This window comes from Xenopus tropicalis, chromosome 1 (assembly GCF_000004195.4).
Source record: "Xenopus tropicalis strain Nigerian chromosome 1, UCB_Xtro_10.0, whole genome shotgun sequence".
In the NCBI taxonomy this organism is placed as follows: Eukaryota; Metazoa; Chordata; class Amphibia; order Anura; family Pipidae; genus Xenopus; species Xenopus tropicalis.
Window position 1 is genome coordinate 71679275 of NC_030677.2, and position 72089 is coordinate 71751363.

Here is a 72089-nt window from a genome sequence, read left to right on the forward strand (position 1 = left end):
AAAAATCAATATCACTATACAGATAGCAGATGTTAGTTAATAAGCATGTAGTCACTAACTGCTGAATGAACTTAATAGGAAAGCAGCTTGAAGCCAGTCAGGCTCACTGTAATAACACATGCATAAATCAGTTTGTTACACTGACTATGATATTGTGTAAATACAGAAATATTTAAGCTGTAAATATTTAAAGTTTAAAAAATATCCACTTTTTTTTAGCAAGTTTCAAATTGTGTTTGCAAAAAGATCACTTAAAAAATTAGGAAAAAGAGATAGATAGATAGATAGACAGACAGACAGACAGACAGACAGACAGACAGATAGATAGATAGACAGACAGACAGACAGACAGACAGACAGATAGATAGATAAATGATAGATAGATAGACAGACAGATAGATAGATAGATATATGGTCTTGGTAATTCTCCCACTACTAAACTGTACATCAAGGCCATAATTTCTCATTTACATTTGAAATGACTGCGTGACTGAAAAAGTCAGTACCCATCAAAACCTAGACAAAAAACCTATGTCATGAAAAATCCAAAAACCTCTTAAGTTTTAAAGAGGGAAGAGAAGGGACATCTGCCATTGACTACTAAATGATCTCGGCAAGCTTTAGCTGGCGAATTGTTGGATTTGGATTTTTAACCATTTTGTCATATAGTAAATCTGGAAATATGTGCTACTTTTGGGGGAAAAAAATAGAGTGCTAGTAAATGGTCCTATAATTTACAAATGAGCACTTTGATTTCAGTCAAAGAATTCTTTGATTTTTTCTAGAGTCGCCTTTTGGGGGAAAAATATCTCTCAGTCCATTCAGGTTTGGGATCTATTATCTCTAATGCTGGTGACCTGGGGATTTCCAAATAAGCTTTTTTTCCTACAATTAGGACAACCATGCCATCACCAAACCTTAAGGCTACTAAAAATAAAAACATTTAATAAACCCCATAGGATTGTTTTACCAACAATATGGATTCATGCAGCTTAGTTACCATCAAGTACAAGGTACTGCTTTATTATTACAGAGAAAAAGGAATAATTTTTAAAATTTAGTTATTTGCTTATAATGTTCTCTATGGCAGATAGCCTTTCCATAATTCAGAGATTTCTGTATATTGGTTTTCTGGATTAAAGATCACATACCTTTAGCAACTTTACACACTGTTCAGGAGTATTTTGGCCCAATTTCCAAGGCTGATTTTCTCCAGGTTGTTCAGATTCTCAGTTTGACTTTCAGGGATGTGATGAAGCTTTTACATTTTATAGCATTGGACTGTGACATGTTTTTTAATGTTTAATGTAGCATACTTAAAGGTCAGGGTTAAATATAATGTTAGATTGATCTCTGTTAGATTTATCTGCTGTATTTCAAGGAATTACACATGTTTTAATGCTATTTCACAATGAGAGGCTGCCACGTTAAAAAAATATTACTATATTTTTAACTACAGGCAATTTTCAACTTGACAGCCTTAATAATAATGGTCATTTGTTAGCTGGAATATCTAAAGGAATGCCATGTACAGATTAATGTAAAATGATTTGCAAATGAACTGTGTTACTCTTAGGGGCACATTTACTAATCCACGAATCCGAATCACGAATGGGAAAAAATCGTATTGGAAACGAAAATTTCGGAAGATCGCAAATATCACGAAAATGCTTACAAAAAATTGTATTAGTCACGATAATATCGTATTGGCGATCCGAAAATCACGAAATTTTCGTACCGAACATATGTAAACAGCGGTAAAACCTTTCCGATTTTTTCGTACAAACGTCCGAAAAAGTCGTCCGCCGTACGAAAAAGTAGTGCGCCGTACGAAAAAGTCGTGCGGACGCCCGAAAAAAAACGGGAAAAATACGCTCGGAGCGTTCGTGCTTTTGTAAATGTGCCCCTTAATATGAGTGACAGCATTATGGTCAATGACTTTCTCTTATAAAGAAGTCAAATTGATAAGAAGTGTTGGACTGGCCTGCTGGGGTACTGGGAGTTTTCCCATTGGGCCCTGGCCTGAGTGGGCACTTTGTCCCTTCTGTCGCACAAGGCATTAACTATTTTCTACCTTTTCCTGGCTCTGCTTCTGTCTGAGTGTAAATGGGAGTGCAAGATAGAGAGATACAGGCTGTGCTATTCCCTGTGGCACCAGTTGCACCAAAGGCTGCTGCCCAGGGCCAGATTTGAAGTTAGGGCCCCCCGAGGCCGCCCCCGTTTCGGCGCCCGACCACCTCCACCCCCCTCCCGCACGAGTGCACCATAATTCACATATGGAGGAGTGGGGGTGGAGGACACGCTAAAGTTTCTTCGCGTCCGAAACGCACAAGAGAGTGAGGAGCAGGGATTGGGTGGTACAACTGGGGAAGGCCACCCAGCTATTCTCCAAAACCCTGAACTAGGATAGGCAGATAGAAGAGGTACATGCCCAGCACCCCCCTCTGTTGTGCCCTATGCTTGCACTAGCTATAATGCAACATGCAGAGCACAATGTAACAAACATAAAACACAGGAGATCACAGCTGCCAACACAAAATATGTATTTATGAATGTATTTATTTGGAAGCTGCCACATTTGTTGCTGTTATATTTGTGTGTATAAATTTCAATGAACTGGAACTAAGCAAGGAAATTGTTTGGAAAAACAGTGTTACATTAAAGGGGAACTGTCACCCTGTGAAACAATTCCAATTCTTTTCTATAGAGTCAGTCAAGCAAAATAAAAATGACTTACGCTATATGAACCTTGTTTCCTTTAGTCTTAGTAGGAAACACCTACTGCAGGGATCACTATGTTTAAAAATCATATTTGCAAATGGTGATGCACAATTACATTTTATTTCACCAACTTTAAAACACAGCCTTTCATTTGTCCAGTGATAAACACTGTATTTGTAAGGCCCCTGACCCTAGCTACCTCATTAGGCCTTTAGGAGTTGTCTCCTGTTGAGAATGGCAGAGTTTCATAAAATCTGTGACCCCCAAAAGTTTGGGCTGTTATTGAACAATCATGATCTCCTGGCCAGAACGGCAAAGGGAAACCTCTAATGTTACTGCAAAGCACCAGCAGGAAGGTTCGGCTGACACAGGAATGATTCACATAGTTAAATAGTGGTCAACCCCTCCAAGTGAACCCAACACACACAAACCTATACTGACCTATCTATACACTCGCATACATAAACCATATATATCAACATCAATACTAACTGTAGATATTAGTATCGCAATAGCCTTGGATACTATGCTTATTCAAGAACTCATCCAGGCCCCTCTTAAAGGCATTAACAGAGTCTGCCATTACCACATCTCTAGGAAGGGCATTCCCCAACCTCACTGCCCTCAGCGTGAAAAACCACCTACGCTGCTTCAAATGGAAGCTCCGTTCCTCTAATCTAAAGGGGTGGTATCTGATGTGCTGGGAAAAAAGAATCCCCCCATCTGCCTATAATCCCCTCTAATGTACTTGTACAAAGTAATCATGTCCCCTCGCAAGCGCCTCTTTTCCAGAGAAAACAACCCCAACCCTGGCAGTCTAAGCTCATAGTTTAAATACATGTTTAAGGGCTGTGACATGCAGGGAGATTAGTCGCCCCGCGACAAGGGAGATTTGTCGGTGGGCGACTAAGCTCCCCGCCTGTCACAAATCCCATCCCACCGGCTAGAATGTAAATCGCCGGTGGGATGGCATACGCGGCGATTGACAGGAAACTTCGCCAATTTCAGCACCGTGTATTCTATCCCACAGGCGATTTACATTCTAGCCAGTGGGATGGCATTTCGGGGAGATTAGTGCCCACAACAGGGAAGATTTGTTGCGCGGTCTCCCCGTCTGTCACAGCCCTAAAAATATGTTATAATTTTGCTTAAAAGTATTAGCCCGGTGTTTTTCTTTCTCTTTCTCTTTTTGATCCCCATGTTCCTCTATGAGGGGGCTGCCATATTTGTGCAGCAGTAGGCCGTTAGCATTAGAAGCTATAACTGACAGGCTGAGAAGGGACAGTCAGGTTGGCAAAACCTTTAAGTAACAATAACTTACAAAAGCAGCCCTATCAGAGAAAAATGATCAATATGACCTATAGGTAACACTTACATGTACATTCATATTTTGAAGTGTAGTTTTTTAGTGTCAGTATTTAAGGAGCAAGCTGAGCCAATTCTTAACTACTCTAACCTAAAGGCTAAAAACTTGCAGACTTGTTTAAATTCAAATTCAGTCCATTGATTCATAAAGGCATGTGCCAATGATTACAGCAATAACAAGATACAATAGACACCAAAGGGAAAATGTGAAAGATTCCTTGTTCCATTTTCGATTACTTTTCTTTGACAGGATATTTGGAAAAATTAATGGCATTGCACATAAGGAACGTTAGAAGATGTTGTCCAAATTGAGCTATTTCTTTATAAAGCTGCACCTTATTCTTTATAATTTTAGGAATATTTTTGCTTTTTGAAGTGGGGGGGGGGGTACACACATGACCTGCACAAGCCAAATGGGGGTTTTACACTGCTAAGATCAGTAATGTGTTACAGGAGCGCTCTCTTCTGTTCTATCAGGGAAGGGCTTGACAGAATGGGAAAACGTTTAGTTTACTGGTGCAAGAATATTTCTCCTTATGCAGCCTTGCTTAGTGTAATTGTTCAGTATAACAAGACAGAAAGAACTGAGCAAAGAAGCATCAGGGGATTCTTCCTACATCAGTCATCAGTAAATGAAACATCTGCAGTTCTTGCCAGTTCCTGTATAACTGGATTGGGTTACTAGAACTAGGCAAACTGGCCAAACCTTTCAAAAATTCCATAGGTTTATTGTACAGCATGTGATCTCAGTGTTGTTTACAATGTCATCTTGGTGCCAGATCATTAGCAATTTGTAAGGAAACAAATAGTACAGTATCATTGTTACTGAAACTGAAGATGTATCACGCAAATCAGCCAGCAGGTGTCAGCACATGTACATGTACATTGCAATACACTAGGGCTGATTCACTAAAGGTTGATAAGTGTTATCTGCCTTTTTTTGAGTTAAAATTGACGTGAAAAAAACGTGTGATTCGCTAAAGTATTATCGTGTGCGTTAAGTCGCATATTGCATGCGTTAAATTTCACACTACCACATGCGGTAATTTTAACGCATTGCGTTAATTTGTGCGCTGAAATAATACTAATGCATGATTCACAAACACTTAGATGCGCTAAATATCGCATTTGTCTGTGCAAAAAATAACACCTGTTGGGACAGGCGGTAATTATAGAAAAGTACAGTTAATGAGCTTTTGGCAATAAAATATGGACTCTGCAGTGTGATTTATTCAAGTATGTGTTGGCCCTAGAGTGATGCAGCCGCCAGTTTGCAGGGAAATGGTCATTTTCTTAAAAGTAGTTTTACGAAAGTAACTCTGTGTATGGCTAATATGGCGTGCGTTTTTTCGCACACGGTGACTATTTGTGTGCGATGCGTTCATTAGCGTGCGTTCCATCAAATACCGTATGAAAATAGTCTTCGCGACTTAAATAACGCAAGCAGCATCACGTCTTAATTAACGCAAGTATCCTTTTAGTGAATCATGCGTTAAGACGTGAAAAATTAGACGTGATAAAATTTTTAACGCGCACTATAAATAGCTCTTGAAATATCGACCTTTAGTGAATCAACCCTACTGTTTCTAAAACTGTATTGGGCATGTATGTTTATATATGTTATTGTTTTTATTATTATTATATGAGTGGGTCAGAGCAGTGAACAAAATATCATCAAAATACATCTTGATGTCGCAAGGACTCATACATTGGGGGTTATCTATAAAGACTTGGCAAATTTGCACATGAACAGTAACCCACAGCAATCAGGTATCTGCTTTCATTGCTCAGCCTACAGCTGGATGAAAAAGGCTAATCACTGTTTGGTTGCTATAGGTTTCTGCCCAGGTACACATTTGACCAGTCTTTATAAATGACCCCACTATGTGTATAATTCAGGAATTGTCACTTTCACTTTTTTGTAGGTGGATGAGCAAGTTCAGTTCCAAGGAACACTTGTACAAGCAATAACTTGGGTACCAGAATTTGTGGGTATTATTTATGTGTATTTACTTTCCATAGCAGATAATAACCTTTTGGCTTCTGCTGGGCTTCTTGAGGCTAAGCACATTGTAATGAGATTCAGTCAACTACTTGCCATTGCCAGGGCTTACCCAATATTTCTTTTGCACATTTTGATGGCTGAGAGCACATATACAGCATATTTTTATGTTACTTCAGTCCAATACTCCCAGTCTCCTACTTGGCTATATGGAATTCTGTAAATACAAAGGGTCAGCTGAAAATAAGCTAAGGAGAAAATAGAACTAGCCAGTATATAAACATAAAAACAAAAATTGGTTCCTAAAAAAAATATATATATACAGTATATATATATATTAATTTATACCTAAGTTAGAATCAAGTACAAGGTACTGTTTTATTATTACAGAGAAAAATTACAATTATTGATAATTAAAAAAATGATGATTATTGATTAAAATTAAGTCCATAGGAGATGGTGGATAACGTATCCCATACCTGTGGGGAAGGATCTGTTATATACATATTTAAGTAAAGCTGACATGTATTTTAAGTGTGTTTGTGCCCACCCCCAGAGCCCAACACCTAATGCCTTTGCTTCTATTGCCCCAAAAGTACAACTTTTCCTTACTAAAGGTGGCCATGCATAGGCCAATAAAGCTGCAGATTTGGTTCTTCCAAATTATTCGGCAGCTTATTGGGCAGTGTATTGGACCTTTCGACTGGCCTGCCCAACCTATGCCGTCATCAGTGTTTCAGATTTTTTCATACAGATTACAGGTATGAGAGCTGTTATCTGGGAACCCTTTATCTGGAAAGTTACAAATTACAGTAAGGCCATCTCCAATGGTCTTCATGTTAAACAAATCACATTTTTAAACATTTCCTTTTTCACGGTAATACTAAAACAGTACCCTGAACTTGATCCCAACTTAGATTTATCCTTACCGGAGGCAAAACAATCCTATAGGGTTTATTTCATGTTAAAATAATTTTTAGCAGACTTATGGTATAGTGATACAAATTACAGAACCCAGGTCCAGAGCATTCTGAATAACAGGTCCCATAACTGTATAATATACCAGAAATCTTTATGGGTCAATATTTAATTTTGGGGAAATATTTCTTCCAAGAAAGTGTGAACTAGACAAGAATGAAGCTCGAGTTAAATTCAGCAGCAGATTTTAATTGTAGTAAATGTATATTGGCAGCCCGGACACAGATTATACATACCTTTAGATCCAGCTCCTACATGTATTTTACTCCGTGTGTATCTTTTTATTTCCTTCTTAGCCTCTGTAACAAATGCTTTAATTAGGCTTTATGCAACAATGGATTGGCACTTCATTCACAAACCTGAACCTCAAGAAATGTTAAAGTAATAGAATCTAACGCTCGACTGCAAACCTTTCTTCTACTGAAGCTGCTAATAGACACCATTATTTTAAAATGCAACCGTGGCTATTTACTATCTTCGCTGAGGTAATGAAGTTTTGCTTTTGTTAACATCTGCAAATTACCAAACCCTGCAAAACTATTCTATTGTAAGGGCCTAATGAATCATAAAAAACAGCAGTCATTGCAGCTTGAATGTAATATTCACAACCAGCTTTGGAAGATTTGGATATTTGGCAAAGATTGTGTTTGTTATTAATTGCATGTAACCATATCTAAAATCCAGTTCAAGTATGGAATCCATTATATGGAAACCTGTTATCCAGAAAGCTCTGAATTATGGGAAGACCATATCCCATAGACTCCATATTTATAAAATAATTCTATTTTTTAAAATGATTTTCCTTTTTCTCTGTAATAATAAAGCAGTACCTTGTACTTGATCCCAGCTAAGATATAATTAACCCTTGCCTATTGGGTTTATTTAATGCTTAAGCTATTTTTTAGCACATTTAAAGTATGGGGATCTAAAATACAGTAAGACCCTTTATCCAAAAAAAATCCCTGGTCCGAGCAGTCTGGATAACAGGTCCATTACCTGTATCACCTTTCTTGTAAAACAACATTTCCTTCCGTTTTCTCTTTCTCGGGTATGTTTAGTACTATGTTTAGTTAGGTTTTTCCAGCTTAAACAATTTTTATAAATGATGTTGAATATAATGGAAACCCTAAGAATAAGTTTTCCATGTCTATTCATTTTTTTCTAGTTTTCCAAGATAAGTTTTTACTTTTAAAACCAAAAGCGCCACCTGCTGTTCATTTCAGCTGACACATTACACATGTACATAGTAAAGGGATCTGTTTAACAGATGATCGCTGCATAACATTACATGCTTTATAAATATTTCATTTATTGTATATCACTTTTATTGATGGAAGACATTTACTAAAAATTGATATCTGTGGTTGTGTTTGATTGTAGTATCCTTTAATGGTTTATGGTTCTATTTGTGTGCATTGGTTATTTTAGATAATAAATCTAATCTGTGGAATTAGATATGCTATTCTGAGACATTTTGCAATTAGGGCTCTGGCACACGGGGAGATTAGTCGCCTGCGGCAAAACTCCCTGTTTGCGGGCGACTAATCTCCCCGAGTTGCCTACCCCTGCCATCCCACCGGCGAACATGTAAGTACATGTTCGCCGGTGGGATGGCAGGGGTAGGCAACTCGGGGAGATTAGTTGCCCGCGAACAGGGAGTTTTGCCGCGGGCGACTAATCTCCCCGTGTGCCGGAGCCCTTAGTCTTTACTTTTTATTTGCTTTTTTTAAATTATTTATCTTTTTGTTCAGCAGTTCTCCAGTTTGGAATTTCAGCAGCTATCTGGTTGCTGGGGTCAAGGGGCTAGTGCTAGGGACTACTAGGAACTGCTTGGGAAGAAGCCACTGTTGGTGACTGTGTGAGCAGAGAGGCGCAACGTAAAGGACTCCACAACCTGGATCCCTGGAGGATTTTGTGATCAGACGTGGTGATGAATGTCAGGATGGAAACAAACCTTTACTGGTGGCTGGACTATTTGTGGGTAGAGATGAGCGAATCTGTCCCATTTCGTTTTGCCGAAAAATTTGCGAATCTTTTAAAGGCAAAAATGTCGCACGGCAAAACAATTGTCACCCGCGACTATTCCTTTGATGCCCGCGACTATTCTTGCGACAATTTTTGGATGCGCGACTGTTCTTTTGACGTCCACGACTATTCTTGCGACAATTTTTGGACGCGCGCTGAATTTTTTCATCCGTTTCGCGAAACAATCCGCCAATGGCGAAATGCAGAAATTCGCCGTGAATCCATGCTAAAACATTTCCCCCATCACTATTTGTAATAGTAATATATTTTTTAGCATAACTGAACCTACGTTTGTGAGTATAATAAGTAATGTGTACCGAAAAAATAGCTTGTCTGATTTACGCATGGCAGCTATTTAATAAGTCCACATTGAAGTGGTGAAGTAACGCTTGAGAATTTTATGGAATCGATACAGTTAAAGTTCACCAAGACCTTGCTAACTGCCGATGAAATTGATACCTCTTGAAAGCACAAATTTATGTGTATATAGACAGATATATTGGTATATAGTTTAGAAGCAGGAGGGGTAAACAGCAACAGACTCCCCTGAATTGCACTGTGCTTTGCCATGCCCATAATTACCCATATATGCCAGTAAAATCACTGCAGAAATGGATAATAAAGACATTTATAGGGGGCCCAAGATTAAAGGGGACCTGTCACCCTAAGAAATAATTACAAATTGTTTACTATTGTGTTTGTGTATGGGGGGACCTGATACCCATATCCATGCACTGGTTACATAATTAGATGGTAAGGAGGGAGGGGGAATGTGAGGAGTGCAGTGACATCTAAGAAGTTCTGAATTGAAAGTGAAAGTAACTGTCTGCCCCACCCCTATGCCTAAGTCATAAAGGCGGGTCAGGCATTATATGATTGACAGCTGGGACTTTGAAATGCTTATATAATGGGTATAGATGTGGTAACAAAAAAATGACTTTGAGTTACATGTTTAATTTGAAAAGGGCTTTTATTATACAGCTTTTTATGTCTGGGTGACAGGTCCACTTTAAGTTATTATAGGCATTTTTTTTCTATATTTTATATGATGCACTGGTCCAACCATAAGTAGCACAAAAGAAGGCTGCTTAGTTACATATGGTTTCGTACTCAGTTAGGCTGAATTAACATGTAAGTCATTCCAGGGAAACCTTACAATACATGGTACAAATGGTTCCAGGCCAGCTGCCAGATTGGCCTCACATTGGGAAAAATCCTTTCTGAGACCCAGACTGGCAATCTGTGGGTTCTGGCACATGCTAGAGGGGCTGCTGTAAGACACCATAGACCAGCTGTTGGGAACCTTTTTGGCTGAGAAAACCATAAACACCACATATTTTGAAATGTAATTCCGTGAGAGCCATACAATATGTTTGGCCGTGGATGCTGCGGTGCAAGGTAGGGTGGGTCCCAAGGATGCCGGATGTGATGCAGAGGAGGGCATGGCCTGCGCTCGGCGGATAGAAGACGTGTTCTAAGGCTTAGAACAAGTTTTCTATCCGCCGAGCGCAGCGGCAAGGTAGGGTGGGTCCCAAGGATGCCGGATGCGATGCGGAGGAGGGCGTGGCCTGCACTCGGCGGATAGAAGTCGTGTTCTAAGTCTTCTATCCGCTGAGGGCAGGCCACGCCCCCCATTATTTTTTTTATTAAAGATTTGGCAGCGAGCCAGATGCAGCCATCAAAAGAGCCACATCTGGCTCGCGAGCCATTGGTTCCCTACCCCTGCCATAGACAGTCACTATTTAGTAGTCTGGTGGGGGGCTGCTTGGGCATTTGTGTCCTAGAAATGCTACGGCCTATTCTGGTCGTAAGACCCCCTAACTGTACTAACACTTTTGTTGCACTGTAGCACTTTAATATACATTGGTTCATACATTACTATACTATAATTTTTTTCTCTATAATTTTTCTGTCTTCCATTCTTTTCCCCTGCCTCTTTTCTTCCTTATCTCTCAAATTTTTCTTAAAACATGCACCTGGTCTGAAGGTCTGAAGGTTTGGAAGGGGGCATTCCAATTAGTAAGTATGTATTATTTATGCATTGTTATGAGTGGGTACTCATTGTATATCACAAATTGTTTTTAATAAGTGAAGGGTCCAATTTAGCCTAGCAGCCAGGCAGTGGTTTGAAAGAGAGACAGGAATAAGAATAGAGGAGGGGCTAAATAGAAAGATAAGTAATAAGAAGTAACAATGACAATTTAACTGTAGCGTCATAGAGCAACAGTATTAGCTGCTGGGTTGAGCGACACCTACTTGAAAGCTGACCAGCTTTAAAAGAGTGAAGCAAATAATTCAATTTATTTTTTATTGTTATAAAAAATAACGAAGATCAATTGAATATTTGCTAAGAATAGGACATTATACAGTATATTGTATATATTAAAAACAATTTCATCTATACATATGTCTCATATATAAGGTAAAATATGATGATTTACTATATCTCTAGAACCTCTTTGAAGCTGCAGATCCAGGGGCAGTTTTGAAAGTGATTAGAATTAGATGTACAAAATTCTTAGAAACAGTATCAAGCTTGAGTTTTTTAAAACATGCACAAGATGGCAGTATAGATCAATACAGCTAAGCCAGATGACCATTAAAGCAAAGAACTTCAGCACAGCTCACGCCATTCAGTCACTAAAGGGAGGGGGCATTTGACACAGGCCATACAAGCAATAAGACAAGCAGTAAATAGATTTAATAAGCTTGAATAACATTGCTAACGTCACTATGACTATGACTGTTTTGCCTCCAATAAGGATTAATTATATCTTAGTTGGGATCAAGTACAGGTACTGTTTTATTATTACAGAGAAAAAGGGAAATTATTTTTAAAAATGTGAATTATGTGATTAAAATGAAGTCTATGGGAGATATCCAGAAAGTTCCAAATAACAGGAAATCTTATGGCTTTCCGGATACCTACAGGGTTCCATATTATAAATATGTAGGCTGTACGTCTTTTTTTCCCATTACAGGTTTAGATTTACCTGATAATTCTATCATTGGACAGGGGTGTCAGGTGTTTCTAGTCTTTAAAAAGGGACCATGAACTCTGTCTCTTTGGACTTTAGGAAAGAGTGGATACTGACGAGGAGCCTGGAGCATAAGGCCCTAGAAGTAAGATCTGTGCCCCAAAGGAAGGAGGACCTTTAGAGAAGTTGGTCAATGGGACTCCGTGAACAAGGTTAGAATGTACATAGCAGACACTGTAATAGAACACTCCAGGAGTGTTAGATAAACAGGGTAGCTACACCAAAGAGATCAATTGTTAAGTAGTTCCTCAGGTGGTACTCACCAAGTGAAGGGACTCAATTAGTAGGGACATGCTGCTACTGGTTTAAAAAAATGGTCATCTGGTTCAAGAGCCCAGCCAAGGCCATACACACACTGAAATATATTGGTGTGCGTATGGTGGGAGAAGTAAAAGTCAGTAAAAGTCTTGGATATCGTTCACTTCGTCAATTTGGCAGGACTGAAAACTTTGATTGGACACCTTTAAAGGTAATGCTGAATTGTCACAAAAAATTTGGGAAGAGCTGACCGATCTGCAAGCTTATTGTAGAAAAATATGGGCTTAAATTGTATATATGGCATGAAGCATGCTTTTGAACAGGTCTCCAATACATTTTATATCTATGCCAAACCTGCAGTACGTTATAACACACTCTTGTTTGTATTTCAGTATGTGTGTGTATTTGTTGTATCATTGCTTCCTAACAACAGCACAATGCACCACATACAGTGGCTTGCAAAAGTGTTTGGCCCCCTTGAACTTTTCCACATTTTGTCACATTACAGCCACAAACATGAATCAATTTTATTGGAATTCCACGTGAAAGACCAATACAAAGTGGTGTACACGTGAGAAGTGGAACGAAAATCATACATGATTCCAAACATTCCAAAACATATGTTTTGTTTTAAACCATTCCATTGTTGCCCTGGCTTTATGTTAAAGGGTCGTTGTCCTGCTGGAAGGTGAGCCCCAGTCTCAAGTCTTTTGCAGACTCCAAGAGGTTTTCTTCCAAGATTGCCCTGTATTTGGCTCCATCCATCTTCCCATCAACTCTGACCAGCTTCCCTGTCCCTGCTGAAGAGAAGCACCCCCAGAGCATGATGCTGCCACCACCATATTTGACAGTGGGGATGGTGTGTTCAGAGTGATGTGCAGTGTTAGTTTTCCACCACACATAGCGTTTTGCATTTTGGCCAAAAAGTTCCATTTTGGTCTCATCTGACCAGAGCACCTTCTTCCGCATGTTTGCTGTGTCCCCCACATGGCTTGTGGCAAACTGCAAACGGGACTTCTTATGGTTTTCTGTTAACAATGGCTTTCTTCTTGCCACTCTTCTATAAAGGCCAACTTTGTGCAGTGCACGACTAATAGTTGACCTATGGACAGATTCCCCCACCTGAGCTGTAGATCTCTGCAGCTCATCCAGAGTCACCATGGGCCTCTTGGCTGCATTTCTGATCAGCGCTCTCCTTGTTCGGCCTGTGAGTTTAGGTGGACGGCCTTGTCTTGGTAGGTTTACAGTTGTGCCATACTCCTTCCATTTCTGAATGATCGCTTGAACAGTGCTCCGTGGGATGTTCAAGGCTTTGGAAATCTTTTTGTAGCCTAAGCCTGCTTTAAATTTCTCAATAACTTTATCCCTGACCTGTCTGGTGTGTTCTTTGGACTTCATGGTGTTGTTGCTCCCAATATTCTCTTAGACAACCTCTGAGGCCGTCACAGAGCAGCTGTATTTGTACTGACATTAGATTACACAGAGGTGCACTCTATTTAGTCATTAGCACTCATCAGGCAATGTCTATGGGCAACTGACTGCACTCAGACCAAAGGGGGCTGAATAATTACGCACACCCCACAGTTATTTATTTGTAAAAAATGTTTGGAATCATGTATGATTTGCGTTCCACTTCTCACGTGTACACCACTTTGTATTGGTCTTTCACGTGGAATTCCAATAAAATGATTCATGTTTGTGGCTGTAATGTGACAAAATGTGGAAAAGTTCAAGGGGGCCTAATACTTTTGCAAGCCACTGTATAAAGTGATGAATACATGCTCTGAATAGTAATCAGTGATCTGTCATAACACAAACAGAATTGTTTATTTTTTTTTCCCCACCCAAAAAAAAAAACAGTCACCACTCAAAAATACAGTTCCAGGCGCACAGGAGCACCCTTTGCAATTTATTTGCTTTGGATATATAAAAAGAAACAGGTATCCAGATCTGTACAGTTACCAAAATACAAGTCTTAAGATCAGGTACAAAAATAAGGTATTTCATACACTTTTAGCCCTTAGAGTTACAGACTTAGTTTTATTGCATTAAATAAAACACAAGCCATGGAGAGAAGGAAATCCAGACGTCAGTTTATTGTTCCAATGTCTGCTTGGGGTCCCAAAAAATGTATATTTATATCCGAAAAGTTCTATTCTGGAGATCTTTCTTATGCAAAGCACTTGCTCCAATTACAGTACAAACTTGCCAATAAAGTGCCCTATATTTGTATAATAAGAAATGTTATACATTTTTCTCTATGCTAACATTTTGCAAGGATAAATACATTATTTCCACCTTATTTCTCTGCAAGTAACAATGACACAAGAATGTCCGAGAGACTGTATCCAAACTGTGAATGGTAACACTCATTTAAACATAAACCATGGAACTCAAGGCACTATGCTGCAAGGTGGCTGCCATGTAGCGGTACTTTTATGTATACTGGAAGTCACTACTTTCATTCACACAGAGACATTTTATTTGTACAAGATATGTATCTATGTACTTTATTTTTTAAAAAAAACCCTGTCAGTAGAGTAATGTTTTATAGACAGTAACTTGCTATTGTCTGATGAATGGCTTTTTTAATGGCGATTAATTGCCATGGCAAAGGTTTCTCTACAATAAGGCCAAGCAAACAAACCAGTTCTAAATGAAACACTTGATAGGGGATTTAGCTGTTTACAAAATGCCAATCACCATATAGGCTATAAACCTAATGAGGAGATTATCAGGGATTTTCCAGCTAATATCAACAACACAAGGGGCATGGGACTAATAGTGTGAGTTAAAAACATACCCCCCAAAAGTAAAACAAGAGGTTCTAAATGGTACCCCTTGACTGCACCAGACAAAGCTCCAGTTAAATCCCCTCCTTGGTCTGCACTATATCAGTCCTGTGGGAATGAGCTGCACTAAGGCTAATAGGTACATCCATAACTCTATACTTTCTACTAGTGCAGGAAGTAGCTCCTGGTAAAAGCCATAGATAGTAATGCAATATCTATATATATATATTAAAAACCTAACTTTTTAATATTGCAGTGTTTGCAAAGTGTAACATACACTGGCTGTAATAGAACTGATGCTGGAGTTATATGCATGGAAAAAGGGCTCAGCACAATAGTCCTAGAGTATTTAACCAGGGGGAGATTTATGATTAAAGATTATATCTTCTGATCCAACACATTTTGGAGAATGACTGAGAGGCCTGAACAGCCAATAGAAGGTTGAATCATAATGCTAGAAGCACTCCAATTTTAACTACAGTAACACCAAAAAATAAGTGTTAAAGTCATTAAAATATAATGTACTGTTGCACTGACTACTAGTTTATATAAATAAGCTGCTCTGTAGCCATAGGGGCAGCCATTTAGGCTGGAAAAAGGAGAAAAAACACAAGTTTCATAACAGATAAGTTCTGTAGTGGTGTTTTACAGAGCTTATCAGTTATCTACCCTCCCATATAGATTGTAAACTCTACGGGGCAGGGACCTCCATCCTCTTGTCTCTTTGACTCTTATTGCAACTGTACCTTGAATTTATTTGTATTTATTGTTATACTTTGTATTTATCTATTTTTTTAAAAGCCCCTTTGGATTAATCTATTCTACTGTACAGCGATGCGTACATAAGTAGCGCTTTATGAATAAAGATATACAAAGATATATACATCTACTATGTAACCGGGGCGAGTAAGCCCAGTTTGAATTGATACCCCCATGGCTACTCTGCAGTTTATTTATATAAACTATTGACACACCAGTTTTACCAGTGCAAGGCAATAATACATTTCACTTTGTTACACTCATTTTCTGGTGTTGCTGTTCCTTTAAAACAGATAATAAAGTAAGCCAGATATTTAATCCTTAGGGTCATGAGATGCAGGCAATACTCAACCTGTTTATCCCTTTTGCAAACAAATTTAAAGAGCAGATCATTTATAAACAAACAGTAAGACAGATTTAATATATTAATTAGTTTCCCTTAAAAATGTAGCAATGGTACATTGTACATATATACATAAATACTGTTACGGTAATGTGCAGAATTATCTTTTAATTAAGCATAGCAGCCTTGACTGAACTGTTACAACACTGACTGCTAGGGTAGTACTAGCAGTCGGTGCTCAGGCCATTCTCTTGCCTTTATATATGGAAGAAACAGACGAAGCAGGACATTTATTGTAAAGCACAAGACATACAAGGCTGAAATTTACCATAATGCTGTATTTGGTAAATGCATAGAAATTCCCATTTATGAAACTTAATCCATTATGAATTGGTCAAGTGCAGGATTTTATACCAACTGAAGGAAACATCTAACGACCACTGGTTTTATCCTGTCAACCTAATGTTATTGATAAGGACCAGTAACATATAATACAATGTTCACTAAAAAGATGATTTATCAAAAACCTGTCTTGCAGAAGATGGAGCATGCGGTGGAGCATTTCTCAAGTGCCTTTAATTTTTAGTTTTTGTTAGTCAATGTCAATTTTCACAAGCTTGAAAGCATCCAAGAAAATGCATTCTAGCATTAAGGTTACATTGAATGTTAAAGCAATCTTGACCACTCTGATGTTATCAAAAGATTTGCATACCTAACAAAACATGATATACCCCTTGGTTTGAAAGGATCCCAGCAGATTTGTGCTCTTGAACTTTTTAGTAGACCCTTGGTCTGCATGTTCAGAAACTCTAAATTATTTCCACAAAGCATGGTAGCTATTGAAAACTGCCTTGAATTTAATTTTAAAGTCCTGATTATAAATTATCTGGAACTAAACTGAAATAGGCCTGACATGACTGGAGGCATGTAGTCCCTCGTGTAGATCAGCACCAGATACCAGGAGAGGCAAGCAAAGCAAACACTACAGCAAAAACCATATATATAGTAAAGAGAATACTGAAAATAGTAGTTAGCGTGCCAGCACAAGTGAATATATTGGTATTCTGTGTGTTACTAGTACCGTATATACTCGAGTATAAGCCGATCCGAATATAAGCCGAGGTACCTAATTTTACCTAAGAAAACTGGAAAAATGTGTTGACTCGAGTATAAGCCCCTCAATGGTACAGCATGAAAAGCATCCATATACCGGTATACAAAATCTTTAATCCCATAACTAAATATGGCATTTCTGTATTCTTTAAATACAGTAAATTGCTGTTCTGGATGTCACTTCAATGAATACAAAATTATTCTATATAAATTTGATAAAACAACTACTGTGCCACTAGCCATAAAGCTTAGCAAGTTATGTAAACCTCTCATGATATAGAGACCAGTACATTTCTCTCTCTTTTTTATTTTTTCATTAGTGACTGTACATAAGCCTGAGAAGAGCTGCATGTGCATAAAGAGCTTCAAAGAGGGGCCACTTGTGTCAAAGACATCAATTTCATTTGCAGGGCCACTTTGTACTTTTTTTTACATTCATACATACAGCAGGTACACTTCTTTTCCCCAGTTGGGTTGCTTGGTGTTACTTTTTATAGTAATGCAAACAATAGAAAACATCACAAAAGCCAAAGAATACTGTCTGAATTACCTTATTTGACACTGCCCATAAATATATTGCGCCACTCACTGTGTCCCATAATGTCCACATGCTGCTTAATCCTGTCATTCAGGGAGGGGGGGCTCCGGGGTGCTCCTCATGGCCGCGCTGCTCCCTATGTGCAGCGGCGCGATGCGTGGTGCCACGGTCATCCAGGGAGGGGGGGGGCTCCTGGGTGCTACTCATGGCCGCGCCGGTCCCTATGGGCAGCGGCGCGATGCGCATATTGTTGCGCGTGTACTTGCTGCTTACGGCCGGCCGTATTGCCTGTAGTTTGCGCGCAAGTACCGTATATACCCGAGTATCAGCCGATGCTTACTTTTTAAGCCCATTTTTAGGGCTGAAAAACTCGGCTTATACTCGAGTATATACGGTACTTGAAAACTTGAACACAAATGTCTGTGAAGATAGTTATATTATAGGGAGCGACTACTGAAATGCAGAACATTCTGTGTGAAGTTTAATCACAGCGATATCCACTACACAATGGCAAAATTAATCTGAAATCCTATGACATCGGCACCTCAGCAGATTCTTACTGTGAAGCGAAGTTATTGCTTACTGGCTCAAAGATGTGAATGTGACATTTGGAAAGAAACGGAAATTGCAATTTACATGTGAATATATAATTGTACTCAGGAATATAAACTATATAGAACATATAAAGATGCTATATATATATATATGCAAAAAAAATGCACATTTATTTCACAAGGGTACCATTAGTATGACTGGGAACATCTACAACTGTGTTTTATATGACACTTCCCATCACTTTCAGATTAATGGGAACTCTACCCAAATATCCTTTGGCATAACTAAAGAAAATGTTCTAACAATTAAGATATATAGGAAAGTTGCTTGTTCTGCTTTAAATAAAGATGCTACAGTAGCATCTGCACCATCTAAAAATACAGTATATTTGTTAGCATAACAAGGTATACATGTAACATAAACGTGTAGGTGAGGTAGCACATCACAAGACAGATACCACAACAGCATCAACCTCTTATTTTCAGTTCTGAATGTTTATTCCGGTCATAAGATATTCCCCTTAGAAAGTATTGTCCAAGTGAGAGATATACCATATTTTGCTATGTGGATCAGAACAGCATTTTAATGAATGATTGACAGTATTTATAGTTTAAAGAATGATTATGTTCACCATAACAGAAACCCAACTTCAAACCTACTGAATTTTACAGGAGCAGATTTATCAAAGTGTGAAATTAGAGCTCACTACAGAAAACTTACCGACTTTCTATTAATTCCTGTGGGATTTTAAAAAGTGGTGAACTCTAACTTTTACCCATTGATATGTACACTTCTAAAAATCCCATAGGAATGAATAGAAAATGAGTTTTTCTGTGGTGAAAACTAATCTCACACTTCTGCCCCTAAGTGTTAGCACAGCTGCATTTATGGTATGCCCACTACTATATACTGCCCAACATTTCCAAGCTCTGGGTTTAATCATCTGATAACGCGTATATGTGGTGGGCAGTCGTGTTTAAAACTAGACTGGTATAGTTTTCTGTTTGCTTAAAATGACCAAGGGGCAACAATACTGTATGTAATTAAAATGATTAAGTCCTAACCCTTGAGAATTAGTTCTCTCTCATCTGAAAGTTGTTCTACTTCACAGCATCAATATTATCATAGCAATGTATTTTTCCCACTGAGCTTTTATGGAGAATACCCTTCTTCTTTTGGCCATACTTTATTATTTCTATTTCTCAAAATCTGATCAGAAACCCAAGATGGCATAGATAAATAACAAGCCTGCTTTAACATACTACAGCAATAACCAGAGTAAAACCAATATCACAGTTGGAATGTGTCATAATTGCAACTATAGGCCCTAAAAAGAGACCACAGCATTCTGGGAAAACAGTCTTCTGTACAATGGGGTTTTAAATCTAAGACATTGACATTTGGAGGAGCAAACAGTTACTTTTTTACTGTTACTTACATTTCCACAGAAGGTCAACTACTTTTCCAGCAGTAGCAAAATTTCTATTTTTTACCATATGCAAAAACACATCTTTTCTCATAAATTGTAAGAGCTTTAAATATATATAACTGCATTTGTTATTTCTGAAGATAAAGCAACATTTGTAAGAAAACTAATCTCTATTGTACTTTACAACCTGTCTTCCAGAACATGAAGAACCCCATGGACCCTTAAGGCAATAGTAAAACAGGACAATACTCTGAGAGATCAGAGAGTAACCAGTGCAATAAACCGGATAAAACAGTTCATCGATTACTTCAGGTTCTACAAAGACATGGAAACTTCTGCATAAAATTTGTATGACTACTATAAAATAATGATTCAGATAGGAACAATTTGTGCTTAATCTATCTCTATCTAATCTCTTGTGTTAATGAATATGTCTCAGGAGTTATTAAAACTGCTACTAATATTAAAAAGAGCTCTTCAATGTGCATTTCTAAATGTCTAGGGTGGCATTGGGATGTTAATTAGCGACTTCATATTTAAAGAAAGACTTTTTTACCATCCTGAGCAAAAGTATGATCACAAGAGGCCACAGACACCTAGCTCCAACATCCCAAATGCTTTTTTTCAAAATTATGGATTATGGATACATTTTCAATGCAGAAATGTTAGGAGGGAAGCTACCCTGAGGTTCACTGTACCCTGTGACTTTGTGCATTACAAACGAATTCATTAACAATAAACAATATACGCATCCACAAGCACAGCATTAAGAATACTACTACCTTCCAAACAAGCTGTACTTACTATTCCGTTAAAATTCATTCATTGGTATGCAATCTGGTTGTGAACTGTTAGTGTTTGTTTTAAGCTAGTTGGGATAAAAGTTGTATCCCATTTTGAACTACCTTTGCAATCAAAGAAATAAAATTATTGGTCCACTTCATTTAGTCAGATTCTCAACAAGAAAATATTTCTTTGGTTAAAGCTTTGAAAAAGTCTTCCATTCACTGTGTGTTTGTTTTATGCAGAGTCTAATGACTGAGTTCATGTGGCCTTTTCAACATCCTCTCCTGTCTTCTGTACTCGTGAATAGGTTTTGCATGATGCTTTGAAGCAGCTGGGAGGCCAAGAGATGGGCCAAGAGTAACTGCATGGAATACAGGCCTGAACATTCTTCTCAAAGAATAAAAACACTGGAAACCACCAGGTTCTGGTAAGTAAATTTGTTGGAGAAGAGGTCTTCAAACACTGAAAAAGAGAACATAACGTAACATTGATTTTTATTTTCATATAATTGATTCCCGGGTGAGGGATGAAGGGGGAATTGAGGGAGAAGATAATTTACTTCACTGCTGGAAAAGTTATTGGCACTCTTTATGCTTGTGATGAGAAATTATTTTTCTGACAGTCAAGTGAGTTTTTTATTTTCCCTGTCTTGCTGTATAACAGAGATTCTAGATACATACCCCAGATCATAGCCACTGTCCCACAGGACAATAGAGGATCAAATGACTCTCAAAGGCTCATTAATATTTGCTGCACTGCTGTTTTGGATGTTGCTGGCTGATTTAGCAACAACAGTGAAAAAGATAAGGAGGCTCTGATGAGACAAACTAAATGGATGCACTTAAAAGCATCACTATGTGAAATCTGAACCTTACATGACACGAAATAACAGAACAATATTAAAATATTGTGATTCTATTGTAGGGAGCAGCTTTATAGCCTTCTCCTTCTGCCAAGGCACTGCAGCAGTGATGTAATGGCACGAGATGTGCACATGAATCTGCCATTCTGTAATAATAGTTTGTGCTGTGAGATGTGCCTCTAAATGTCATTTCTCCAAGATGGCTGTAGGATGATCACACAAAAATATAAAAGAATGTTGTGTGCAACATTTACAGCTCAACATAAAAAGGGATAGATAGATAGATAGATAGATAGATAGACACACACTACTCTTTGTGAACTAGGATAACTTTTTAAATGTAATACTTAAGCATGTGCTGCTCTCTGCAATGTAAAAATATATGCAATAAAAGGAGGCACAACAAAGTTGAGAATGCTTAACAAATGGGGAATTAACTGGGGCACTGGGATTGTAAGACGGATTTTATTTTTTATAGGGCTGATGCACCTCAAGTAACAAAACAGGAAGGCTCAACCTGGTGTCAAAGTATACCCTATTCTTCCGGATTGGGTTGTACTACCTCAAGGCACAATGCATTCTGCTTGTGTTCTTTGCTTGAGTGAGTACAACCTGATTTGGAAGAATGGGCTGCATTTTGTCCTTTGGTGGAACACACAAGAGATCCACTGGGGGACGCAGGGCGAGATGCTTGTGTGTTGCTTGCAACAGGTGAAACAATGAAATGGAATAACAGCTGCTCAGCCACTTTTAGCAACCTGCCTAATTTCAAGCAAGAATAATTATTTCAATGTTGTATTACTGTTTATATACAATTTTTGGACTTGTCAAGTGCTAACATAGTGTATTACAATGTGTTTTTCAGGTATATATGAAACAAAATATGTTTAAAACTGACATAAATTAAAGGGGGCAGTATACATCAGTGTTAAATATGAATCAAATTGGGCTTGCATTGAATATATGTTCTGCCTATTCAAAAAAGTTTCATTTTAATTTGATTATTATAAAAGTGAGGTTATTTTTGAGCTAGGGTAAGGAGAGATGGTAAATAATGGTGGAGTTCAGAATGATGTATATGAATCTATTTGGGGAAAAAGTAGTTCCTTCTATTCAGGTAACTTACTATACACTGAGAGGGAGATTTATCAACATTCAAGTTTGTTTGTTTTTTTTATGCTAAAAAAAATGGAGTTCTAATTATGTTTCAAAAACTCAAATGTCTGGTATTTATTAAGTGCAAAAAACCTGAAAACTCAAATGTAAAAATTTGCCATCAAAAAGCTTTCAAATTTCTATACAAGTCAATGGGTGTTGTCCTAGGCATAGTAAAGCCATATTTGCAAACTCAAATCTTTCGAGTTTTTCGAATTTGTAAACTCAAAAAATTCGAGGTATTCACGTTTTATATTTGAACGAGTTTTCCTTATTTATTCGATTTAGAAAAACAAACTCAAAGACTGATAAATAAGCCAATTAGGCTAATGTCCCACAGAGAGATTAGTCACATGTGATACATCTCTGCTATCGCGGGTAACTAATCTCTCCGAAATACCTTTCCACCGGCAACAAAGGGAATTGCAGATGAAAAGGTTTCAGTTTTCCCAAGTTGTGCAAAGTTCCTACTGCAGGCAACTTTGTGTGACTTTGGAAAACCGAAGTGAAGCATAAGCCTTTCCACCGGTGGTTCCCTTTGTTGCCAGTGGCAGAGATTTATCGCAGGTGATTACTCTCTCTATGGGACATTACCCTAACTCTGATAGTTGAAAATGGGTAAAAAGGACCCGTGACCTACCTTTTCATTAGCCATGGTATGATACCACCAGAAGAGTCTGGTAGTTACATAGTAGGCAACAATCACATCCACTGTATAGTGTTCATGTGCCACTAGTATGCAGATGACACCTGCAGCACTTAGCAGCCAGCAGATTAAATGATACCACCAAAAGTGTCGAGGAGAATCTACAAAAAAAAAAAGGGGGAATATGTTTAATTTTTTTTAATTTAATCAACATAATATATTAGGTAAAATTCAAAAGTCACCAAAATCTACACAGATACTTTGGTGTAAATATAAAGGGGTTATGAAACATAAGGTGTAATGTTTCCTACAGTTTTTATCACCTATAGCAGCCAAACAGCAGGCACTGGTGACCTGTTTAAAAGCATATATTATATTGGTTTCTATGGGCAAATATACCTGGGCAGACTTTATGCTTAAATATAGGGGAAAGCTTGCATAGCTTTAAATAACAGAGCCCACAGAACATCCCTTCTCTGTATATCTATATTAAGACACTAAAGCACTTGACTGATGCACTGGACTGTGTCCAAGCCTACAGGGCTGAGCAATAATTACATGGAATTAAAGCAGGCTGTTCCAATCTATTTCCACTAGAAAAAGCAGGTGGATAAATTGAGGGGTGCAGTTTCAGAGACTGGGTGTTTCTGCTTCACCCAACTAATGGAAAGTACACTGCGGCTGTATGTGCAGAGAAATCTCTATTCAGAAGATTTCTGTGCCTATTTACAGCATAGTATACAGTAAATCTGTAAGTAAGCATCACTACACTATACCCAGAGACTAGGGTGTCAGAGCACAGAAAGGGTACACAATAACACTGTACATTTTCTACAAAGGTTATAATAAAAACACATGTAGAGGGGAATACACTATATAAACTAAGGTTGCTAATGCTTATCCAGGCATTGTTACATATGGGGCACAGTGCCCCCTACCCTCTCCAACCGTGCTAAACTCAACTGTTCCCCTGTATCAGCTCCCCAAGGGCAAACCTATGTAATGGATTGGGCAACTGCCAACAACAGGAGAATACGAGCGCTGCCTTCCAGTGCACATGCTGCTGGCTGCCATGGAACCTGTGACCGGAAGTAATGGTCTGTGCTTGGGCTTTCAAATGTTAAAGTTTGGATGGGGGGTTTAGCTCTCCAAAAAATGCATAATTAATATGAGAACATACAAAATAAATGTACAGGGTGGGCCATTTATATGGATACACCTTAACATAATGGGAATCCATTCCCATTATGTTAAGGTGTATCAATATAAATGGCCCAACCTGTAGATACCCTCATATTTAGGTAAATACCTTTCTCAATCAAAGACATATTAAAGATCTGTTACTGATACTGCCATTCATTACAAAAAGGGCCATACCAATATTAAAGTCCAATTTCTAACCAAAATGTATTATCCCCTGTGTGTATGGGTGTGGGGGCCTCAGACAAAAGAAATACAGTACCGTATAAGGCCACTGGCCAACCAAGAACTACATGGGCCTTTAAACCCACTTAGTAAGTCATGTTATTAGCCTGAAGGCAGATCACTTAGACCAGTCAAAACTGTCAATTTACTTGTGTGGCCAAACTGCACTAACATGGAACTGATTGACCCGTGCTTCAGTCAGATGTTTTGTTAGTTAGCCAACATGTGGCCAGGAAAGTCTTTTGAAAGAAATCACAAGCACAAGAAAAACAGCCTATAGCCAATTAAAATACAACATTTTTACAAGGGGGTGCAAGGACGATGGTGGCTGAGAATGGGTGAGGAGTGTTTTTTATATTACAGAAATAAATAATTTTTAAGACTAAGGGACAGATTACTAAAACTCATTTACACAAATGTCTGGCATTCACTAAAAAATCTGAAATGAAAAACTGTATGAAAACTGTGACTTTTTGGAATTGTTGCACAAAAATCCAAAACCTCTAAATTTTCTAAGCAAAAAAAGGATCCTTCAGGGAAGGGAAGTGACGGGACATCTGCCATTGACTTCTACATGATATCTGCAAGTTCTAGCTGGCAAATTGTCCGATTCAGATTTTTAGCCATTTGGTTGCATAGTAAATATCAGAAAAGACACAGCCTTTCTTGTTTGCAACTTTTAGAGCTAAAAATCTGAACTGGACAAAAAACTCTGATGGTTAGTAAATGGCCCCTTTATAGTATGGCATTTAATACTAATAGGATGAATAGGGCTGAGGCATTTTACAGCGTTAACATTTATACATAATACAATAGTAGCAGATGAGTAGTCAAATTTGTATGAGGCGCAACTCCAAAAGGCAGCTACATTAATGCAGAGTTGTTGATTTTGCTACCCCCTATTCCCAAACCTAATTACAGTCTGTTTATAAGCCACCCCCCCCAAACCATCATCTATTTCAGGTACATAATGGCATAATGCGTGACAATGTTTAGGACAACAGAATATCTCTCGGAGAGGAAAGCAGCTATAAAAAGAAACCATTACTGTCTTCTGCATCCTGAGCTTGCAGCAACAATAAGTGTCTTGGCTTACAGAGCTGTATAACCCTAATGATACAGGATGCTCACAATAAATGGAATTCTGGTTTTCAGAAAGAGCTTGTGATAATTTGGAGGAAATCAAGCACAGCTCTGCTGAGATAAATTCATAAAATTATCATTAGCAGATGATGAAAGGATTTAAATTTCCTGCATAACCCACGTTCTCAAAAACACTGGACATTATGAACTGCAATAAATCTGATACTGTAAGTCATTCCGAACCCTGATTATAAACACAGGCAAGAAGACAGCTGCTAAAGATAAATCTCTAATTCCTATATTTATTTTAATAAGGAACAGATTATTTGTTGTAGCCCATAAACTGTGTCACAACTGTAACATAAAACAGAAGATCATGCATCCTTTGATGAAATTTATAAGTGTATGAAGATGGTGTTAGGGTGCTGATATGGACATAGTGTCAGTGCTAGGAAAGGACTGTCAAACATGTGGGTACTTGACTACACCAACAGGTGGAATTATTGCACTGTAATGTGCACCAGGCACAGAACCATTTTATCAAGCATTCTTAGGGCTCTGGCACACGGGGAGATTAGTCGCCCGCGAACAGGGAGTATTGTCGCGGGCGACTAATCTCCCCGTGTGCCAGAGGCCTTATGGGCACTCGCCGTTGTTGTACATTTTGTCGGAGGCAACAAAACTGACAGCAGAACTGACATTCCATTTCTAGATAAGAACAGTGCCTGTCAGTGTTGCAGCATTACTTTCCTACTGTGTCAAATGTAAAAAGACTCGGAGAGCAACACAAGCATCGTAAAAGTTCATGGAGGTGCCAAATAAGGGCTAAGATTGGCTATTAGGCAGCCTCTATGCACACTATCAGCTTACAGGGAGCTTTATTTGGTAGGAAATCTTTTATTCAACCAAAACTTGCCACCAAGTCAGGAAATCAAAACTAACTACCTGGTTTGGGGGCACTGAGAGCAACATCCAAGGGGTTGGTGAGCAACATGTTGCTCGCGAGCCACTGGTTGGGGGGTCACTGCTTTAAGTTATAAAAAGCATAAAATTCTCACAATATTCACAACTTCCGGAAAGGGCGAGAAGGGCATAGTTGCTGCCAAGTTAAGTGGAAGCCAGGACAAAAGGTACTTGCCTTGGGTGCAAGTAACTCTTTGCCCAGAATTGGTTTCCATGATGCCTTCAAATATCTTGACATTTTGTCAGCCAACAGTAACTAGAATATAATATATTTTATACCAAATTCTGGGTTTCAAGGCTGAATGCTAAAGTTAACCTGGGTCGCATTCAAAAACAGTTAAGAAGCCCAAACTAGTGAAGTAACTAACTCCATGTATGTGATAATCAGCTACAGTATGGGGACTTTATGACAAAAAGGTTACAAGCACATACAGTAGAAAAGTGATTTGTTGCTAAACAAAGAACACAATTAGAAATGGTTACAAGCAGACCATTTCATTTCTGTGATACAATATTACATTCACTGTTGTGGTTATAAAGTATTATTATTTGATTATGGGTTTGTCTGTGTGGCCAAAGTAAACATTTACAGAAGTAATATGAGCACCTATAACTAAAAGTGTATTTTCACAAGTGAGCTATCAGATGGTGTACATGATACCCTAAAATAAGCATGTGGCCTGACATACATCTTTTCTTCATTGGCTTAAATACAGTGGCAGAGAAAACATATTTTGTCCCCCTCAGCTTTGTATCTGGCAGTGCTCCCACGGAGCAGATTTGAACCAGAAACACTCACATGTGATTCAGTTGAGAAGCACTGGTTTAAGGATTTCTCCAATTCCAGTGTTGCCAACCTTCTTCCTGTAACCAAATTGCAAATCACAAACTTAACACTGGAAACAAATAGAATACGGTTCTTTTGAGCTTACATTCTTTGATAAACAGGTAAGTCAGGGTGAGAATGACAGTATGGCCACTGTACAGAAAATCTCCACACAATATGTGAGATCCTGTAATTGATAAACCACCGCCAGATATTAGTCGGAGGATCCTCTGTAGTTGTGCGTAAGAATCTCCATGCAGCTGGAAAAAAAAACAAACAGGGCTGAAAAACCTGAAAAAAATACATCTACAGTATGCCAAGGAATTTCAGCTCCAGGCCAGTCATACGCAACTGTGTCACTTGGATCATTTCCACAGCTCCTTTTTCACCTTGTTCCATGCTTAAAGGGGCAGTTCACCTTTAAGTTAACTTATAGTATGTTATAGAATGGCCAGTTCTGAGAAGCCTTTCAAATGGGCTTCATTATTTATTTTTTATAGGTTTTGAATTATTTGGCTTCTTCTTACTCTTTTAAGCTTGCAAATGGGGGTTACTGACTCTGCAGCTTATAAAATATTGCACTGTGAGGCTACAATTTTATTGTTATTTTCATTATTACATATCATTCTATTCAGGAGGTCCCAGATCCAGTGGAAAAGAAGGATAAACTTTGCTGGTGTTAATTAACGCACCAGAGCTGGAGATATTGCAGAGAATAACGACAATGCAAAACTGTTTACCTTTGGGGCACATTGAAAATGAACTCCAGGTACTGGCAGTGTTGTAACATACATTGTAATACAACGGTACAAGTATAATGTTCCAACGATAAAGAAAAATCGCCGCCCCACAATTGATCTGCAAAAATGTAAAGAAAATTAGTTACTTTGGTCCCAGTCAAATGTCAGCAACAACAACACCAAAAATAATACTATTAAAAGGGGTGCTCTCTATATAAAGACTTCTAAATATATATATAGCTTTGAAACAGAATATTCCTCATTAAGAAAACCATCCTATTACTGAAAAGCCAGTTTGAAATTTATAGATGGCCAACTTCCACATATGTAAGGGAAGGTATCAGTTGCTATTGTGTATTGCAGTCACAGTAAAAATACCCCCACATGAAGGCCACCAAATGAGCAAATCTTTCCCCTGATATGCCTACCTTGGGAAAGATCCAATGCAGTCCCCAATCCAATGAAAAATCAAGCCTATCCAATCGACATCTGGACAATTTTGGCCAGATATCCGTAGGGACCTGTATCAGCAGCTGAAATCTGCCTGAGTATTGCCACATTTAAGGTGGTCATAGAGAGCAAGCGGACCTCCATTCGCCTGAAGAGGTCGCCCAGCGAGTGGACCTACAGGTGGGCGATATCGGGGGAATTTAGGCTAATTCGGCCCAGGGCCAAACGATCGATTTATAACGACTGGAATAGGCGCAGTCAGTTCGGGGACCGCACTGACCGATGCGATCCCCGATCCAACTGAATATTTTAACCTGCCCGATCGATATCTGCCCGATTTCAGGCCAGATATCGGTTGGGCAGGTCAGTCGTTGTTTCCCCTACACGGGCCGATAAGCTGCCAAGGGACCAACATCAGCAGCTACAATCAGCCTGTGTATGCCCACCTTTAGTCCCCTCTCCTTAATCAAAGAGAAGTTTAGGTTATGGTACTGTAGGGAGCGTAGGTTAAACACTCCACCTTCTTCCACTTTATGCAGGAATTTCTGCATCTCTTAAGCGTTTCAGATCTAACTCAGCCGCTGTTCTGGGGAAATTCAGGCAGTGTTAGACCCGAAACACAAGCCTAACAGACAGAATAGTAACGACTGCTATTTTTATAGAAACAGGTCCCATACTAGATATACTACTATTAAAACAGGGTACACTATTCATTTAAAGTCTCACCATAAATGTAGCCCATCTGACAGAATGCATAAAAGACATACTGAAATCCATTACCCAGCATCTATATTCTGCACAATATCCACTAAAGATCTCAAAAGAACTGGACACTTAACAGTATAGAAGGATGTCACATACAGTGAGTCGTGTGATCAGGACTAAGACCAAGAATGTGGTTCATGTGCAGAACATCCAGGAATACACTGCAACCAACAAGATCTGCAGTTTCACCACTAGGTGGCGCATGCGTACAAGGAACTTAAGGTCTAGAGCAGTGCTGCCCAACTGGCGGCCCATGGGCCGCATGCGGCCCTCGACCCCCCTCTGTGTGGCCCCCCACCTGTCTGGCTGCTTTGATGGCTTAATTTTGTGTTAGCTTTAAATGATATCAGTACTGGGATTAACTGCCCCCCCTGCATGGTTATCACCTTAGATTCAGGATGTAATCCCACTGTATTGTTTAAAAATGTAATCCCCTGTGTTGTTCACACCTTTTAATCTCTGCATTGTTCACCCCCTGCAGTGTTCACACCTCAGGCTCAGGCTGTAATCACCCACATTGTTCCCTCTTCACACCTCAGACATTGTATGTACTGCCTGGCCTTTGTATAGGCAGCATAGGGTAGGCAGAGTATGGCACATGGGCAGCATAGGGCAGGGAGGATATGGCACCCACAGGCAGCATCGGACAGGCAGAAAATGAGACACACAGGCAGCATAGGGTAGGCAGAGTATGGCACATGGGCAGCATAGGGCAGGGAGGGTATGGCACCCACAGGCAGCACCGGACAGGCAGACTATGGCACACACAGGCAGCATAGGACAGGCAGAGTGCTGCCTGTGTATGCCATACTCTGCCTAACCTATGCTGCCTGTGGGAGGTGAACCTGGCAGGGGTTTGTTCTGGGAGTTTGTTAGCAGTTGGAAATAGCCATTAAATGGTCCCTAAGGTGTGTAATTATATGCTGGGGGTTGCTGTGCTATCCACAGGGGAGGAGGAGGCATATGGATTTAAGGGTGTGTCTTAATATGACATAATATAATTCTTTAATATATGAATGATGGTTGATATCCCTGCAGCGACCATTGTGATAAAATGGGTGTAGTTTGAAGTGGGTGTGGTTTAAAATGAGGGAGTGGCCAAAACTGGCTTCCATTAGCGGCCCTCCACCATGTATGCAAGAGAAATTCCGGCCCTCGGCACCGAAGAAGTTGGACAGCACTGGTCTAGAGAATAACGTGAATAAATTCAAGATGGTGTCTGCAATCTGAGAGCAAGGAGGATTTTCTTAGGCTCTTACATTAAAAAAGTAAGGAGATTTCAGGGGAAATAAGGGAGTGTTTAGCAAGAGGCAGGGATGGACTACTATTAGACAAAGTGCAGGTTTGGGGGCTTTCCTTGTTCTTTAAGCATTGTAACATAGCATGGGGATAACAAAGCTCTTATGCATATGGTTCCAATGGTCCCAATATACAGATTTATGTTAAGTTAGTTGATTTTTTATCTTTATTTGTTTGAAATGACTCTCTCCTATATGCATATTTCGCACGTTATACAACCACTTACCTTTATGAATATTGACAATTTAAAAGATGCAACAATTTTATTATTAAGATACGTTGAAAGAATACAATCTGAATCTGAATGAATACATAAATGTTTGTTAAACGGCTTACCATACTTATAAAACATTGTATCTACCATGCTGCCAAACTTATTTGATCATCTTGTGTATTATTGCATTGTATAAAATTGTGAATACCTCTTAAATCCTCCATCTCCTAAATTAATTAGTGTCATAATAGTGACATAGCTGTTGTGTTCTATTAATTTATACTTACTTGTATCGCAAGAAGACCCACTGGACTGTCCAAAGAGCAACTAAAATCATTCCAGTTATCTCTGAAACAGAAAAGGCCCACGACACACGACTGACATAGTCAAAAAACTTGTCTGGAAGCGGAGGGCTGACTTCCTTTGGAGGCACTCTCTCATGTACCACTGTGATCATAACAGTGGTGAGAACCATGTTAAAGAAAGCATAAATAAAGGCAACACCAGTTTTCCACCACTCCAATGGAAATTTGTTCCTAGAGTCCACTGGCATAGTAATTTGAATATAGTCTGGATAATGTTTCAAGCCTTTTCGCAAGCCATTAGGCATGCTTTTAGGTTTGCTCTTAGCATTTTTCTCATCGTCACTGTTTGTTGAAATGGATCTTGGAAAACCATTTAGTGCTTTGTTATGAAGATTTAAGGAATGTTCATCTGTTTTTGTGGTCTCAATGCTATCCATTTGTGCAACAAAATGTATAAAAATAAGAATTCCTCTTGAAGAACTATGGATGGAAATTCTGCAGCATTAGTTTCTTCTACAAAATATATCTGAAGGAATCCAAATCTTGAAAATATATAACCACCCTTGTGCTTTAGGCCCCGAGGTAAGCCATGAAATATCCTTGTCTTTATCTTATTAAGCGGTCATCTGTAAAACAAAATAATAGTTATATTATTAGATTACAATCCATGTTTGTAAATGTAAGGATGTATCTAGGTACATGTAACTATTCTGTCTGTGCTCCTGGGCTGCAAACATTCCAAGCACCAATGGGCAAAAAACTATTACATAAGAGCACGGACTAATATAAGAATGATTTCCTTATAAACATTGCTTAGTGATATCACCTGTTATAATTGCTGCTTAGTTATGTAATTTGAGTGACATGGCCTAAAACTTCTGTATTGTAAAATATGGCATATTACAAGTCACCTAAAAGATTCACAGTCTGTTTAATAATTTAAAAATCGCTCAGTTTATGGCCTCATGCCTTTCTATGGTCACAGAACCCCTTGGTAGCTTCTAATATGCTTATATTTTACAATAAAACACTATAGCTTATGTATATATTAATTAATAAAGTTTACTTTCATACAGGTACAGAACCCCTTATCTGGAAACCCATTATACAGAAATCTCTAAAGTAAAAGAAGTCCGTCTTCAATAGAGTCCATTTTAAGCAAATCATTCTAATTTTTAAAAATGATTTCCTTTTTCTCTGTAAAAATAAAACAGTACATGTACTTGATCCCAACTAAGGTATAATTAAAACAATCCTATTGAGTTATTTAATGATTTCTAGCTTACGTAAGGTAAGGTGAACCAAAATACAGAAACTTCCCTTATCTGAAAAACCCCAGGTCCCTAGCATTCCAGATAACAGATCCTATAACTGTATTTTCCGTTTTTATTTGGAGCCCTATTTCGAAAAAGCACATAAGCACAGTAGAAATTCATTTCTACCAAATGTTCTCTATTTCCTGCATGAAGGGTGTTGTTATTATTATTGGAAAGAGGGCCAGATATGATTCAGATCGGGTGAGGCTAGACATGCCCACGGCAATCAGGGATACAGAATAATATATTCAGATTTGAAAACTAGGAATTTCGGAAGGTATGCAAGTGTCAGCATTCAGAATATATGACTGTAGATGAGGAATAAGTGAACAAACACAGATTAAGACTCTGTAAATTAAAGGGGTTGTTCACCTTAAAATTAACTTTTAGTATATTCTGAGCCAATTTGCAACTGGTCTTCACTTTTTATTTTCTGTGGTTTCTGAATTATTTAGCTTTTGTACAGTAGCTCTCTAGTTTGGAATTTCAGCAGGAATCTGGTTGCTAGGGTTTAAATTACCTTAGCAACCAGGCAGTGGTTTAAATAAGAATCTGGAATATGAAAAGGAGGGGGGCTGAACTAAAAAATAGAATTATATTTATATAGGAAATAATTCTAAAATATAAGAAATAAAAAATGAAGACCAATTGCAAAGTTGCTAAGAATCAACCATTCTATAACATACTGAACAAAACTAGAAGAGTTGTTTCTTTTTATGTCTACGTAGTGGAAGCCAGGTGCTCATGTGACTATTTCTATTTTCTTTATGGCAGAAGCCCTATCTTGTTTTATTGCAGGGATTCTAGTGATAAATTCAGAATCAAAGCTACTGTCCCACAAGACTAGGCAGGATTGATTACCCATTATCAGAATGGGTCATTAATATGTATCACACTGCTGCTTGGAATGCCTTTGGCTGATTTAACAGTGAAAGTGAAAAAGATAAGGAGGCTTAGCTGAGGCAAAGTAAATGGATGCATTAAACTATATTAATATATTTTCTGATTTGAAAAAACACTATGGAAGTGTGTATATAATATTAAGGGGCAGATTTATCAGAATGTGCATTAAGAGCTTGCCACTGAAAAATTCACCCACTTTCTATTCATTCCTATGGGATTTTTAGAAGTGTATTTATCAAATGGTGAACTCTAATTTTCACCCGTTGATAAATATGCTTCTAAAAATCCCATAGGTTTGAACAGAAAGTGGGTACATTTTTATGTTGTGAGCACTAATCTAACATTTTGTTAAATCTGGCCCAATGTGGTTTTATAATTAAAGGAGGAAATTAGATTATGGCTCTATTCCTTTCATCTTGAAACTAGGGCTCCTTTCATTGTATATATGGGCTATGTCATATAAAGGCACATTTATATAGTACCCCTTGATTGGACATCTTTGGACATATTATACATTGAATTTTTTTTTAAGTTTTTAAATGGCGAGGCAGTAAATTCTTGTCAGTTTTGTGTTGCTGTGGTTTCATGCCTCAATAAGGATAAAGTTCTCTGACATTTTTCTCCTTTACTACAAAACCATTATGAAAACAGAATGCAGCTACAAACTAGAAAGTATTAAAGGTTATAGTATCAACTTAAGTGAAGTTTCAATAAGGCAATCTACACATTCTTCTTCAAGATTATTTAACCAGACTAAAGGTGGCCATACACTTTAAGATCCGCTCGCTTGGCGAGGTCGCCAAGCGAGCAGATCTTCTCCCGATATCCCCATGTACGGGTGGGCGATATCGGGCGAATGTAGGCAAATGTTGGCCCTGGGGCCAAACGATCTAATTATAGCTGCGCTAATGGGCACAGTCGGTTCGGGGAACGCATCAACGAGCCGATGTGGTCCCCGATCCGACTAAATTTTTTAACCTGCCCGATCGATATCTGCCCAATTTGAGGCCAGATATCGGTCGGGCATGCCCCTCGTTGCTGCCCCTACATAGGCCGATAAGATGCTGAATCGGTCTAAGGGACCGATATTAGCAGCTACAATCGGCCCGTGTATGGCCACCTTAACTATTCATACAGCTCAGATGTTATAAATCATTCACAAATCCGCCTGAGGTGTGACCACAAGGTCTAAAGGTGTCGCTACTGACAATTCAGAGAGGGTCATTCCAGCTGGATACTTCAGACTTAAAAGTTGTCACATTACAAAATGCAGCTGGTACTTCTCAACCAGAAGTCAATCATTATATTCCCAGAAAAACAGGTATTTCATATAACCTGCAAGTAACTGTGAAGTCATGTAAAGCATTATTGATAAATTGCTCATTCAAAATACTATATGGTATGTGGTTCCCGATCCGACTACATTTTTTAACCTGCCCGATCGATATCTGCCCGATTTGAGGCCAGATATCGGTCGGGCATGCCCCTCTCGTTGCTGCCAGTACACAGGCCGATAAGATGCTGAATCGGTATTTCACATAACCTGCAAGTAACTGTGTAGTCATGTAATGCATTGTTGATAAATTGCTCATTCAAAATACTATATGGTGGTCAAGTTCTGTATCAAATTATTCATACTTTGTGGATGGGGTCTTCATAATTATCCTAAATGATCTAAATAATCTCAAAGACATATATAGGACAAACAATCCAATACCTACTGTTAGGGTTGCCACCGGTTTTTACCCAGACAGCCTGGTTTCCTGTAGGGAAAACCGGGCAGGATTCTCAAAGATTGATGCTGCGATTGCATCTCCTGCCCCGTGACGATGATGGCCCACCCCTGTGATGTCACTGCCCTGCCCCGTGATGTCATGCCCCGCCTCGAGTTCCCAGGCAGGAGAGGTGCCAACCCTACCTGCTGTACACTTTTTGCACATGGTGGGGTAGGGGCATGTGCAGATATCAGCTGGCCTGATATCTCTAGTGATCAATTTTTTTTTGGGGGGGGGGGGTGATTATAGCCTTTCTGGAAAGCTCAGTCCTACAGTGTTCCACTAAAATGGAATCATGCAATTTGCAGTTGCATCCAAATTCAGTGAAATATAATTGTCAAGGGGCTGATACTTTTAGCCAGATCCCTGTCTGTATTTTGAATGAGGCATGAAGTACGTGGGTGTTAGCGGTAACATACAGTACAGAATCCTCCCTCTGTCCCGGATACTGATCAGTATTACTAAGATTTGTCAGGAATTGAATAGCAGAACAGCAGGATCACAATAACTTCCTCTTTGGAATCAAAATGTGTACGCTGCTTGCTGTGCATGCCAGCTCTGGCCTATTGTTTAATGAACAACGCCTGAGATCACAGTTCATAATAATAAACAGAATAACAGCCTCAACTGTTACCATGTCTGCAGTTCAATCATATATAAATACTTTAATGCTACACCTGCATAAAAGGTTTTTTAAAATGCCTTTAATGTACCATGGCCATAGTCATCATGGTAATTAAAATGTCATTTACAGTCAAGTGTTATAACATGTAAAGCTTGCATGGTAATTACGAATGGACTTTGTCTTATTGAAGAGAATTGTGATGTTCCAGCAAAACAGTTTCAGACTGGATTAAGCTCTACATAATAAGCCTCACAAAATAGAGATTGTGCCCAAAGCTCTGGTACACATGAATTCTTGGTGAAAATGGCATATTTTAATTTTTCATGAAATAACCTTAAAACCAGAACTGATCCACTGAACTATATAAACACAGGGAAGGATCCCAAATATAGTGTGTGTAGGGGGGTTATCTTTAACATTGCATTGTGGTTAGGAGGCAAAGTCTATTCCTTAGACTTCTGATTTTGACTTATGAATAGCTAATCATGCTTACATTCATTTCCACAAATGTATGACAAAGTATGTGCAGGAAAAAGTTGCAGTAAAGTCTCAAAACTGTGACTTTTTCGAATTGTCGCACAAAAAAAAAAAAAAAAACACCTGTAAGTTTTGTTCCTCCCGAGAAGGGCACTGACTTCTACATGACCTTGTCAAGTTTTAGCTGCCAAATTATCGGATTCAGATTTTTAGGCATTTTTGCTAAAAAAAAATCGTAATTGTGAAAAAGAATAACAATAGCTCTGAACTCCCTGGTCTTCTGGTGTTCAGTAGCCTTGACAAGTAACTGCTACTAAGTAGCTCCGTGTGTCTTCACCCTAATGCTGATTCACGGAACATGCTCTGTGCTGCCGTCAGTTACAGAGCTTAGGGGCCTATGCACAATATACTGTAGCATATAAATGTCATTATATAAGGCAGATTAGTAAATAATACAGATTATTAGTGCAGGACAGCTCTGAAACCAGTGCAATTAGCATCAGAAATGAATTATCTGCCCTGCAGCATCACCCTCTATAACAGACAAACCTAATTTTCTGCTTGAAAATTTGCGAAAACCCCTAAGCTTGGCTACTCAACAGCTGCCAGAGAACACTGAGCATGCAAGTGTCGTAGACACTTCTAACAGATTCCAGTATGGTGATCTCCTGTGACAACTTTAAAGTACTGTATTATTTCTACTATAGAGATGCTAAACCTTTAGGTGGTTCAGTATAGAAAATATGGCATTTTTAGCCATATCCAGTTTTAGGGTTTAGTTCTCCTTTAAAGGGGAAATGTTTTCATTTAAAATAACCATGGCGTAGAGTTCTTTTAGTTAACCAGAACAAATATTTCCAGATGTTATTGCAGTCATGGGCAGATCTACGCTTAAGATTTTGTTCGATGTACAGGTATGGGACGTGTTATCCAGAATGCTCTGTGCCTGGGGTTTTCCAGTTAAGGGGTCTTTCTGTAATTTGGATCCCCACCTTAAGTCAATTAAAATCATTATTTACACATTAAATAAACCCAGTAGGATTGCATTGCCTCAAATAAGGATTCATTCTATTTTAGGTGGGATCAAGTACAAGGTAAACTACCAGAAAGAACTGCCATCTGACAGGGCACACTGCGTGCGGAATCTTCATTTAACAAGATAAACTCAGATGAAGTTTGAAAGACTTTGTTTCTTATTAAAAATATATGTTTCTTTGCTTTTTTCATTCTCTCATATAGAATCCGCTGTGACAGAGATTTTCCTGCAAATTGATAGTACAGTGATATAAAAAATATACCTTGCTAGTTTTGCTGCCTTTTAGCTCTTATCTGGCTACAACAATTAACAACATTATATAGCTAGCCATATTGAACAACAGCACTTCTCTGTCACAAACTCATGTAATAAATCCTTTCTACATAGCCATCTGAGAATAAGGCACAGTGGATTTTGGACCCACTGTAAATTGCAGCTTTAAAAAAAAAAAATTCTACCAGCAGTACTGAGCATTAAACGGCACGTTACTGGCAGTAAACATCACCAGGATAAAGTAAATAAGAACAAGAGCAGTCATTTAAAACAAAAACTATTTAGTGAATTTAAATGGTTATACACTTTTTAGGAGGGACAGAGAGATTAAAAAGGGTGGAGGGGTTTGTCTTTACGTAAAGTCAGACTTAAAGCCATGTAATAAAGACATTACCAATGAAAACGTCGAATCTCTTTGGGTAGAAATTTCAGTAGGGCTGAAGGTCACAAAGAAAATGATCATTGGTGTATGTTATAAACCACCCCGTATAGATGAGGGGGATGAGGCCCAGCTATTGTTGCAAATGGAGGAGGCTTCAAAACTGGGTCAAGTTGTTGTTATGGGGGACTTTAATTATCCGGACATTGACTGGAGTAATGGGGTGGCTAAGTCAGAAAAAGCTAGTAGGTTTGTAAATATGCTAAATGACAACTTTTTATTTCAGGCAGTTCAAGAACCCACTAGGAATGACGCTATTTTGGACCTGGTGATTTCTAATAATAATGAACTTATCTCTAACATTTGTGTGGGTGAGCATTTGGGGAACAGTGATCACAACATGGTCTCCTTTGAGATAATGCTGCAGAGACAGCGCTATAAGGGAGTAACTAAAACACTCAATTTTAGATGTGCAGACTTTGCCAGTATAAGGGCATCTCTGCAATGTGTCAACTGGGAAAGGCTTTTCATGGGGTTAGACACAGAAGGAAAATGGAACATCTTTAAAACATTGCTTTGTAGGTATACACAACAGTATATCCCCCTAGTAAGCAAGGAGAGGCATCGCAAAGCAAAACCTTTATGGCTGAATAAAAGTGTTATTGTCGAGGTTGGTAAGAAAAAACGTGCTTTTAGGGCATTCAAGTTAGCTGGGACAGCGGAAACTTTCATCAGGTACAAGGAAGCAAATAAAGCATGCAAAAAAGCTATCAGGCAAGCTAAAATAGAGATGGAAAGGGATATTGCAGCTAGGAGTAAAAAGAATCCAAAATTATTTTTTAATTATGTGAATAGTAAAAAAATGAAGCAAGAAGGGGTGGGAACTTTATTATCACGGGGGGGTACGTTGGTTGATGAAAACGGGGAAAAAGCTGAAATTTTGAACTCTTATTTTTCATCTGTCTATACATCTGAGGAGCCAGATAATGAAGGCTTCCCTTGTAATATGCCCAGTTCTAGTAATTTAGCTACTGACGCATGGGTCACTCGGGAGGAAATTCAAAAGAGACTTGAACATGTAAAGGTAAACAAAGGTCCAGGGCCGGATGGGATTCATCCCAGGGTATTAAATGAGCTGAGCGCTGTGATTGCCAAACCTCTTCACTTAATTTTTCAGGATTCATTGAGGTCTGGCATGGTGCCAAGAGACTGGCGGATTGCTAATGTGGTGCCGTTATTTAAAAAAGGATCCCGTTCTCAGCCTGAAAACTATAGGCCTGTTAGTCTGACATCAGTAGTAGGAAAACTTTTGGAAGGGGTAATAAGGGATAGGGTACTTGAATACATTGCAGTTCACAATACTATTAGTTTGTGCCAGCATGGTTTTATGCGTAACAGATCTTGCCAGACTAATTTAGTTGCCTTTTATGAGGAGGTGAGTAGGAACCTTGATGCTGGAATGGCAGTTGATGTCATCTACTTGGACTTTGCTAAAGCGTTTGATACAGTACCTCACAGAAGGTTAATGATCAAATTAAGGAATATTGGCCTAGAACATAATATTTGTAATTGGATAGAGAACTGGCTGAAGGATAGAGTACAAAGAGTGGTTGTAAATGGAACATTTTCTAATTGGACCAGTGTGGTTAGTGGAGTACCGCAGGGGTCAGTCCTTGGGCCTTTGCTGTTTAACTTGTTTATTAATGACCTGGAGGTGGGCATAGACAGTATTGTTTCTATTTTTGCTGATGACACTAAATTGTGCAAAACTATAAGTTCCATGCAGGATGCTGCCGCTTTGCAGAGCGATTTGACAAAATTAGATAACTGGGCAGCAAACTGGAAAATGAGGTTCAATGTTGATAAGTGCAAAGTTATGCACTTTGGTAGAAATAATATAAACGCAAACTATCTACTGAATGGTAGTGTGTTGGGGGTATCCTTAATGGAGAAGGATCTAGGGGTTTTTGTTGATAACAAGTTGTCTAATTCCAGGCAGTGTCATTCTGTGGCTACTACAGCAAATAAAGTGCTGTCTTGTATAAAAAAGGGCATTGACTCAAGGGATGAGAACATAATTTTGCCCTTTTTATAGGTCCCTGGTAAGGCCTCACCTTGAGTATGCAGTGCAGTTTTGGGCTCCAGTCCTTAAGAAGGATATTAATGAGCTGGAGAGAGTGCAGAGACGTGCAACTAAACTGGTTAAGGGGATGGAAGATTTAAACTATGAGGTTAGACTGTCGAGGTTGGGGTTGTTTTCTCTGGAAAAGAGGCGCTTGCGAGGGGACATGATTACTCTGTACAAGTACATTAGAGGGGATTATAGGCAGTTGGGGGGTGTTCTTTTTTCCCATAAAAACAATCAACGCACCAGAGGTCACCCCTTTAGATTAGAGGAAAGGAGTTTCCATTTGAAGCAGCGTAGGTGGTTTTTCACGGTGAGGGCAGTGAGGTTATGGAATGCCCTTCCTAGTGATGTGGTAATGGCAGATTCTGTTAATGCCTTTAAGAGGGGCCTGGATGAGTTCTTGATCAATCAGAATATCCAAGGCTATTGTGATACTAATATCTACAGTTAGTACTAGTGGTTGTATTTATAGTTTATGTATGTGAGTGTATAGATTGGCAGGTGTGGGTTAGGTGTGCTGGGTTTACTTGGATGGGTTGAACTTGATGGACACAGGTCTTTTTTCAACCCTATGTAACTATGTAACTATGTAACTATACAAGCCGGGTCTCCAGGATTCTTATCCTGCTCTATTCTCTGGCTTCAGTTTCAATGCCAAATAACTGATTACAGCTGGCTTGTACTTGAAAGAAGCTCTTTTTCCAAGTTTAGTAATGATGCTACAGAAATCCATACTCAGAAAGAGTGTACCTTGTTGCGAGATCGTTTTTAACAACACAGAATGTTAGTTAATGCTGTTACCCAGAGCCCGTAAAGGCTAAAAGACCATTAACACCAAGAAAACATCTCAGAAACATTTCTCCAGATTAAATATAATTATTATGCTGCTGTGTAGCCATAAGGGCAAAAAAAGCTGAACAGAGCAAAAAGTCATAATTTACACACACATATACCGCATATAATAGATGCAATTAGAAGAAAACAATAGTTTTAGTTCTTACACAGCAAGATATACAGAAACCGGTCAACATGTCATTCATGTCTCTCTGTAGAACTAGAGAATGATAGAATAGTTATTTGTAGGTGCTGGATTATCAAGTGCTAAATTTAAATGCTAAAAAAATCACCTCATAGTGTTACAGGTTATTTTAAACATGTGTATGTTGGTATAACTTTTTTTATCCCATGATTTGGCACCAGCAGACTACACATTAGTTTGTGTAGAATAACATTTAATGATTTTATTGGGTTAGCATTCCTAGACACCACTGTGAGGTCTTATTACAGGGACAGCATACATTTTCAAAGTGCCGTTATAAGAAAAGAGTTGAGAACCAATACCAACATTGACATATTACATACATGTTAAAAAAGCATTGACCTGCTACTGCACATGTAGATCAGTGAATCAGCAATTAATTAATACTGATTTTAAAAATGATTACACTGCAGGTGTCACCGGCAGTTTTTGAGAAGCATTCTGGTTAACAAGTTTCCAGATAACAGATCTCATACCTGTACATGATTTCAGCCTCTAGGACCAGAACTACAATGCAATAAAAGCAAATTGCTTGCTATTCAGAGTTACTTTTGCACCTAACAACAAAAATGTACACAAAGTATCACATTACAATAGAATGGTGCATGTCAAACAGCACTAAGGTGATGTATGTACTAGAAAAGCAAACGTGAAGTTTATTAAAGTTAGGTTAAAGAATAACTTGCTTTATCTTCCATATATGTAGATATGTAGTTTTTCAGGCAACCCTATTTCTCGATTATATTTTACCATGCCTAAGAACACTGCTCCCTTTTCACCATGGCATTGCATACATTACTTTATTGACAATTTATAATTGCCATTCTAACGATCATTTACAGAGTCATGATTTAATGTAGACCAGACGCCAATTCAGCTGATGCCTCAGAGAATCTACGGGCTATTCCTCCTTTGTAGCTGACGTGTTCATAAGGAAAAAAGGAAGATGTGTTTTAAGGCATTGAACTTCGATAGCATCAGGGTGTGCCAACACTATACTACTCCAAGGCTTTTAATATCCCAGAGGCTTGACTTGCAAAGAAAAATGATGACTGCAAAATGATAAAGTAACTAAAAGCCCAGGTATGGGGAATGAGCCAGCGACCAGCTCTGCTTTAGTAATACTACCAGATATTCTCTACAGGATTAAACTACCCTTTGGCATCCCCTGGACTGTTTTCATAAAAAAATTAATAAGCATCATCTCTCATATATACATTAGGATTATGGGCAAGCCTTGAGTAAAAATGATTACATATTCCATAACTGCCAGACAAAAGAACAACTCATATATTCTGCAACTCTCAATAACCAAATATTTCCAAAGAAAGTATGCAACAAGTGAAAACACCTACAGCTTAGAGGTTGCCCTTTAGATTTTTTTTTATTTATTAGCCTCTCTGTTCTGTGGGGCTTACTGAACCTAGTGATTGGAAAAAAAACAGACTGACAAGCAAGGCTTTCATTGTATTGCTTTCATTGCTCATTTTTCAGATGATTTACTATTCATCTCCAGTTTTCAATTCAAAATTGTTTGTTGGTTGCTATGGTAACAAAACCCTACAATTTATATTTCTAGGCAGAGAGCAGCAGAAAATATGAATAATTTAAATGAAGACCAAATGCAGTTTGTCTCAGAGTACAGCTTTCCACATAATAAAAGTGCATTTTAAGGTAAAAAAGAGAAGGAAAGGTAAAAACTAAGTAAGCTAATCAGAAAAGTCTATGTAAATACAGCCATAAGCACTCACAGAAAAGCTGCACTGAGTCATATATCTAAAAAAACAGGATTTCTTGTCTCCTTTATTGTAAACATGTTTTTCAGGTATCTGACTTTCTCTCTCAGAAAAACTCTTAATTCCTGGTGCCAGAGTCTGCACAGTTCTTTTCTCTCGCCCGGCTCTTGCTCCCCCCTCCCATAAGAATTCATAAAACTTACTCCCCCCTCCCTTAAGATTGTGTGATGAGCTACAACAGCTAGAGCTGCAGCAGAAAGCTACTTAAAATGGCAGCTGCTGTCTTAAAAAACAGAGAAAGCTTCTAGGGCTCTTTGGTATGGTAGTGCTTTCTGCAGAATAAATATAGAATTCTAGGTGGCACTAATGTAGCGAATATATTGGCAGTAAAATGCCAAAATGACTTTCCTTCTCCTTTAAGAACCCCTTTAACGGTACATACACAGCCTGGTCCAAAATCGAGGACAACTGGACCCTAACTTAGGTGGCCATAGATTTCAGCTGTCGATTCTGCAGTTTATCTGCCCGTGTATGGGCACCCCCAACGGGCCTACCCGACTGAGATCTTGCCTAAGTTGGCCAGATCTTGTTCAGCAGGTTTTATTTTCCATCTGATCGGGGACCACATTGCCTCAATCCAACAGAGAAGATCTGCCCGTTTGCCCATGTGCAGCCACCTTTACACTAGACAGTTTCAGTCTTCCATTGCAGAATTATCAGTAAATATTGATATCAACAGATCAGCCATACAGGTACATTTACACCTTTCCTTAGAACTGAAAAGCAGAATTTTGCACATTTAGGGGGAAACACACATGCACATATTGGTGCAAAATTGTCTGTCTGCCAGTGTGAACATTGCAAGGAAGATACCACAATTATGCCAAACACAAAATGTCCGCTAGCCATTTTCCCATAAGCACAATGCTTGGGACCTTGATTTTCCAGATAAGGGATCTTTTTGGAATTTCGATATTTGTACCTTAAATCTGATACAAATCATTTAAACATGAAATCAAGCCAGTAGGATTATTTTGCCACCAGAAAAGGCAATACAAACACAACTCTTAAACATCCATCGTCTCTAATGAACCATGTATGCTTTGAAAATATCTTATCTAATTTTGCTCTTCAGCATTTGAGAGAACTGGACAGCAAAATGGAAAATGAGGTTCAAAGTAATGCACTTACTTCATATTCATATCATAATCATATTACTTATAAATCATATAAATGCAAGTTATACACTAAGGGGCAGATTTACTAATCCACGAATCCGAATCCCGAAAGGGAAAAAATCTGTTGGAAACTAAAATTTTGCGACTTTTTCGTATTTGTCGCGATTTTTTGCGCGACTGTTTCGTTGCCATCGCGATTTTTTCGTATTGAGCAATAGTAAACGGCAGAAAAACAATCCGTTTTTTTCGCGATGGCGACGAAAACGTTGCGGAAAATATACGAAAAAGTCTCAAAAATACAGATCATTACGAAAAAACGCATTCGGACGCTTTCGGTCAGTTCGTGGATTAGTAAATCTCCCCCTTAATGGTAGTGTGTTGGGGGGATCCTTAATTGAGAAGGATCTGGGGATTTTTGGAGATAACAAGTTGTCTAATTCCAGGCAGTGTCATTCTGTGGCTACTAAAGCAAATAAAGTGCTGTCTTACATAAAAAGGGCATTGACTCAAGGGATGAAAACATCATTTTGCTTCTTTATAGGTCTCTGGTAAGGCCTCACCTTGAGCTTTAGTCCTTAAGAAGGATATTAATGAGCTGGAGAGAGTGCAGAGACGTGCAACTAAACTGGTAATGGGGATGAAAGATTTAAACTATGAGGTGGGGGTTGTTTTCTCTGGAAAATAAAGGCGCTTGCAAGGGGACATGATCACTCTGTACAAGTACATTAGAGGGGATTATAGGCAGACAGGGGATGTTCTTTTTTCCCATAAAAATGACTAGCAAACCAGAGCCCCCCCCCCTTCCTTTAGATTAGAGGAACTGAACTTTCATTTGAAATGGCAGATTCTGTTAATGCTTTTAAGAGGGGCCTGGATGAGTTCTTCAACAAGAATAGCATCCAAGGCTATTGTGATACTAATATCTACAGTTATTGATGTTGGTATATATGGTTTATGTATGTGAGTGTATAGATAGGTCAGTATAGGTTTGTGTGTGCTGGGTTTACTTGGAATGGTTGAACTTGGACTCTCTTAAGGTCTTTTTTCAACCCAATGTAATTATGAGAAATCAAAAACTAAAAAAGGTCAGATTCCATTAAAAGAAAGCAAAGTTGTGTTCTAGTTGTGTCTGGCATGAGCTTAGTGAGTACAGAGTGATTGGGAAGAATGGCCTGCATTTCTTCCTGTATGAAGCTCTATTGCAGGGGAATGTGGCATGAAACACCGATGTGTAAACCTGCTAAAATATGTCATCAAAATCCCCAAAATCGGCTTTTAGCTGCAGCAGTATGACGTTCATGTGAAAAAACGGCATTGCAGGTGAAAACTAGGTGTCAGTCACTGTAACTGTTATTTTATGTCAGAGCAAAACCTTTAGATTGCCCAGTGTGTCATAGCCTTAACAACAACAACAAAAAAATACTGTATACAAACTTTATACAGTTAAAGTTAAAGTATACTGCCAATTTATCTTCACATTATTTTTGAAAACTGAAGATGGCCTTCTTTGCAGGTCCACGTGTACAAAACAAAATCCTCATATGAAAACTACAAAGATAAACCGTGACTTCAGACTTGCCCACCAAAAGAGACAATTATGTGTGCCCTGGGTACAAATTACAAGGAACCTGCTGGTATTTTTGTTCTGACTGGGGGTGAGCAAGTGTATCATTTGTAATGATTAAAGCATACAGTGACCCACTGCTCAAAACATATTTAAAGCAGAAGATGAATTTAACCACATCAGGGTATTTCAAAACCACAAGAGAAATGCAAGAGAATGCACAACATACCACTGGAAGCATATTAAAGTTCTTTCTTTCAAGAGTCACAAAGGCCAGTTATATTATTTACAGCAGTGCTGTCCAACTTGTTACATGTACGATTATTTCTCATGTAGCATGTTAGAGGGCCAGATTAAATAAAAATGTTGGTGTGATACAGTGAAGTCTATGGAGATTTTAAGCATACCAAAGGCAAATACAATCCTTTAGAAGACCTCATTATTATTATTATTATTATTTTTAACGCTTATTTATAAAGCGCCAACATATTCCACAGCGCTGACCTTAGCAGACCCGTGGGCCTCCAGTTGGACGGCCCAGATTTACAGGGTAAAGACAAAACTTCACGTGTGATCAAAACTTACAGGCCACAAAAAATAAAAAGTATTTGCATATCATTTCCACATCCGATATCTGCAGGAAATTATACTTAGTCACATAATGTCTTACAGCAACAAACTCAATTTTCATGACCAATCAAATGTCACAATTGCACTTTGTATTTTGTGGGATATGTAGATTGCTAATATCTATTAAACAATTTTTATTTCATTTTAAGTAATGCTGTATTTCTGGTCTTTGTCAAGATGCTATTGCCATTCTCAGATCCACAAAAAAGTAAACAATGTGCTTTTATGTGCCTGTAACATTCTTGGCCAGCACAGAAAAAAAATGATTTCCTAGCTGCTGATAAACAGCATGTCTGTTGTGGCTAATGTTAACTTCTTTCCATCTACAGTACAGAACAGTACAGCATAGTATTAGCAATTGGTCTTCTATTTTCATATTTTCTTTTATTGAAATTATTAGACATTCATTTCACTATTCATTTCACTATTGTACTCATCATTTAAAGGGTTAACCTTCCCTTTAAAGGACAAGGAAAGGCTAAGTCACTTGGGGGTGCCAAAATGTTAGGGTACCTTGTACCCCGGGCTGGTGCCCCTTTTAGGAGAAAACTGCACCAGCCTGGGGTAGCTATAGCAAGCGTTTCCTCCTTCCTGCTTCATTCTGCCGGGAAAGTCCCAGGACTGGCGCATGCGCAGTAGAGTGAAAAGCTGACTTTATAGTTTAAGTTCGGCTTTTTCACTCTACTGCGCATCAGCTCGCCACATCATGAAATTTTATAATGAGACATACAATGTGCAATTGATATTTACTTTTTGTGGCTAATGGTTCATTTGTGCTTGAACCCTCCAGGTTGGCATTTAAATGGCAATGTGGTTAAAAGGGCTACTGAGTCTTGCAACATGACAGTGGTTTGGGTGAGTAATACACTAGACGATGAATACAAGCCCCAGAAAAGAAATGAAGATAAAAGGAAAACCTGAATTAAAATCACCCTTCTTTCCATTTGCTAGAGTTATTAATTCTGGAATCCAGGTGAAGTTTTAGATTATACCGTATTTTTCGGACCATAAGACGCACCGGACCATAAGACGCACCAATTTTTTGGGAAGGGAAATGAAGAAAAAAAGATTCTGAAACAAAGTGTCCTAAAATATTTTATGTGCATTAAAACTCAACCTGTACCAGCAGCACCCAACATATTGCCCCCCACCTGTACCAGCAGCACCCAACATATTTCACCCACCTGTACCAGCAGCACCCAACATATTTCACCCAACATATTGCCCCCATCTGTACCAGCATATAGCCTACCGATATACTTTAAAAAAATGTTTTTACTTGCCCGTGTGGTCTCCGCAGGGCCCTCCTCTATTTACCGGCGCTTAGCTCTGGCGCATGCACAATGACGCGCATGCGTATGGGCATGCGCGTCATTGTGCATGCGCACAGCGCCATAGCTAAGCGCCGGCAAATAGAGGAGGGCCCTGCGGAGACCACACGGGCAAGTAAAAACATTTTTTTAAAGTATATCGGTAGGCTATATTCGGACCATAAGACGCAGGGACTTTTTCCCCCCACTTCTGGGGGAAAAAAAGTGCGTCTTATGGTCCAAAAAATACGGTAGGTTGGAGACAGCATAAAAAATAGGTGTCAGCAGAGAAAAAGTGTTTCACTCTCTGCCTGCTTTAAAGGAAAAGGAAAGGCTAAGTTACTTGGGGGTGCCAAAATGCTAGGCATCCCCAAGTGACTTTAATCGCTTACCTTACCCCGTACCCCGGCTGGTGCCCCTGTTAGGAGAAAACACCACCAGCCCGGGGCACCTGTAGCGAGTGCTTCCTCCTTCCGGCTTCGTTTTGCCGGGACCCCAGTACAGGCGCATGCGCAGTAGAGTGAAAAGCCAACTTTTCACTCTACTGCGCATGCGCGCACACGCGAAGCAGGAAGAAGGAAGCTCTGCAGCTACCCCGGGCTGGTGCTGTTCTCTCCAAACAGGGACACCAGCCCGGGGTAAAAGGTAGGCGATTTAAGTCACTTTGTGGTGCCTAACATTTTGGCACCCCCAAGTGACTTTGCCTTTCCTTGTCCTTTAAGTAGTAAATAGACACCCTAAGGGCTAAACTCCACTGGAGATTTTGATCGGATTTTGTGGGTCCGATTGTATCTAATCTTGTCATGCAACACCATACAGCACAAGATTTTGTAGCATCCTACAAAGTCTGATCTCCATAGGCTGTAATGTAAAGTCGGATCAGATAAAGTGAGATGGTGCATTTTGTTTCTGCACCTACCTACTCCTACACTTAAGAAGTAAGGTAAGAAGAAGCAGATGGAAGCACACTGACTTTTCTTTGCCTGCTTAGAAAACACAGGCAGAGAAAAACCAATGTGCTTCCATTTGCTCCTTCTTACAAATGCACTGACAGGCACAGCATTAGCCGAAATTCTTGCCATGTGCACTCATAGCTTGATGCCATGCCTGTTAGTGCACTTGTGAGTGAATGGAACTACATCAGCTTTTTTATGCCTGCGTAGAAAAATCCAATGAACCTCCCTGTGCGCTACTAGTTTTAATGTAAATTCAGCACTTTTTTAACTCTAGAGCAGTGCTGTCCAACTGGCGGCCCACGGCCCTCTGTATGGCCCCCCACCTGTCTGGCTTCTTTGATGGCTTACCTTTGTGTAAGCTTTAAATGGCATCAGTACTGTGATTAACTGCATTGTTCACACCTCAGATTCAGGCTGTGAACTCCTGTATTGTTTAAACATGTTATCCCATGTATTGTTCACATCTTTTAGTTTTAGCACTGTTAACCCCCTGCATTATTCACACCTCAGGCTCAGACTGTAAGCCCCCACATTATTCACCCGTTTACACCTCAGACAGACTGTAGGAGCAGTGCCAGCATTGTATCACTGTATGTATTACATACCCTATACTGCCTGTGTGTATGGCACACACAGGCAGCATAGGACAGGCAGAGTATGGCACACAGGCAGCATCGGGCAGACAGAGTATGGTACACACAGGCAGGGTATGGCACACACAGGCAGGGTAGGGAAGGTAGATTATAGCACACATGGGCAGCATAGGACAGGCAGAGTATGGCACACACAGGCAGCATAGGACAGGAAGAGTATGGCACACACAGGCAGGTTAGGGCAGGCAGAGTATGGCACACACAGGCAGGGAAGGTAGATTATGGCATACATGGGCAGCATAGGGCAGGCAGAGTATGGCACACACAGGCAGCATAGGGCAGGCAGAGTACTGCCTGTGTGTGCCATACTCTTCCTGCCCTATGCTGCCTGTGTGTGCCATACTCTGCCTGCTCTATGCATATATACACACACACACACATACATACATACTTTGTAGTAAAACACATGTGAAGACCAGTATTCAACAACAACCTCCCTGGCCAGCCCCAACTGGCTGGTATGGGTTATTAGACTTGGTGCAACTTTTATGATGCGTGTAATAAAAAGTTCAAAGTTTGCCCATGTGTAGTAACCTATAGCAACCAATAACATATTTGGTTTTAAACAAATGACCAGGGTATGCTTCCTGCTAATTGGTAAAGGTGATTAGACTTGTATATATAACCCCTTAAAATCTGAAACCCTTTGACTGCCACATCTATCCATGTGGGAAGAGGGTAGAAGCCTGTCAGTACAAGAAGTCAAAAGTCAGTGAGTTTATATACCCTCTTATCCATATTTTTTTTCACAAAACTAATAAATTATGGTATATAATATAGAGAAGCAAGTATTGGAATTTTACCTGCATGCAACCTTGGGTGATATTAGCACTTGCAGGGTTACTCATCCACTTTCTACTGTTATCAGTTGGCTGCAACCCACATTGATAGGATCGCTTCTACTTGTACAAGCCTAAATGGGAATGAAACAAATGGCAAAGTCTGCTGATTTACTAATATGGAAGCTAAACTTCACATTTGTTTTTACTTTCTAACTTGCACTAACTTCTTCAAACCTATTGGGGCTTACCTGGAGCAGTGGCACTTAAAGAGAGATTCAAGAAGAATTCCTACTTGTTCTTCTAGATATACCAGAAATTCCAATTTGAATGTCAATTAAGGTGAGATCACTGGTGCATACATTTTCTATTGCACTCTATTAGGTTTGTTTATGAATTCCACAATAAATAACAAATTCAAACCATATACTCACAGAAAGGGTGTGAAAACCCAGTTCTTAAGGTTAAAATTTGTGAAACCATAAGGATGCAATAAGTCTGGCTAAGTAACCTGTTTTTGAAGGCACACCTAACACATGAGTAGGAATTCATACACAAAATAGTTGTAATTTTAGAGATTCTCCACAGGAGAATTTTGACCAGATTTTCTGGGTCAGGCATTTACTTCTGACAAAGGGTGTTGTGTCAGATGGCAATCCTTTCATGTAGTTTATCAGTTTTTTGTATCACTTCCATTATATTTTAACCCATGCAATACATCTGACTTGTAGGATGCATTTTGTCGATGCAACACCATCCTACCAAATCTGCTATGGAGTTTAGCCCTTACTCTGGAGTTGTAAGGGCTCTGGCACATGGGGAGATTAGTCGGCGACTAATCTCCCCGTGTCCCAGAGCACCCTTCCTCAACCTAATCAATCAGATAATCAATCAGTAACTTGGTGTGATCCGTCATTGTTAGTAAATTGCTACAGGTTACTGCTCTGGAGTAAATGTTCACCTTTGACAGCCCTAATCTATACCTTTTACAGCTCACATTTAAGTGCTATAGCACTACATTCAGTGTTTTTGTTGATAATTAGCTTGGGATGTATGCACAAAACACATCATCTGCATTCAATTATACACCAATAGACTCAAAGCAATGGTTTGTTTGGCTTTTGCCCTTGCACCCCAAGATGTTAATGCTCAAAAATACCATGTCCCAAAGAGGGGACACCTATGAAAAATCTGTACAGTGCATTTGTCATAGTGTCCTATTTTAACCTGCCCATAGATTTCTGCTTTTCTGCATTCCACATGCAGAACCATGTGTTGTGTTGCACCATAGTGTTGTAAGATCATGGAGGCCAACAAGCAAGGGGTTAAAGATTAGATATATCCCCTTAACATATCAAATAATAAAATGTTCACAAAACCCACAGAATATTATTCAGGTTATTCCAAAACAATAAATGGCTATTACTGCCAATACAATATACATGAGTTCCTAATGGAGCTTGAGTTAGAGGGGATGTAAACCCCAAAATCTTGCCTAATAAAAGCAATTTACATTCTAAGCAATTTTTAACAATTACATTTTTTTGTAAATGGAATTGCTATTCCATTGCTGGTTCTGTTTCTAGAAACAATGAAGCAGAGTTCAGCCTTGCATGCTTCTGCTACATGGTTTTAAAAGTCAGAACTCTGTGGGCAGATAAAAGACAGACAGACACTTTCAACAGCACTTATTTGCTAGTATTACTAATATTTATAAGTAACTTTAGAAATCACAGAACATTAATGTATATTAAAAAGTTTCTTATAAATCAGTTTTTTTCATCAGACAAAAATATATTTTTGGAATTACATGTTCTCTTTTCTTATAATGTACTGGCTTTGTACGTTTTAAAGGAATAGAAAAAGGATGATTGGTTATCCATGCTTTTTAGCACGTATAGTGTTAAATCAGATGAAGAATCCAACTGCACAAGCTTCTCCACTCCGGAGATCCTTTCATCTACAAGTCGACACTAAAAGCACAATCATTCCCACACGCCACACATCTCAGCATTGATTATTGCAGTCCTACAAGGCTGCTATAAAACCTATTTTAAGGTACAATGTGAAATGGAGGAAGTGTTGATCGGCCACAATCACAAACAGCACAGAACATTTCTTAGGCAACTACCCAGAGATATCCAGCTATAGAAGAGTTAATACTATGCTAGTGTGCCCCCTGTTTTTTGATGAAGGGGGACCTCAAAATCCCTATGATAGAATCACACTCTTTGCATTAACCAGGTCAAGAAATCCACATTGAAAGAAGGAAGAGCAGAAACATGTTCATGTTGCACTGGTGATCACCACTCCCAAGCTCCGCTTAGACACTCAGCCCTTATCCAAACACAACAAGAACTGCTGCAGGCAAGATCCTGAAATTCCCTCTTTGATAGAGTCATGAGTCAGGACTTCTTTGTCTGCACACATAATCAAGGCAAGTTTACCTGTAATATCTGAGAACTGCATTGCCAAGCAAGGTGCTGTATTAAAGTGTTAAAGGAAAATTTTCTAAATTAAATAGATTTAAATACATTTACAAACTTGCAGCACAGATTGTTTTTCCTCAGAGTGCTTTTTGCACCACTGTATTATACCACATGAGAAGAAATAGCACAGATGGAGAAACTTACAAACGGGTTTTACCAGCAGCTGTCAAAAGAATGATGGGAGTTGTAGTTTCAATGGTGCAGCAGGGCCCTCCAGCTAAACACATCTCTCAGCATGTACTGCATGGACGCTGCATGCAATATACCCCTTTAAGTATCTTGCCATATCAATTCCCGTGTAGACCTAATTGCATGCAATACATGTAGTTTAAAATCTATTGACCACTAAAACTAATCAAGTATTCATTCATTTGCAATGGTTTGGTTATTTGAAGCCCTAGGAATGCTATTTAGTATTATTAAGGGTGTAACTATAAACTATAAGGAAATCTCTGTGCCAGCTGGGGGCAGTGGGGTACAGTAGTTTCAGTATATTTATGACAAACGTTTTATAGAGAGCCCTAAACTGAATTAGCTGTGGAGCCCACAAACTTCTGGTTATGTGAGGAACAATATGGCAGCTCCAATTCCTATCATTTATATTACAGACACAAACAATTAAATAAGCCATTTTGCGAAAGACTTAAAAAGGTCAGACTTTCGTTTGAACGACATCCCGACAATCGAAGCGACCCACAGAGTCACAGGTTCTTGGATTTACAGACTACTTAATTGTAACGAAGTTTCAAGCAATACATCAGCCCATCTATACTAAACAGCTTGGCGTTTTATCTCCAAAGATTTCAATGAAATTACCTTTCCGCACCACACATGCCCGCCACGCCCCCTCAGTATTCCGCTTCAGAGGCGACCCCTACAAAGTTGCATCCGAAAGGTTTCACTGAGTTCACTTACTGCCGGGGTATCCCATCCCATGCACCCCCCCCCCCCCCCCCCCCGTCACTTTAATGGACTCACCTGACTGAGCTTGTTCTTTAGCTGCAGAGCGCCGGGATCGGGTCATTCCAAGGCAGGAGGTGTGCTGCTGTTCGTTCTTTCTGTGTTGCACTGACTGTGTGTTTACAGTTGTCTTCATGGTCTCTGCCCGACCCTTTTTTCCCGTTCACTCTCCAGTCTCAGCGATCTCCTCCTACCACTGTCTGACATCATTCAGCTAATTTCTCCCTCAGGCTCATAACACACAGACTACTTTCACCGCCCACTCCATTGCCAAACACTGACTCACTGCTTGCCCTGTCAGTCTGTAAAACCAGTCAAACCTCCAGGAATGTCCCCAACAGCAAGCCAGGGGGGAAAGGGAGCGGCAGGTAGAATGGAGAGGGTTGTCTTCGGAATATAGTCACAAATGTGTCCATCCCAATTGTACCTGTGTATAAAATACATATTCATCTGCATGTTTCTTTAGCGTCAGTTCCTGTATACACCTGAGTTACTATAAATACTGCCTGTGGTTTTTTTAAGCCAAGCTTTCATAGTAACTCTCATAATGAAGCTATTATTATGGCACATGTAAGTAAATTGATATATTCATTTTATAGCCACTACCAACATGATACTATAATATATATACATATTTGGTTGAATAGTAATTAGTTACCTTGAGTAGAAACCAATGCAGCATGAACCCTGGACTAATTATATGTCATCCATGGGCTGGGATAGTATAGCACTCCCTGCCATTATGTATTTGTATATTGAGAATCTCAGTTAAGGTTATCAGCAAGCAGTCTGTTGGTTAAAGGAACAGTAACACTAAAAAATGAAAGTGTATCAAAGTAATATATTATGTACTGCTGAACTGCACTGGTAAAAGTTGTGTGTTTACTTTAAAAACACTTCTATAGTTTATATAAACAAAGATGCTTTGTAGCCATGGGGGCTGCCATTCAAGCTGGTAAAAAGGAAATAAGGCACAGGTTACATAGCAGATAACAGATAAGTTGCATAGATTCCCATTGTATTTAACAGAGCTAATCTGTTCTCTGCTATGTAACCTGTGCCTTTTCTCCTTTTTTCAGCTTGAATGGCTGCCCCCATGGCTACATAGCAGCTTATTTATATAAACTATAATGGTCTAAATCAAACACACAACTTTTTCCAGTGCTGGGCAACAGTACCTTATATTTTAATTACTTTAAACATTTTTATTTTTTGGTGGTAGGGTTTCTTTAAGTACAGACCCAAAATCAGTAGCTAATGCAAAACGGAAGCTATCCACTGCACACTTTTCTCAGGCATTCTTTGATTAAAGGGATACTAACACCAACATTTCTGTTTTATACTTTACACACTTGTAATTAGGGTTTTATATTATGTAATTAGATATGTTCAGTAATTAGGGTTGCCACCTGTCCAGTTTTGACCTGGACAGTTCAGTTTTCGGAAGGGCTTTCCGGGTCAAAACCTCCTGCCCGGCTTTCCTACTTGATGCAGTGATCGCTGTGTCATAGCCCCTCCCAGTGATGTCACGGCCCACCTCTTCCCTGCCCCTGTGACATCATGGCCCCACCTCTTCTCCGCCCATGTGACATCACTGCCTGACCCCTATTAGTAATCATAAAATGATATATATGGCAACTATATTGAAGTTGTTTATTTTGCTGCTAAGCCTTTTTATTGCAGTCACACTGCTAATTAACCCACATACAGTATTTTAATCACCCTAGAAGTGAATGTTTCTGAAAGCTCTCCTCTTGACCAGAATCAGTTTTAGGGTGAAGACACACAGAGCTACTTAGTAGCAGCTACTTGTCATGGCTACTAAATGCCAGAAAATACCCTGCCATATCAGTAAAAGATCAGCATTGTCTATTTTAGTAGCCATGAAAGGCAGCTGCTACTAGTATCTCCGTGTGGAAAGTTTTATGGCTATGGCACATGGGTTAACTTGTTGTGAATCTCTCCCCATTCAGTGTGAATTAAAAAACATTTTTTGGAGGTGCCATGGTCCTTAAAGGGTTGAGGTGGCACACACCACTAATAAGCCCTCTGTATAAACAAACAGCTCCCTTTCCACCAGCTGCAGCCTATGTTAGGCTTTTAGATAGGACCAACATATTATGTTGTTCAAGTTCATAGAGGTCACTGATCTATGAGCTTATTAATCATATCTTATAATTCTATATCTATATAATTATAGTTAATTTGATATTGTATTTAGGTTGGCCAGCTACAGGTAAAAGACTTATTCATATAACAAGTCATTTTACCTTTTATTTTGGCTAAAAGGACTTTTTGGTTCCTGATTTGTAGTGAAGGGTCCATCACTACAGTTATATCTTTCATATACTTTTAATTTACAAAAAAATTTAATTAACAGTTGCTTTTTTTGCACACTTTAAAACAAACACATTAGGGCACACAAGCAACTTGTAAATGGCTAAAAATAGAATGCATTGTTTCCATTGTTGTGGGACAGTCTAGAATAGAGTCTGCTGATAGTGTATTATACCCTATAGAAAACAACTAAACCTATTTTGAGCTTGCTACGAGCAGTGAGGTATAAGTTGTATGTGAGCAAGGTTGTATGCCTAAGATGAATGCAGAACATTTCATAGAAATAATGCTGCATGTTTACCATGAAAATTTCATGTCCAGTTTAAAAGTCCAGTTTGAAGTGGCAATCCAATCAGTAAACAACAGGTTATTTATTTATGTGTGCAGGGTCACCATCAGGAAACATGGCGCCTAATACTACTTAGTAGAGCCCTCCCCAGGGTGCCCCAGTTACTAGTCCACTACCTGCTTCTTTCTACCTGGGCAGAGGGTCCAGCCAACCAAATTGGGTCCCCAGTAAAAAAATGACCAACTAAGTTCCACACTGACCCACAATTCCGCAAATCCCTCCCCCTTCACAGCTTTGCAATTATTGAATTTTCACATCTGTCAGGCCCCTATTGTCACAGAGCCACTGACTGGCACTGATGACAGCCCTGACTGCCCAACTCATATTTTCTCCTTGTAAAAACAGAAATGTTTCCTGTTCCTGCTCAGTTGAGAAACCTTGCCCAACAAATGATAAATCAATAACAGAAAACTACTGAGCACACTGGTTTATATATTAAACACCTTGTCAGGAAAATTAATATTAAGAAAATGCCAAATAAATATGAATTACCCACAATAATAAACTAAAACAGCAAGTTTATTATTAGTATCCATATATTCCAATTATTTAAAAAATTATAAAACTGCTGCTACTTTTTCTTAGGCTGGGTATGTGAACTCTTACAAAACAAAAATGCACAAAACAAATAGGAAAGAGTGCTATTGTGGCACACAAATTGCTGACATAGAATCTGTTTTATGATGCATTCTCTAATGCATACTGTAACTTTAGTGTTTTACCCCCAAAAGGTAAAGGAATAAAGCAAAACCATATTTTTTATAGAATATATACAGAAGATCATAAAAGCTGTATTTAATCCTTACTTAATAAGGCTGAAATTGTATTTTTGACATTACATACAGGCAAAAATGACTGTAATTACGTATTAACAAGCCACTTTTTAGATGGAGATTGCGAGTTTACTTGGCAGTTGGAACTGAACAAATTGAGGTGTTCCCCTTTTCTTGCTTGGGCATAAGGCTGTGTTCTGACGCCAAGTTCCAGTGTTTACTGATGCATGCCAATTCTGTGTGGATGTGTATGATACAGGGAGGCACTGAGTAACTTTAGAATGACGTGTCCTGATGGATAACCAAGGTTAAAATGCAGCTTTGTTGTGCTGGAGCTGCCTCTTGATTTAGTTCCCTACAAAACTCCTTTGTTGTTTAATGCTGTCCTGGTTTTTGCCTTGCCTGCCTCCTGCCTGTGCATATTGCTTGCCTGGTTATCCTGACCTTTACATAATGGTTAGACTTTGTTTGACTGGCTTCCTCAGAATTAGCCATTTCCTGGAATCTGCTGCCTGATAACTCTGAAATCATCTATGACCAAGACCCATCCTGATTTTTATTGAACTTGTAGTTCTTCAATTGTTGCTAAGCTACAAGTCCAAAATCTCATAAGCAGCTGATGAGATGCTGGAAATTGTAGTTTATTAACAACTACAGATATGCTTGTTGCCCTTGGACATGCCTAAACCCATATTTACAGCTCTTAGCAACACACAAGTACAGGAGGGCTTTAAGTGAATGAAATGTAGCTTTTATAGATGGTGATAGGAGTAAGTTTAATGCCAATGACACATGAGTTGGGCCAAGTTGGACAATACTACATTCACAGGCCCATGTTTTTATTGGATGACAAGTTTTAAACCCCTTTTAATAAACCTTTAAAATCTGAACACGTAAGGGTTGATTCACTAAGGTGCGTTAAAACGAGCGCTATATATAGCATGCGTTAAAAATTTTATCACGTCTTATTTTTTGCGTCTTAACGCATGATTCACTAAAAGGATACTTGCATTAATTTAGACGCGATGCTGTTTGCGTTATTTAAGTCATGAAGACTATTTTCATGCTGTATTTGACACACCGCACGCTAATTAATGCAGCGTGCACAAACTGTCGCCGCGTGCGAAAAACTGCACGCCATATTAGCCATACACGCCATTACTTTCAGAAAATTACTGTTCTGAAAATGACCATTTCCCTGCAAACTGGAGGATGCATCACTCTAGGCCCAACACATACTTGAATATATAACACTGCCGAGTTTTGTTGGCAAAAGCTCATATTTAGCACGACTAAGTGTTTGTGAATCATGCGTTAGTATTATTTCTGTGCGAGAATTAACGCAATGCGGTAAAATTATCGCATTCGTTTGCGCGCTATTTAACGCACGTAATATGCGACTTAACGCATGCGATAATACTTTAGAGAATCGCACGTTTTTTTGTGTAAATTTTAACGCAAAAAGCATGCAATAACGCTTATCAACCTTTAGTGAATCAACCCTATATTATTTAAAAAAAAAAAAAAAATTGTGCCAGATTTATTAAAATGTGACATTACAGCTCACCACAGAAAAGTTCACCTACTTTCTATTCATTCCTACTTCCTATTCATTCCATTTTTAGAAGTGTATTTATTAACAGGTGAAAGTTAGAGTTCACAAGTTAGAGTTCAACACTTATTTTTAGAAGTGAAATAGAAAGGAATGAATAGAAAGTGGGTGAATTTTTCCTGGTGAGCTCTAATTTTGCATTTTTATAAATCTGCCTCAAAACTAGTGGTCAAACAATTTATCTAAAATAGCTTAACTGGTGGACCATTTTTTGCTTCATTGAAACATGCTTGACGCATTTTGTTTCTTGTCATAAGCATAAAACTATTTAAACTGTATATCTGGCTTTTAAGGGGTTATTGCTGAAAGATCACACCCCCATCTCTGCCTCCATTGTTCACCATTAACCCCTAAAGCCGTTACATTCTATTATCTACAAGTCCCACTATTATACTCAAACAACATCATTGTTTGCACACTCACAAAGATTGGAAATTTGAACGTTCCTCTTGCTACGGACTCAGGGCTGCTACACCTGAGCCGCCGACAAGTGAGTTTTACAACTGCTCTTTGAAAACCCTCTTGGACTGGAGGTTTAAGCTAAAAGTAATAAACATTATTAAGATCTGTTGAGTGCTATACTTACCTGGTGTATATTGTTTCTGTTATTAGCACCCAGGTTGTATCTATCTATTTATATGCACATACTTATCTATGGAAGCTCTGGAGGAAAATTGTGAAGCACAAGCAGGTCCAAACTGGGATTTAAATAGTCCCTAGTAATTTCAAGCACACAGAGGCCCAAACAGGCCATCACCAGCCCAGTAAAGAGTGACTGTCTATCTCATCTTACAGCAGCCCTTCTGGTGTTTGCCAGAATACACAGATTGCTAGCCTGGGTTTGAGCACAACCAGTAGTGGATTAATGGCCAGTCCAGCCCTAGACATGCCCTGACTCTGCCCCACCCAGCCCAAGTCCCATCCCCTCAAAAGCTGGGCCCCTTATTTTCTTGGGCCCAAGGTGACCACCCAGATAGACCTAATGGAAATCTGTGACTCATTAAATTAAATTAAACTAATTTTACATTTTAATTACAGCAGATTAAGTGTGTGTTAGTTGAACAGGTTAGTTCAGTTGGCAGATTAGGAAATGCCAAACCCCATTTCAAATTTTTAAATACATTTAAGGGTAACTTTAATAATAGCCTTATTGGCAGTTTGATGTGGAGTTACACTGGCTTTCATCTTAAACAGTGGCAGAAGAAGTGCTTGCCTTTTCAGCTTTTTGTTCCACTTCACCTCCAGCTACGGATTTGTGATGATGTGCAGGGTCACTCAGACATAATGTTAAGTGCGCTACCTTTTTTTCATTGCTTCATGTATCTTGAGATTGGCCAGCCTGTGAGTGTGGGACCTGGGGTCAGCAATTTTATCAGGTAAGCCATTTGAGTTGTTTTAAGAATACTGTTTCATATGTCAAGTTCAAGGTTTTTAAACACCTGGGCAGCATTCTATTGCTTAACTTTTAAACTGAGCTGCATTTATTACGTTGTGCAAGATTGGGAATTGATTCTGTGATCCCAGAATTATAAGGGCCCCTTAACATAGAAGCACAAAGGTTTTATTGTGCGTAGATGCTTTTAGTATTTACATGAGCCTTTCCCAGCCCACAGTCCTTCAGCTGTTGTGTATCTATTACTACTAGAATCCAGTTGGAAACTTTGCACATTTGGGATATATCCTTGAACTACAGTATTATTACTCTCTATTTGCAATACCTAAGATCCCATAATTTTTAACTGCAGCCCTGATTTCATTATTGATTAATAACCTACAACAACCAATCATATTTTTCCTTTCATTATTATTATTGAAGCATTTAGCTTTCTTGTCTCTTATGATTGATGAAGTTAGCTTCTTTATCACTGGCTCTATAATAATTTACTATATAATGCTGATTTTTTTAAAGGTGTAAGGGAGGTAAAACCTGATTGCATTAAATATATAGAGAAGCATATGGGTCATTCTTAAGGTAAATGTGTTTAATGTTGGATGCAAAGAGAGGTAGCAAGTAAATAATAGATATGAAATAAAATCCCCGTAGCACTCAGCTACCTGCCAGATCCTAAGTGATTTATATTTGTAAAAGCAGCTGTAATGGTTGTTTGTATGTTTAAATAAAAACTGACATTTAATAAATACTTGTACCTTAAATGTCAATTTATATTTAAAGGGACAAGCATTTCCCTGACTTTACAACAATGAATCTTATGAAAAATGCCACCTTGCTCCTGGTTTCATTATTCATCATAAATTGCTCCTTTGTTCATATCTATTATAACCCCTTATGAATGCAGAGAAAGAGGCATACATTGTAAATATTGCCAAGCTATAATTTGTCTTGAGCCTTACTTAAACATTTTTTTTTGGTGCCAGATTTCATAAAGGAGAATAACAAGTTCCATTAAATAGATAGGAACTTGGAATGTAGAATCTACACTGCTCGTACCCTGAGTCATAGATTCTAAGATAACATACCCATTAGTATTAAATATAATTATATTAAATATCAGGGGATATCCCACTTTAATTGAAATTAGGCGAAGGGTAGACTCCAATAAGGTTTTTGAATTGGAAATTGAAAGTATACATAATAATAATACTCAACATTTTCTAGATCAGTGAACCCCAACCAGTGGCTCGTGAGCAGCATGTTGCTCACCACCCCCCTTGATGTTGCTCCCATTGGCCTGAAAGCAGGTCTTCATTTTTAAATTTCTAACTTGGAGGCAAGTTTTGGAGGTATAAAGACCATGGGTACTATCAAACATAGCCTCCTGTAGTCTGCCAATTTGCTACAAAATAACCAATTACTGCCTTTTTTGGTCACCCCCGGGAACATTTTCCATGCTTGTGTTGCTCCCCAACTTGTTTTTATATTTAAATGTTGCTCACGGGTTAATAAGGTTGGGGATCCCTGTTCTAGATGTATGGTCACGCTTGGAACTGCTGGCCTTTGAAGACTGAATGATTATACTACCTGTTGTATTCTCTTTCTCCTGTCAGCTGATCATAATCTTAGGAGTTTCATTCTAGTTCTCCAGCTGCAATAGTTTTCCCAACTGTTTTTTCAATGTTCATTAATGTTTTTTCAAAGTAAGGTTGTTAATTGCATGTTAAGATCAGGATAAGGATGAGACAAAATATATTTTTCATTCCTATTCTGTGCAGGGATTTCTGATCAGAAAACCCTGCACTACACTGATGAGCCTCAATAAAGGCGAAACCGGTCTGTAGTTGGGAATCTGATCAGCTATTATCCTGGCTTCAGCTTCAAACCCAGTGGGTGAGCTGTAGCGTATAGGATAAACCCATGTAAATGGGATTTTTTTAAGAGTTTGGAATTCATTCCCAGAATTCCTTTTGTTTGCTTTTGTCTGTATGAGGCAGTCTCCTCAACCTTATTTATTTGTTTGTAGAACCACATGGTGACTCTACCTAAGCTAATCAGAAAACCCTGCACTACACTGATGAGCCTCAATAAAGGCAAAACCGGTCTGTAGTTGGGAATCTGATCAGCTATTGTCCTGGCTTCAGCTTCAAACCCAGTGGGTGAGCTGTAGCCTATAGGATAAACCCATGTAAATGGGATTTTTTTAACAGTTTGGAATTCATTCCCAGAATTCCTTTTGTTTACTATTTATAGGGAAAACTCTGTTCACTGTTGTTGTGTCTTTTTTGCATATTAAGTACAAATGTAATTCTGAGCAACTTCCCAATATATATCAGGTAAACATATTTAGTGGTTTACATTAGTGTAAATGTTATTGCAGTTCAAAGCAATATTTATCCCAATGTTTGGCTAATGTATATTGGAAAGTTGCCTAGAACGATATTTTCTTTCATTATGCAAAAAAACAATTAGATGGAGTTATCCTTTAAAAATAGAGGGTTGTTCTTATTTTATTTTTTTATTTCTTATACAGTGAGGAGCACAGCACAGTCCATGCATAGAGATACCAAACAGTATAAAGTAGTGAATTGCATTGTGTTTAAGAGTCATAGGAGAATCTGTAAGTTAACACACAATGTACCATAATAAATGTACACTTGAGCATAGGGGTAATAGAGTAGTGTATGGTTAAATAAGGAACTAGAGGAACTAGAGAGAGAAAAGAAAAGACAGAAAGAAAAGTAAACAAAACCTGGATCTAAGTCCCTCAGCATGTACATCTCCTTAATCCAGTGTTTTTCAACCTTTTTTGGGCAAAGGCACACTTGTTTCATGAAAAAAATCACAAGGCACACCACCATTAGAAAATGTTAAAAAATTTAACTCTGTGCCCAGCAGCAGTGCCCCCCTAGTACATTGGTGCCCAGCAGCAGTGCCCCCTAGTACATTGGTGCCAAGAGCAGTGCCCCCCTAGTACATTGGTGCCCAGCAGCAGTGCCCCCTAGTACATTGGTGCCAAGAGCAGTGCCCCCCTAGTACATTGGTGCCCTGCCTACGGCACACCAGGCAACATCTCGCGGCACACTAGTGTGCCGCGGAACAGTGGTTGAAAAACGCTGCCTTAATCCATAGCTGGATTTAGGGGCAGCAGAATATGTTTTTGGTTGGGGGGGTGGGATTTGCTGCACGCATAGCATGCCAGCAAAATTTTTGTCCGCACCCACTTTTTGTGGCCAAAGAGAGCCTCCTGAAGCCCATCCTTGCTGTCCCTGTCCCACCCAAACTGCTCCGACTCCATCTCTACAAAAATGCAGCAGCTTAGCCGACACCTATGGCTGGATTGATAGGTGGACCTTGCAACACTGTTCTACTTTCATACCACGCTAAATTAACAAAAAATAAAATCATCAGATCTCAAAGCACCATAATACTGTAATACATTCCCTTAGATTTTGTGGTAAAATTGTACCCCTGGACAGTGTTTGTATGGCATATCAGTGCAGAGAAAAGTGTTGGTATATAAATAATTCATGCAGCCATGTATCACTAATGGATGTGTATATGTGTAAATAAGCATTGCTGATTAGTGAAGATGTGTTAGTGCTGTATTAAGGAAGCGATAATGAGGATAGATTATACACCCGTCATGTGCCATTGGTTAGTGATATGCAGGTCGCTCAGCAGATCATGTAACCCTTACCAACCTGTTCATTATTGGTGTATCCTGGCACTGATTAATATTTATCCAGGGTTATGGCTACAGAAAAGATACTGGTGATCTTTATCTGACACTTTATGCTAATCTTTTGGCTCTACCCTAAAATAAAAAATTAAAACTCCTATTAACCTTTTGTTTTGCAGCCAGTTTGGAATTTCAAATGTCAAAGGGGAACACCATCTTCCAAACCAAAATTTGTTAAAGAGCCCACACAACACAGAAACCCATAATATACCTATAACTGTAATTTGATCCATTAAAAATATGAATAAAAACCATTTTATATGCTAAAATCCAGCTGAAAAACATTTAGTTTCTGCATCAGGATTTGAAATCCTGGCAGGGGAGGATGGACTGAAACATCAATGTTACAAATTGTAACAATGTCTCCACAGCTTACAGACTGCATGCAGAAACTACATTACCCACAATGCATTGCACTGTGATTTTCCTTTTCTTATTGCTATCACATGCTCAGGGAATTGTAGGATTTTTGGAGGATACAGGCTGAGGACATTTACATTTTTTTTGAGTCTCAAAGTAGCCAGCCAGATCAGCAGGAGAACAAGGGGCCAGGCTTAAGTAAATGTCCCAATACAAATTATCACATTAAAAATCAGGAAAAGGTTGCATATTTGTAATTGATGTATATTGCAAAGTTGCTCAAAATTCTTTACTTTTAAAAAATCTTAAGTTGTGCTTGGGTGAAGTTCCCCTTTAAGTTGGAAAGTGGTAATTTAAAAGCAATATTTAATTAGAATGTTTGGAAATAGTTTGCTTGTAGCTGTACTTTAAAATGGGCAGTCAGGGTAACAACCAAGTAGCATCATTTTTTGAAGGCCTGAAAGCAATACATTTTTTTAGGTTTTTACATAAAATCAGATTGTATTATTATCACTATGTTTTCATAAGGGTAGTATATGCAGTCATGTGCATGTTTGCACAAGATACAGGTAATATAAATACCTTCATATAAGATAACTTATCATTGATAGCAAAGAAATGTATGTGTCCCTTTTGACTTACTGAAGGGTAAATGTATGGTATTATGTTTCTACTTTTAAACAATATATTAAACAATAACTACCTATAACTAGCTATAATAGATCAGGTGACCTTTGAATATTTAAATAAATGCTAATTAAAAAAAGTTATTTGATCCTAGGTAATGGAACCCCCATCAAACAAAAGTTATGATGCTGGAATTCTAGAATGCAAATTGCTTCTGAATTTAATGAACCCTTATAACTTTATATGTATAGCCATATTTAGGTTCCCTGATGCAATTTTTATTTTTTAGTGTTCTGGTTACTGTGCCAGTGCTGGGTATTTTTGCACTTTTTGTTTGAAGTGTTCAAACTGTGCAACTGCAAAGGGCAACTTATATATGAACTGAAGATCTCCCTTCTGTATATATTCAAAACCCACAAAGTCTTAAGTAAAGGTGATGCTATTTTATATTATCCAATGGCTATTCATAGATGAATCAGCCTTGTTTTTTTTACCTATACTGCAGCACCATTTCTGTGTCCAGCATAAGCTATTCTAACTATAGGGATGTCTAATTTTTGACTGTACGGTTCTTTTTTATAGCAACAGTAGGGCATTGGGTTGAATATCCCTGAGATACATTTTAGAATAGCAAACAATTTTTACAGCATTATTACGGTATATCATGCATTTCAAAATCCACTCATTTGGTGAAATCACCAAAACAAATGTCTATGAAGATTTTCATTCATCCAGGTCATGGTATATCTAGTATAAATAAATTTGAAGCAACTGGACTTGTTCATTTTGGTTGGATCTATATATGTAATTACATGACTATGATGAAATAAGTACAATCCAGGCCCAATAATACTTGCTGGTGCTCAGCTAAATCTCATCCAGTCGTGTTTGAAGCAAGCAGTACAGGAAGAAATCAGTTAAATTGATGTGGCACTAAAATAGCATGCTGATGGAGCATTTTTTTATTTTAAGCTTTGTACATGCCTGGCTATCTTTAGCTTTCTCTCCCAGTATCTAATAATAATTGAAATAGTTTGTGCCAGAGATTTGGTTCCCATGACAATTAAGGGACATTATAATTTTATTCACTTCTAATAGCAACAAACTCACTTTGTATAGTACAAGGGTAAATTAAAAATAATCTTCCTTAAATCTGCAGATTTATGTTTGCCTCACAGGGTTATAAACCCTCCATAAACTTCCCATATTGTATCTTCATGTCTCCAAAGTAGGAGGCCCAGACTTTATTACAGCAGCAAAAGGATTTTCCAATGAGAACATTTTCAACCAGCATTAAATGAATCATCTTTATGTTATGTAACACAGACAGATTACTCTGCTATTTTGTCTTTGCAATATTACACTGTAATCAAACAACCCAGTTCAGATTTCATACTATTTAGGTGTTATGCTGTTAAAAAAGACAGTACAGTTACAAAGGAACCCTGTACTTATACCAACTTTTGGCAGGTGCTTAGTACAGGGCTACTTTGCACTTAGTGCCAAAACACTCCTGTCTTGCAAGTTCTAAATGCTTAATAAAGTATGTGCATTCCAGGGGATGTCCCTGCCCACATACAGTAATAACTATATGTTTTGTGCACAATGCAAATAGTGGAGGGGCAAGCTAAAAAACAATTGCAATATGATTCTGTTTCTTGCATTTTGAATATTGTCCAACAATAGTAGGAGAGGCAGCTGTATTTTTATTTGGCTTATCTAATAGTGCAGAGTGGTGCAAGCAATAGTGCAAGCAATGGCATGAAAGAGCTCTTGTACAGCGTACATAAGAAATATTTCTGAATGTGCTTCACCTTTACAAAAAATACCAATAATGTTTCATAAAGGTAAAGCTTGTATTTTACACAGTATATTTTTTTTTTGCTTTGCAAAGGCTAGCTGTCATCTAAGATGTTGATCCATGCAATACTGCTTCCTTTCTTTAATGCTAGCAAGATAAGGCTAATTCTACCATTCTCTCAATAATGCATCATCTAGTCACCTGAAATAGCCAGCCTTCGGTAGCTAATGCCCTGTCCAGAAAGCAACACCAGCCCTACCTTCCTGCTGCTTTTTCAGCAATCCCATTAATATCCCAGCTATAATTCCCAGGCAAGAAACCAGACTTGCCACAATTGCTATTCCTGTCTCATGTAGCAGTCTACTGTACATCTGATTCACTCCTTCTATTGCTCCTTTTCCCAATCATTCACAGCCTTATTATAAATATATGCTATCATGTTGCCTTTTGACTGCAAAACCACTTTTTGAGGTCTGAATTCCACACCATCAGACAGCAAAGCTTGATAAAATCCACTCTTGAGAGCTTGATTAACTCCCACTCTTGAGAGCTTTCCCACAAAATATTATTATAAGTACACCAGCAGTCAGTTTTTGGTGCCTTTTAAGCGCAAGGCCTTTTATATCTAAGTGTCAGAAAAGTGAAAGGATGCCAACACACTCTTATTGCAAAGGACTGTTTTAAGGTGCCACCCCAAGAATTTTGTGAAAGTACTGCTATTATGCATGTGAACTTGTATATAAGGCAGGCAATAAAGAAATAGTCTGTATTTAAGTAGAAATAGGGACAAGCCATAGTTACAAAATGAAAAATCAAAATATGAAGTAAAAAAAACAAGTACTTTAAAAGACTATGTAAATGGTTGTGCAGGAGAGCTCTCTTGGCAAATTAAAATAAGGGGTTTGCCATTTCTGGTGGTTGCTTGTGTCATACTGTAAGTAATAACATATGAAAAGTCCAATTCTAGGCCCTGTTTTGCCCATTTATTAAGATTATTTTGTTCAGTATGTAAAATAAAGAATATATATACTGTGTATTTTAGGGCACCTTCTGCTTTTCAGTTTTTTCAAATTAGATGTTAAGACCCATTTTCTTGCTGTACTCGGCCTACATCCTGCCTTATTTGCTGTGGAGTGCCACAAATATTATTCTTCCTATTACCATCCACTGACAGTAGAATGCTCCCCAGTCTTCTGAGGAAAGCAGTGTAAAAAGCATTTGCTGAAACAAGCAAACTGAGACATGCATTGGCAATTTTCTAAATTCTTCAAAATGTTTATAGTTTATACATGACAAAACAATTTGGTAAATAAGTAACTGGAAAGTTCTTCTATCAAAACATAAAAGGGTGCACTTACTTACCTAGACGTGGGGGCATATTTATTAAGCTGTGTAAAGTGATTTCACTGAAAAAACGGCATAAAAAGCTGTGTAAAATAAACAGGGGAGATCGCCGTCTGAACGCCAGATTTGACACCGTTATTTTACGTAAGCTCCTGTGGAAGGAAAAACGCGTAAAAAAATTACGCCGATTTTACTCCGTTTATTACACAGCATAGCCTGGCGGTGTGTGGTGAATTTTCATGCCGTTTTTTACACAGCATAATAAATATGCCCCCCTTAGTGTGCAAAGTGCAATTTCAAGCGCGTTTGTTTTTTCCCACAATGCACCATTTTTTCACTGAATTCTGATGTCATTGCAAGTGCAAACAGGCAATTTTCTTGACCTTGCTCTTCACCTACCGCCAATGCATCCAGTTCTTCAAAATGGACATAACTGAGCGTGCACTTCATCTCAAATCAGGTGCAAGTGCAGCAAATATTTCCTAAGTCTATCTGGTGCCATTTCAGGTGTTTAGTGTGCGAGTGACAAGTTGTTTCAGTGCAAGTGTGCTGAGCCTATTGATGCGAGGAGCTGATGGGAACCCTCAAGCTCCCACCTGGTCCAGAGGTGGTGAGAGCTCCAGGGTTTCCCTATGTCAATAGGCGAAGCAGCCCCCAGTTTGTAATGGAAGGAAGGACTTAGTGGTGCTGAGTGTAACTAAACGTAAGTGAAAAGAGTACATTTTGACACATACCTTTAATGAAAGTGGTGCTATGCGCAGCTCACTGCTGGAAAAAGCACAAGTTGGCCAATGCACTTGTGGACGTAAATAAGTCCCAGGGTTGCAATAGCTATACAATTCATTTGTACTGAGTGATGAAAAAATGTACTGTCTTGGTTAAAAACTATGACTGTATTCTTTATGTCTGTTTCCTTTATTTGTATATTTTAAAATGCCAAAAACACACTGGCAGAAATGGGGAAGAGGTGTTCCATCATAGGGCAGGGCACTCTTGTCTTGAATGACTCTTCATGCACTGCAAATGAATATATTCAATATCCCTAGCACTGTCTTTATGCCCTAGTGCTCTGGCAGCATTGCTGGTGTACTTTAAGCTCACTGCTTACCTAAAGCATCATCGTCTGGTCAGTTTACAGCAAATTTGTAAATTGTAAATTTGTAAATGTTGCTTCTAAAGTGACAGATGTTTCAACAATTTGTGAGCATAAGGAGAAGAATAATCACTTACCCGAGACCCTGGGCCGATGCTCCTGTTCACTGAAAACCGCACCAGTTAGGGGTACTTATTTAGCAGCACCATGTCACTAGATCTTTTCTATGGCCTGGGCTAAGTGCGCATGGTTTGGTATTCGGTCGAATCCTTTACAAAGGCCGAATCCAAAAAAAAGTGGATTCAGTGCATCCCTAATGTAGACATAATTGCCCAGTTTGAATATATTGTAATATATGGACAAACAATCCCTGCTTTGTTTAAAGGGGAGGACATTTTCAGTAGCTTTATGCATTACATGTCTTTATGTCCTTAGCATAGTCATAATGGGTGAGTGCAGATGATTTCTTGTCCTTGTTTTTACACATATCTGTATAAAAGCTTCAACATTTCCTGTTTTACAGGTACATTTTATCAAAGTCCCACACCTCCTTCCTGGAATTACTTCACCACTCTAAGATATCAGAAACAACATTGTACAAAATAGTTATACACAGGAACCTCCTACAGGTTCAGATGTAGCAACGTGCAGACAATATTAGGAATGCCTTCTTACGCGGGTCTCAATTATTCTGTGTGTTTTATCCATATTTCTTTATGTAGTGGCCCATTTTGTTGAGATACTGAATAAGTAGTCAGAGAACATAACTTGTAGTTTTTTTTTCTCATGTGCTTTGTACTGTATCTACTCCTTTAAAACTTAAAATAGTTGACTGGCAATAAACTACAGATCTGTTGTCCCGAGCTGACCTAAGTGGAATGTTGTTTTACCATCTTGTTGGCAGGCTAAGTTGGTATAATGGTCAAATGAAAGGGAGCTACACTCTAAGATTCATTTTGTTTTTATTAACAGATTCCCTGGCATTGTAAAACTTGTTAAATCTTTCATCTCTCTTTAGTCCCTGGCATTTTCTCCTGTTCATTATGTTACTTATAAAAACCTGTCCACAGCTGTGTCTCTGTTGCAACAGCCTATCAATAAAAGATGTCTATCCGCTATTTAACATAGTAACATAGTTACATAGTATATAAGGTTGAAAAAAGACACATCCATCAAGTTCAACCTTTTATGTCTATATATATATATATATATATATACAAAAAAGACCAGCAACACTGAGTTATATTCCAAAAACAATCAATTGTGTATTAAAAACGCATCAACAGCCAACGTTACGTTTCGGTCCCCATCGGGATCTTTCTCAAGGCCTCGCGAGGCATTTTCGGCGATTTGCCGAAATCGCCTGCGCAGCATGTGCCATCCCACCGGCGACTTACATTTTCACCGGTGGGATGGCAATTCAGGGAGATTAGTCGCCCGCGAACAGGGAGATTTGTCGTGGGCGACTAATCTCCCCGTGTGCCAGAGCCCTAAACACAGGACACAAGCAAGAGATTAACTTCCACTCCTGTCTGCACAGTAGAGTGAAACCTTAATTTTACATATGCTGATTTTAAGTTTTCCCACATTTTACACTGTTTTTTTGTCTTTCCACCACCTAATGCATAATGCATTTCCCTGATTTTACATTTTCCTAGGTTTAGCACCATTTTTTTAAAGGTAAAATGGGGGTTTAACTTTATATGTAAACTGGCCATCAGACTGGGCCACCCATTTACTGTTTTGGACATTTATGGAAGAGTAGCTGTTCATTTTGGGACAACAACACATACAATGCTTCAGAACCAGGCTATGCATATTTGAAAGTTTTTATACTGCTGATCTGACTCGGGGGTCTGACTTTATATTTAAAGGAGAAGGAAAGGCAAAATCTATTAAGCACACTATTAAAAAGTACTACTATTGCTGTGTAAAATCGCTATATTCTTGGCTTGCCTAATGAAAGATTTACAAAGATACACATACTAGAACTTACATGCTTGTTTCAGTGAACGGCGCCGCCATCTTATCCAGCATGTCTGAATGGGCTGAAAAGTACAAGCCGGCTCCCTGCTCCTGTTAGAAACTTTCTGCAGCTCCACAAATTCCCCCTCCATAAACAATCTCCCTGGCAGCAGCAGCCCGCCCTCCCCCCTGCTTGTGAGGAAAAAAAAAAAAAACAGAGCTCTCTGCTGTGCACTGAGCATGTCTGTGTCCTGGACAATCTGTGTTCAGTGAGACAGGAAGCTGCACAGGCTTAGAGCAGGTACTGTATTTACTGACAAGACTTTTCCATGTCAGAGCCTGATTAAGCAACAGCACGGTGAGTTCAGGAAATATGTTAAGGACTGTGTTAAGGCTAAGTTATTGAGCTCATGTTGTTTTTAGACTTTCCTTCTCCTTTAAATATAACACACAAGAGCCATGAATATCCTATTCATTTTTTCCTTATAAATGGTGCTTAGTGATGTCATCAGTTATAATCAGTGCTTAGTGGTGTAATTTCTGTCACATGACTTAAGGTGGCCATACACGCACCGATATTATCGTACGAAACCTCGTTTCGTACGATAATCGGTGCGTGTATGGCATGTCAGCGAGCCGACCGATATCGCAGGAAGCTGCTGAAATCGGTCGGCTCGCCGATCGGCCAAGTTAGAAAATTTTGATCGGGCGCCATAGAAGGCGCCTGACCAAAATTCTCCCTTCAGAGCTGAATCGGCAGAAGGAGGTAGAAATCCTATTGTTTCTACCTCCTTACCTGCCGATTCAGCCCTGAATGGTGTGTGGCGGATCTGACGATGTTTCGTGCGACCGATGGTCGTACGAAACATCGTCGGATCGCCACGTGTATGGCCAGCTTAACTGAAACTTGTATATTATAATAAATAATGTACCCCCTGTTGAAAAATATGAGCATATTAGAAATCACCACGGAATTCCATGACCTGTATAAAAGCAATGGGCCTCGTGCTTTTATATGGTTATGGAACTCCTCTGTTTAAAGTAGATGAAGA

At 38.8% G+C, this 72089-nt stretch overlaps 1 protein-coding gene across 4 annotated transcripts; it reads right to left on the reverse strand.

Moving 5' to 3' along the window:
• Positions 1 to 18634: 18634 nt before the first annotated feature.
• sgms2 (sphingomyelin synthase 2) lies at positions 18635 to 54035 on the reverse strand. 4 transcript variants are annotated; one of them, XM_018092854.2, is made up of 7 exons: positions 53660 to 54035; positions 50217 to 50326; positions 31418 to 32061; positions 28403 to 28520; positions 27769 to 27922; positions 23360 to 23526; positions 18635 to 21164 (listed from the first exon to the last, which is right to left on the reverse strand). In XM_018092854.2, exons 3-7 carry the CDS (start codon positions 31870 to 31872, stop codon positions 20961 to 20963), a joined length of 1098 nt encoding a protein of 365 aa, XP_017948343.2. In that variant the 5' UTR covers positions 31873 to 32061; positions 50217 to 50326; positions 53660 to 54035; the 3' UTR covers positions 18635 to 20960.
• Between the last annotated feature and the right edge of the window lie 18054 nt (positions 54036 to 72089).

What these genes read in the sequence shown, in the direction of transcription:
- sgms2 (XM_018092854.2), bottom strand. Translation starts at nt 31,872, where the DNA reads ATGGATAGCATTGAGACCACAAAAACAGATGAACATTCCTTAAATCTT. An exon ending in TGGGTCTTCTTGCGATACAA is followed by an intron (nt 28,521 to 31,417) that starts GTAAGTATAAAT and finishes ACATTTTTGCAG; the next exon opens with ATCAATTGTGGGGCGGCGAT. An exon ending in TTACCTGTTTATCAAAGAAT is followed by an intron (nt 23,527 to 27,768) that starts GTAAGCTCAAAA and finishes TTTTTTTTGTAG; the next exon opens with ATTCTCCTCGACACTTTTGG.